At 47.4% G+C, this 62,363-nt stretch overlaps 2 protein-coding genes and 2 long non-coding RNA genes across 4 annotated transcripts in view; 3 read left to right on the top strand and 1 right to left on the bottom strand.

Annotated features, from left to right (window-relative positions):
* The first annotated feature begins 5,226 nt into the window (after positions 1 to 5,226).
* LOC119400806 (uncharacterized) lies at positions 5,227 to 6,202 on the top strand. The gene is made up of 3 exons (XR_005185242.2): positions 5,227 to 5,369; positions 5,439 to 5,520; positions 6,165 to 6,202. It is a non-coding gene; the product is annotated as an uncharacterized LOC119400806 (long non-coding RNA).
* A 1,831-nt stretch (positions 6,203 to 8,033) lies between these two features.
* On the top strand, positions 8,034 to 18,451 carry LOC119399664 (uncharacterized). The gene is made up of 5 exons (XR_007416897.1): positions 8,034 to 8,291; positions 9,377 to 9,516; positions 10,883 to 11,063; positions 11,802 to 11,989; positions 17,851 to 18,451. It is a non-coding gene; the product is annotated as an uncharacterized LOC119399664 (long non-coding RNA).
* Positions 18,452 to 32,734: 14,283 nt separating this feature from the next.
* On the top strand, positions 32,735 to 34,381 carry LOC125759133 (uncharacterized). The gene has a single exon (XM_049417454.1). The coding sequence runs from the start codon at positions 32,735 to 32,737 to the stop codon at positions 34,379 to 34,381; it is 1,647 nt and encodes a 548-aa protein (XP_049273411.1).
* An 18,069-nt stretch (positions 34,382 to 52,450) lies between these two features.
* Positions 52,451 to 62,363, bottom strand: part of LOC119399663 (latent-transforming growth factor beta-binding protein 3-like) — a 71,056-nt gene continuing 61,143 nt past the window's right edge. The window contains exons 3-6 of the mRNA XM_049417807.1: positions 58,787 to 58,825; positions 56,656 to 56,694; positions 54,713 to 54,862; positions 52,451 to 52,594 (exon numbers count right to left, since the gene is read on the bottom strand). Coding sequence (XP_049273764.1) covers positions 52,549 to 52,594; positions 54,713 to 54,862; positions 56,656 to 56,694; positions 58,787 to 58,825 — 274 coding nt within the window. The 3' untranslated portion in view covers positions 52,451 to 52,548. The remainder of the gene's footprint in view (positions 52,595 to 54,712; positions 54,863 to 56,655; positions 56,695 to 58,786; positions 58,826 to 62,363) is intronic.

Genomic DNA, 62,363 nt, shown 5'->3' with positions numbered 1-62,363 from the left:
AAATTTAACCGCTTAGTCGTGCACGAGTTTCGCCTTAGATAGTGCTTTCACGGCCAGTAGCTAGTTACCACCCGAGAAATACTGCAGTTTTCCTAACCAGAAAAGCTTCCTTAGTGGTTTTAGAGTAAAACTCTTAAGTTGCCGCGTCGAATGTCGGCGTTCCTAGTCTGTCGGTCGTGAGAGGCTAGGAACGCAGCGAAATACAAAATTGTACGCGGGAGGATGGTAAAGGCAGATGGAGGGCAGAGGATAGCCAGTGCCCACGAGCCAAGGTGCAATGGTATTTTCGCTGTCCGTCGAGGCCACGGCTCATTGTCACTACTGTCGAGGGGGACACGTGCATTAGGGATATTTAATCGTTGGTATTTTTAACTCCAATAACTGCCAACCACTTCTATGTTGCGAGATGCCACGTGCGGCTCTGCTTCGTGACAGGAGCTTGTACTGGTCTAAATTTTTCGGGCATGATTGACAGCAGTGGTGGGTTTAGCATTTCTGAAAGTATCGTGACAAGCCTAATTGCTATACGGCTTCATCGTTAGCTTATGTCCACTGCAGGGCAGAGCCCTCTGAACTGAAGCCAATGCCAAGTTGCAGTTTGAGCTAGCAGAGCACTTTGTCGCTCTTTTCGCTCAACCTAACCCATTGCTGCCCTCGGACACACTTCGTCTCTTGCTGTTCATCCAGACACTTTAATTGACCACATGTCATCTGGCCTCCTCGTGGATTGACTTGCCCCGATCCGTCTCTTTCTCTTATGTTTCCTCCAATATCTACTACCCCTGTTCGTTTCGACTCGCACTGCTGTCTTCCTTACTTTCGACTATCGTTTTGTTTCATTATTCCGTGCGGTCCTTTTAGCGAATTTTCTCTCGCTTTCGGCCCCATATGTTAGAACTGACCAAGTGCAATGCTTTTTAACCCTTTCCGCTTTCGTGGCAGTGGTAATATGCCGGTGATGAGTCGAGAATGCCTACGATATGCGCAACAGCCCATTTTTAATCTTCTGTGAACTTGTTTTGCGTGAGTAGGCTCCCCTGTTAGCGTTTAGCTTCTACATACTCTTCTACTGCTTCTAGGGTACAATCATAGGCGTGCGCAGGCTTCCCCATCAAGGGGGGGGGGGCAAGGTTCATCGCTGCGCCCCCCCCTCCTAAGTCAATGTACGAGGCAGATTTTGCGCCCCCCCCCCCCCCTCTTAGGTGACTAGGGGGCTCAATGAATGGGGCACATTTGGCGCCCCCCCCCCCTCTTATCTGACTAGGGAGGGCGCGCCCCCCTGACTAGGGAGGGGGAGGGCACGCCTATTAGTACAGTTAACACGCACTTTTCTCTCACCATGCCACCTAGCATTATCTTTGCTTTCTGCATGTTGAGCTTCAACCCTGCTTTGACGCTTTTTCGCTTCGTCTTCAGTCATTTCCCCTTGGCTGCCGTCATTCATGAAGTGTACGGTGTCGTCTGCGAACTGTAAATTGCTCAAATAGTCTGTTAATCTTTCTTCCTATTTCTTTCCACTCTAGTCCACTAATACGTCCAGACATGCAGTGAACAGCAGTAGTAATTGTATCTTGTTGTCGAACCTTTCTCGATCGTGACCTTGTTGCTTTTCTGGAGTAGCAGGGTAGCTGTGGAATAGCTTGTCTCATGTGGCTTGAGCCAAGACTTTAAAAACTGAAAGGCTCGTCGGAAGCGTGGAAGCCTTGGGATTTTGTTGGCGTGTGTATGTTCTGGCTCATCGTTCGGTCGTGCCTCTATGTAGTCGCGCTCAACGAGTTGCACATGGTGGCCTTCCTTCAAATGACCCTAAGCTTGAGTGACAATGGCAGATGTTACATTGGTTTATAAAATACCAGTAATCTAAAGTGTTTCCTTAACTAATTTTTGTGTGAGCTGCCGTGTTTTATTGGTGCCACTTTTACCACGGGCTACAAGTTGCAACTAGTATTCGGCTCGACTGTGCCTTGTTACCCGAACACATTGAGCTGCGAGTTTAACATGGTAATTAACTGAAATAATTAACTTATTGATTTGCATAAAAACTCAATGTCATATCAATTCACTTTACTGTATCTCGTGCTTTTGGTACAGAACAGACTTGTATGTGCCTTTGGCATTACCATACCAGGGTTTCCTGATCTAGAAAAGCCGTACCATCGGCTCATTAGCGGTAGTTGTGTGCTAAGAGCCAATATTTTTCATCACTTAGTATGGTTTTGCTTTTTCATTTTCATTCTTGCTTGAATCGCTAACGTGTCAGTTGTAGCCCGGCCCAAATAACCTCGGAATAGAGGATTCATTTTCTGCAGAAATTTTCACTGTTTTGTTTTTGACTGAGAAACACAAAAGCATGCGACATATTCAAGTCACGCGCTCGCATGCCTCTACTCAAGCGCTTCAGAACTAACTTTGATGGCTACACGGTTGCATTAGTTCATCGCCACAGTTTTACCATGCCGGATGGTTTGATGGTCTTCACGGCCTAGCTGGCGCAGAGGTTAAGTCGGCATCTACTGACCCAGTCTCATCTGGCACTTAGCATGGCTTCAACGTTTCACAAGTTTTTGTCGACAGAATGAGGTTTGCACGAATTGAGTTGGGAGCCTCGCAATGGAATTCCTGCATACAAGTCGCAACTTCTCTCCCCACTCGCAACTGACTACACCACGCTTATCAATGCGTGAACAGCAGTTTCTATTCTGCAACCATTGTAGAACGTGATGCCATACACAGTGCGGCGATCAACAAATTCAGCAGTGTATGTGTCGGTTTTCGCATGGAAGTGCTCGAGTAGCGGTGCGCAAGCACGCGCTCTATTTATGATTTCGCATACTTCATGGAATTCTACTTCAGCGTTGAAATGAGTGCTTGATTCTGAAGTTATCCCGAGGTGGCCTACCAACTTTGTAATTGACACGTTAGGCGATTCAACAATTTTAAAATCTACCGTTGCATGATAGGTAGCATTGAAAGCATCGTGGCTACCGCTATACACACTACCGCTTCATGTGCAGTTGGTAAGTTTTTCTCGGCTTGTTTTGTTCTTTTTCTACATCGTGGCCAACTTATCACTACAACCCGCTGAATAAGGCCAAGTCAGTGCAAACATGTCTTTGGTTAATTGCTGTTCGTCATTAGCAGCCATTTCTAACGAGGTAGGAAATATTGCAGCGAACATTTGGATTATCAATTAGTCTGATTTTTAGTTAACATTTAATTAATGTGACTTTTATCAATTACTGTATCACCTAAATTTGATGCTTTGCTCTTGTAATAGAACATCCTTGATATGGCAATGGGAACTGGTGCATACTGCCACGAACTATGCCTCATCGTTTGTTCTCTAGCTGTTTTGTGGCCAGCGTCTGGCCGCGCCCCGACTCGTCTTATCTATGTTTGAAGCAAAGCGCACGTTTCCTTCTTGTCTGTCGTATGTCTCACTAGCTGTCTCGTTTTGATAGGGAGAGTGTTTTGCCCTGTTGCCACCCGTCTAGTTCTCGAGGTAATCGGATGGCTGCGGAAAGAATAACGCCGCGGGGTTCCTTTTCCACCGACAATCGCCTACGCGCGTCGTTATGTGGGCCTCTTCTTCGCCTCCCGCATTATGCTTTGAATCTGTTGCGGAGCCAAAGTTCGCTTTAATAAACCTTGTTTTCTGAAAGAACCCGGGCGCCGTACATGGCTGCGTGACAATACTAACCAAATGTGCATTCACCTACTTTTGGGGCAATTGGTTCACTAATGGCAATAACCGCACCAACGAAGTAGTAGGTTTATTAAGAATTCTTCCTGAAAAATGAGCCTGCTAAATGTATACGCGAGAACAAGGCAACACAAGCTGCACGTGTTTCTCTTCTTCGGTCTCGTGTTTGCACGTCCACTCGTTTATGATTAGACGGTTAGTATTTACCCTACAGAACTTTTTTTTAGAGGGCAGCGAGTTAGGCTCCCATTGCATCATCAGTAACCACTGTCTCTAATGTCGTTGCAGCTCTACATACTCTTCGTGCCGCCGGGCCTAGCAACTGCAGACGAGGCCATCGTCGAGGAGTTTCAGCGCCGGCAAGGACCGCCACGAGGATCGTCGTTACTGCTAGCTTCAACATCGGCATCAAACAAAATGGCAGGTGAGCCTGCTAACGAGGCTGGCGAGGGTCACTGTCTTCCCCCACGACGGAAGTGCGTGTAATAGCTTCAGGTTTAGCGAACACTAGGCAGGTAGGTAGCTGTTAGGGGTTTCCGTCGTGGGGGCAAGACCCATCTGGAATGTCGTTGCACTCCCGGCCACCACTTTGTGCCAGTATCTGGTGTGGAATGTGGTGTTCGCGGTTGCAATACGGCACCCGGAGTTATCGCGTCAGCCTTTAACATTTCAGAACCAGCGTTGACTTCAATCCGGACATCATCGACCCAGGTTGGTTTTTTTCTTTCTTTATCTTGTCAACCCCTGCACTCGTCCTCGTCTGTCACGTTTCTTCTTGTCAGCATTAATTTATTTGTGCTAAATGTAGTCATCACTAGATCCTAAATTTTGTAATCTAGTTAAATCTTCAGGTGAACGTTAAAGAACCCCAGGTGCTCGGAATTTCCGGTGCGTACACTAGTTTGTCATAGTCGTATCACTTTGGGACTTAAAACCCTAAGAATTAGATAATTAAGTCTATTTATGCCTTCCTTTTTTCTTCTTGCACTACGATCGCAATGTCATATTCCCTGCTGCTGCCAACCTGTGCAAGGAGCGAGGACCTTCATCAAGCGGTCCTCGCCTTTTAGTTTCGCTCCTTCCATTAACCCTTGTAATAATAATATAATATAATAATAATAAATAAATAATAATGGCTACTGTCAGTCGATTACTGTCGGTTTTATTACAGTCCGCGTCTTTCCAGTTGTGTGTCATTGCGATGTTAACTTTGCCCTAATTTATTTTCTCGCCAGGCGCATATGGTTGCGGCCTTGGCCAGTCTCTCACCTGATCCAAGATTCTGGAGCAGTGCTGATGGTGAGTGCCTGTCATTAAGGAGTACAGATTTTTGGGATAGTTGGTGGTTTGCTATAACTGACTCCTTAGTGCTGGAAAGAAAGGGCGTGAAAGACTACAGGACATGCGCATGTCCTATCGTCTTTCACGCCTTGTCTTTCTAACGCCATGGCATAATTTCTATCATGCCTTCTGTGTGCGCTTCGGTCTTCTAACGAGCATCCCATCTGTTTCAGGTCGCATGATTCGGTGTTCTTCATCTCATCCGCTTGAGCGGATGGGGCGAATGAAGAACACCGCGTCCTGCGCAACGGTCATGCGTAATAGTGCAGGTGTCCTGCACAGTTGCGCATGACGTCTTGCCCGACGCCGCCCTACACCGGTTCGCGTAAGTTAAAGCTGTCCTCTTGCCTCGCGAACTAGTCGGGAGTAACGAGCTATTCCCGTGTCGTTTCAGCTCGTCAACTTTCGCTTCTGGCAAAAGTTGATTCGGCGTTCTTCCCCGGCTGGAGCGTGCCATCCGCTGTGTGGTACCTCTCGTAAGTACAAGTCGTATACTTCGGCAATGCATGTACGTAATGTATTTCACGACTGGTGCCAACCATGGTGGCTTAGCAGCTGAGGCGTCGTGCTTCTAAGCTTCAGGACACGAGCTCAATTCCCAGCTACGGATGCTGCATTTTGATGTAGGTAAAACGCAGCAACACCAGTGCACACTAATCGCAGATTGAAGCATGACATTTTTTCTTCAGTGTAACGACTCCCTCTCTGTTCAGACATGGGGCTAACCAATAGCTGGGTAGGAATCTACCAAGTAGCCCCCCCCCCCTGCCTAGCTTCTCAGGACATCAATAAAGTTGTTTACTACTACTACTACTCTCACTACTTCTATCAGCAATCTCAGTGCTAAAGCTGAGCAAATGGGGCCACTAGAGCAAATCTGGCTCTAAAGCGAAGGTTGGCTTCCATGAAAGTGTACTATCATTGCTTAACCATAACATTTTCTTTTTCAGTCCGTGAATACTGTACCTAGATTTTCGTGAATGTTAGCAGGGCTCTGGGTGGTTGAAAGTAATTAACAGTTCTCTGCCATATACGATGTGCCTTGTAATCGTATCGTTGTTGTGGCATGTAAGACTGCAGAATTTGATTAATGTAACCAATGATGCGTCTGTCGTTGCAGCTCTGCAAACTGTTGGTGTCGCCAGGGCCACGTGCTGCTAACAAAGGCCATGGACAAGGATTGAGCTGCTTCCCTGGCAATTAACAGAACACAGTCATTGTTACCTGCTTCATCAGCGGCATCGAATTGGTAAGGGTGTGGTGTGAGAGTAACAGGGCTGGCGAAGGTGGCATGCTTTCAACGACCATTGCCACTTGCCAGTTTTCTTGCGCCATTGAATCTAGAGGTTAATCGTGCAGGGAACCATGTAGCTAAACTTCGGCACAGTTGTTGCCGCGTTAGCTCTTCTCCACGATGAAACCGAAAGGGGACCACCTGGTGGGGCGGCGCATATTGCTTCGGGCTTTGTAAACCTGAAGTCGTATGCGTCTTTAATGGCAGGTCGTGGCCGCAGCGAAGGACAAGCAACACAACACTCACAAACACTATAGTTTTACCCTAGGCAGATCGTGTACAGGGCGTCCTGGGAAGGCTGGCGCTGGACTGTAAAGACCAACATAGGTGGGTATTACCTTGCCGGTGCTTGTCATTCGGTGGGTAGTACTCTGCCAGTGCCTGTCTACGCATACGTCCACCCACTAAGTCCTGCTGCGGCCACTGTCACCACACTAGTCGTGTGGCAAGGGGGGACGTTTAGCGGACACTAGGCAGGTTTTAGCTAACACTAGGCAGGTTGCAGCTTTTGGAAGTCCCCTTGCGTTTTCATCGGGAGGAGGGCACACTTCGGATTCCGTTGCACTCTTGGCCGCCGTTTCGTCCCGGTTAATTCTAGTACGAAACGTGGGTCTCCGCGGGTGCAAGACAGCTTAGTTTTCTCAGCTGCTTAATTGTTGTCGCGTTAACTCATGCCATAGACTTGTATCAGCAGCCAAGCGAGTAGTAGCCACGATGGATGTACAGGCAAGTTTTTCGTATTCTATAACTCTCAGGTCTACGCTTAACAGTTCCTGTGAGTATATTGCAGTCGCTGTCCTTCTACGGTCACACTTGCCGTCCGGTTTGTCTTCGAGCCTGGTCTTCAATGATCCTGACCTTGGAGGAGAACGTGCATGGATCACTCGTGGGCCTCGCAGTTGAGATTGGTACGTGCTGTGCATCGACCATGTTTCTTCTACTTTCCTTATTTCAAGAGTTCTCCCCCAATTGTCGTTTCAGTCCCCGGTGGCCATATTAGTATGCTGAACGCAAGGTGGCTGCCATGTTCCTGCGTGGGTCCATACAAGCCCCAGAGCCAGTGTTCGAGTGCTGTCGAATAAGTTCGAGCGCCATCAGTAGACAGGAGTTCAAATCTTGTTCAGTCAGGCAAGACGTCTGGCCTTCAGTGGCTGCTTTGCAACCTCTCGAATATAAGCTATAAACCTGTAAGAGTGCAAGTACAATCGTGAGCAGTACAAGCAGGAACTCGAGAGCGCATGGCAGGGAGATGTGCGGTTGCCACTGTTACTGGAAAGGGTGCTGCAGTTTTACTAAATGTCTGCACACCTGCCTCTTTATTGCTGATAAAAAAAAATACTGCAGCTGACTGCGTATCTCGGGCCACTCGAGAGTATAAGGCGGGTATGACAAGCAGAAGCACGGCAGTGTGCCGCCTATACATATCATCGTTTTGGGACGTTAAACCACAGCAATTATTATAGTGTGCCGTCTATAGCTCCATGCAGAATACTGCTTTTCCATTAGCTTGTGTGCGTGTAACACAAGAAATTGGGATACAGCAAATAGACTTTAAAAACCGGTACTTTGCTGCGCATGACTGCTACACTAGGTGCTGCAATATCAAGCTCTTGTCACATTTCACGCATCGTAAAAGTGGACGTGTGGTGGGAGTGAGTTCGCAAAAGAGCGTCACCCTTTTTACATTATTTTCAGCGCTACCGAAGTGTCGGTCAAATTGGGGTTTGATGCTATTCGCCGCACGCTCGTGTGTTCTGTCGTAATGCTCGTGATAGTACATTGCGCATATTCAGGACTACAAACTGCCCTGTATGACATTACAGGTCCTCAACCTGCGCAACCTACAACTGTCTTCGTTTGCACCAGGAGAGGAGAGCCCATCCCCATAGCATTTCCCTGCTGGCGCTGAGCGGGTCTTCCTGGTTGACATCCTCTCAACCAGCATAGCCTCGCGTGAGAACCTCTTATACTTCTAGCAATACGGTGAATGACAATGAGAGTATGGTTTAGCAGAGTGTACTGTTAGGCTAACTGGTGCGTAGCTTAAGATTTGTGGCGCATACTGAGAAGGAAAGAGAAGACGGGACGCCAGCATCCCATCTAGCCTTCTCTCTCATTCCTAGCTCTCAGTTTACACCACAAACCTTTCGTTAATGGGGCCATGACTCCGAAATTTCCATCATAATCAGTGCCATGTGGGTTAATCCTCGTACGTCCACAAACAAGCTTGCGAAATTTGAAGTGCATTTGGTCGAGCACCTTCTTGGTAACGAACATTTTAACAAACACGAGAGCGGTACTGAGGGTCGGGCAACAGTGGCACACTTGTGAACTGTGACGTAACAAACTGCTTGCCTTGCGAGCATCGGCATTCCGGCAAATGGGTTTGTTCCGTAGCCAGCTGCCATGCTGTCAAGCTATTTCGGCTTTCTTCAGCTTCGCATTGAAACTAAACAAGTTCGCAGCTGCTGAAACTTTGCTAGAAGATGACTTCACTCCATGCAGCACACGTCGCACATGCCATGGCAAAATGGGAGTTGCCGATGGTCGTGCAGGTTTATAGCCGCCGACTTCAGGGCTTATTTTGCACTGAAACATTGTTTTGCAATCCAATTTTCATATATGTACAGGCACAATAGACCCTCTACTTCTATCTTTTGCTGAAAACCACAAACCGTTTGACCATGTCATGTTCCCTTTTAGACAATGGAACACTGGTTTCAAAAATTCATACAATCGTAGACTTGGTTCACACACAGCTGTGCTGAAACATGCTGGCTTTTCATGGCACTCGCACCCAGTGGCTTGGCAGCTACGACGTTGCGCCGATCAGCACTAGGACGAAGACCACAGTAGATGCATTTAGCTGGGAGCAAAATGCAGACAACTGCGTAGTTGTAAAATTAGGTGCCCATTAGGAACTCCATGAAATAAAGAGCCCCAAGTCCAACCTGCACGTCATCTTGCCGTAGTTTTGGAAAATAGAATCTTAAATTTGAATTATTTCTACTTAATAACTACGAGACGTGTCGATGCAGCTTTGCAAAGGGGCGGCGACACCTGTACTATGGACTGCAAAACCAGGAAACACTGACAAGGAGGTGCACCGCCAGCAATTCAGGGACCACTGAAATAGCCATCATTGCTGCGAGCTTCGCTAGCGGCACCAACTTGGCAGGTGAGCCCATGATAGGCTGGCAAGGGTGGAGCATGTTCACAGTATATTGCCACTCGCCATAGTTTCCTGGTACCGCCAAACTTCGAAGGTTGCATGGTAATTTAACGTGTTATCTAGTGCTTATAGCTTCCCCTCGCTCAGCGAGCTTCCACTCATGCTCGGGCTGCTCAGGTTAGTTATGTGAGACGTACACCATTACATTATCCCTTTGCGAGACGCATTATTGACTGTCTATAAATGTGTGGAACTTACACTGATGCCAATGTTCTGGAGACCAAACTTAAAGCAAGTGGATGTGGTAGGATACTGTATATTACAGTGATTAATTGCAATTACAATGTAAATAACGTAATTATTGTACATTCAGTAATGCTATAGTTATTCATAGACTGAATTCAACGACGCGCTCAAATTACGTGCTATAGTTATCTGCTGGCCCACGTCCAACGTCCCGTTAAACGCTGTACTGCCTTCATCAAAGCATTCGTGTAGCAAAATATTCCAACCATAAGTGATATAAAGGAACCTTAGCCAACAAGAATTAATTTACCATCAGCTCAGGGTTTGTGGTCATTTCCTTGCCCACAGTGCACAGAAAAGTCGAATCTCCAAATGACGACGCTACATGTGTCCCAAAGGGTTATAGGGATGTGCGAATATTCGAGCACTTAGAATAATATTCGTTACATTGAGTAACGAATATTACAGTATTCGAATTCGCTTCGACACGAATTTAATTATTCGAAATTTAGAAGTGTTCGAAATGAACGAATAGGCGCATATTAAACTGCATGTAACCTTCTTGTAAAGGTTGTTTCACTGCAGTCTATGCCGTTTCAGTCTATGCAGTCTATGATGTTTCTATGCCGTTAAAACGCCTGTCCAGGAAAAATCCGCACTACTGCAAAGCCTCATTATAAGGTTAAATGAACGTATTGTCGTCACATCGATTAATCATTTTTATAGTGTAAGAGCTTGTTATACGGGCTTATATGATCTAAGTATAGTAAATTTTAAGTTAACGTATTTTACCAGTTATCACTTGCATCCTCCTGAAATTCAAATCCTGCTACTATTCAGAGTTGCTTCCGCTTTGAACCAAAAAGAATTGACATTCGCAAGTCTCGTTCCAATGAAAAAAAAAATATTGTGCAGGTTGGTTCGGTCATGACAAATATGCCCATTTTTCTTTATAGTATATGATATGTACTGTTAGATTCGAAATTATTCGCTTGGAACCTACAATTTACTACTCGCACATCCCTAGTTATATGCACTCTAGCCACCTCGAGTACGTTGCGTATATCGGTAAAACAGGTGCATCACGTCGTGCCACGATTAACAGGTGGCTGGCTTTTCCTTGCAGCACTGCATCTGGTGCACGCAATGGACGATCCCGCAGGTCCTTCGTGTATTTCATCCAGCCCTTGCTCCACCAAAGACGACTTCCGCGGTTTGACCGTCCCTCAGCCGACAGTTTCTCCTCCCTGCTGGTGCCCACTGCTTTCTCGTAATGGACCTTTGCTCGGCGATCTGCAGTCACTTGCGTAAGTACATCTACATTGAGTAACAAGAATCGAGATGTGAGGGAAGAAGACAAGCAAGCACAGACTCCCAACTCGGTTTATTGTTTAAATGTACACGCACATTATCTGACCACACATAACCAAGCTAACTGAAGAACGCATGTGCAAGATATTACGAAAATTCCCAAGCAGTACGACAAAAAAAAGTGCGTAGAAAAGTAAGATCTGCAACATGAAGCCGAAAGTACAGATTACGTAGCACTCAAAGAATTCTTTGCGAGTACTCACTTGAGCAGTTATCCGCACATTTCTACATGCAAAAGGCTTGGGTCATTTCTCGTGTCGGTTTATTTCCATCAGAAACCTGTTTGTCAAAGAGCACACCCCAACAAAGTGAGTCGAGTCAGCGCTTGTCTTCCCGTAAGTGTGTCCGCTGAGAGACTTTCCATAATGCATTCCTACCAAATCTCCGTTTTCTATGCTTTTAATTTTACAAGAATAGTGCTCAAGTATTCAAATGAACAATTTAGCGCTAGGCAACGCACAAACTTTTGCTTCCAGTTGTTTGTGCCATAATGGTCTGGTTTCGACGTCAGCGCTTGCATCAGTCGGCACCTGTAGTGGCCATATTGGTAGCGACAGAATGCGGTTATCTCGAGCAATTACACATATCAAAAATTATACTAGACAATTCAGTGTCATTTCAATCCAGGAGCACCTTGACCTGTCAACATGAAGGTGGCTCACTTTTTCTTCTAGCTTGCCAACTTTCGCACCTGGCACACGCAAGGGACAATCCTGCCAGTCCTTGTACGTCATCCACTCCTTGCTTCAGAGAAGATGACGACCCCACTAGACCGTCCCTCAGCAGACGGTGTTTCTTCTTCATGCTATCACCCACCGCGCTCTACTGGTGGGCCTTTGCTGCGTGATCTGCAATAACTCGCGTAAGTATATCTACATTGAGTAGCAAGGGTAAAGTGCTCACGGAATCAAGTGCAACAATTCAGGGCTAAGCAATGCAGAAACTTGCGTTTTCAGTCTTCAGTTCGTGCCATGTCGGCGTCATTTCGACGCGAGCACTTGCGTCAGCCAACAGTGCCTTTAGCAGCCGGAATTTAGCAGCCGTAATGACAAGACACGGTAATCTGGAGCAGTTGTTTTGCTTTCGTTAAAATGAGAAAAAAATCGCAGCATATCCACGGAGTGAATGAGTGGGCGAAGCTGCGGAGGTTCATCGGTAAACTGTGAATCTTCCGTGAATCCTGCCCAGTACATCATCACCGACGTGAGATAGGGCGCGTTTATACTAAAGGTTCGATGAGAGTTATAACGACTTGCAGCTCCCTTTAACTGTACATGTACGCTGTGAATTTCCATTGTTTAGAAAACCATTGCTTTAGAAAACATCTGACGTCTTTCGTTAAGCAGCTGGCGCCTTTTCGTTTTGCTTTTAGAAAACATCTGGCGCCTTTCGTTGGTTTATTCAATCAATCAACGGCGTTTTGAACAATTTTTATTGTTTAACCACGCACAGGAGAAATCTCACCAGGCACTACCTTGGAGGTAAACAATGGCTGCTAATGGGAATGAGAGACAGAAGTCGGCTTTTAGCTAACACTTACACTTCTACTTCTACTAAAGTTTCCTACTGGAACATGCCAATGGCTGCTAATGGGGAATGAGAGACAGAAGAATTCGGCTTTTAGTTAACGCGCACGCTGCGAATTTTTTATTGTTCAACAACTCACAGGAGAAATCTCCCACCGGCACCACCTTGGAGGTCAAGATCTGGTACTAGCATTAAGACTGGTTACGCACTACGACGGGGGACGAACGGATGCCGCTTTAAGGAGCTTCGCCCCTAAAAAAGCACAGCAATACTCTAGATAACAAGACATTACATTTTTTCATGAGTTGAGTGCAGCACTGAAAACATAATACATGTGACCCTGCTCTGTTTTTAACCAAGCGAAGCAGGAATTTCGAGCCAAGATGAAGTTGGCAAAACACTTCCACTATATAGTGAGATTGCCTCAGCCTCTTCGCAACATTTTTGGCGAGCTGTAGTGCAACTTGACACCTTTTCATTAATAATGTATCTAATAGTAATGCTGCAATTGCATCTGCCTTTAATTTTCAGGCTGTTATCTACTCAAAATAATTGCAAATCAGGGTGTTGGAACGGAACGAGAACCGAAAACGAAAAAAAACGATATTTTTGACAGGGACGAAAACGTAACCGAAACTTTTATCTATTTCGTTCCGGAGTGAAACCGAAATTTTTTCAATCGTTTTTCGGTTCACGAGAAAACTTCGCAGACCGGAACAACTGAGCTCATGCAATGTGAGCATATCTCAGGCAAGAATCCCAAAGCAAAGATATGTTGAAATTGTGCGAAAAACGAAAACAGTGGCAACCAGAGATGTTTATGTTAATGCAAGTGGACTTTTGGGGGCATGTCACGCAGGCCAAAGTGGAGAGGGCATTGTCGGCGCTGAAGTTTGTTACAGCGAAGGCTCTTATGAGATCACAACAGCTGATTTTGGCACCATAGTTGTCCGCCGTCGCCCGTGTCCCTGACCACTATCGCGTGAAGTAAGAAAAAATGAGAAACAAATTTATAGGATCGGATGGGATTTTAACCCGCGCCCCCTGCGTGACAGTCCAGTATTCCACCACAGTGCCACGCTGGCGCTTATAACTCCTTCGCAAAAATACTCTATACAGGCGTCTAGTCGGGCAAGGAATCATGTTAACACATGTAATACAGCGTGGCAGAAGAGTAAAACAACCAGCCATCACACAATGCTAATTCCGCAAAGAGTGTGTGGTTTAATGCTTCCCACCCACTGCAAAGTGCTCAGCCATAATTCATCGTCATCAGCCACAGCACAAAGCGCACATAATGCCTTACAGATGTGTAGCGGCTACCACGAGTCTCCGAAGAATCACGAAAAATGACATAGTGGGAACTTCGGTACTTCAGAAAAATTACGATTTATGGCGTAGTGAGTACCCTGCATGTGTACTTGTATCAGCTGCCCCAAGAGACTCTACAACGGGCTCTACAAAGTCCGCTCTTCTAACTTTCGCTGTGACTGTGCTGCGTATTCCGCGCAGGCCTGGCAATCTTTTTATCAAAACAGCGGTCTCGCACATCAGAGTGCACTCAGTGACGTGCTGCTTCTGGGATCGTGCTCACTCCCTTGACACAAAGCACTGAGCCCACTAAAAATCGTGATTGAATTTGGAAAAAAATAAATACTATGACTTTGAAGGGTATGGTTTGTGCTAGTTGGTAGGAATTCATCGTACAGTTACTTCCGCTCCTCTGAAGAACGTGTTTTACCCTTGTCCCGCTTTCTTAGGAGGAAGGCAAATAACTAGTGAATCAAAACAGCAAGTTGGGCGAGTTGGTAGTTAGACAGTTTGCTGAGGGCTGCGCGACCCGGACTGAGGACTGAGAGAGACGTACCCAGCGCTTGTTTGTGTACGTGTCTCTCAGTCCTCAGTCCGGGTCGCGCTGCCCTCAGCAAACTAAGCAAATAACTACATCACAAATCAAATGTTTTTTTAATGATTACTTTAGCTTCAAATTTTTCCATAAAAAAAACGTTACGAACCGTTACGGAACATTTTCTTTTCGTTCCGGAACAGAAACGGAACGGAACTTTTTGCGGTGGAACGACGAAACGAAAAACATTTCGTTCCGACACCCTGCTGCAAATTTCCTCCCTTGCAATGTGTGATAGCATTTGATCTCGCTGTGTCACATGGTCGTGTTCCAAACTTGGTGTTAAAACTAGATATCTGTGTCTATCGGCAAACTAGTGTATAACTCTAAAACAACTGCGTCGTGTCTCACAATAATTGACAAGTGGTTCTCTTTTCTTCTAGCTTGCCAACCTCTGCTTCTGGTGCATGCAATGGGCGATCTTGCCGGTCCTTCGCGTACGTCCTCTAGCCTTTGCTTCATCAACTTCCGCAGTCGAACATCCTTCAGACGAGCGTTTGATCTCCGATAGGAAGTCTGCAGTGAATCGGGCAAGTACATTCTTTTTCTGGTGGCGCTTCAGTGACCAATGTGTTTGCATATCGCTAAGCGCTGGCGAGCCTTCATGTTATAAAATATTCTGCAGCATTGGGGACAATCATCTATTTGAACCCTGTCTTACCATATCGTGTTAAAGGAGAGTAGTGGGCATTTGTAATGTGCGCGACCGCAGACGCCTGGAGGGAATTGTGGTATGAGTGGGTTGGTCCAGTTTCATGGTGTGATAGCAGCGTGGGTAATGGGTTTTGAAAGCATGTGCGTGTCAGCAGAAAGATGTCCATGTGTTAGTATGCCTGTACCGGCTGCCCCGGGTATCTACATAGTTTGTTAGTATGCGAGCAAGTCTGGTAAAAAGAATTTGTTTATCGGAGCGGTACTTATTGAAACTATTCGAAATGGTCTCCTTGGGCACGGATACATTGCTGCCAATGCGATTGCCACGCTGCAAAGGCTCCCTTAAAGTCCGGTGCCGCGACTTATCGCAGACCGACAGCCCGTTAAATGGTAGGAACACCGTCGAAACTGGCCTCTCGGGCTTTTCCTGAACTTTGGCAACAGGAAGAAGCCTGCCGGGATCGCATCACGGCTGATGGAGCCCTGACGTGTGCCAGGATGTCTGTGAACCAGGCAGATCCGTCAATTCCATAGTCTTTCTACTTTACTAACAAACCCTTTCTATTCCTGCACTTCCTATTTTATTACCTCGCGCTGCTTTTGCTACCACCAAATACACTGCAGTGTACAATGATCAATTTATGTGGAAATAACCTCCCTGTCTTTCCGTTATTCTCCTCCTCATGTGGAAATAAGATGCTTGCGACGGGTTAACGAATCCTGTAGGTTGCGAAAGCTTCCAAAGGCTGAAACTAGTTACTGTTCCTAGGCTAAGCAGGCATTTGGCTTTGTCATAAGTAGTGTCCCCCGTAAACATGTCTGATGTGTACCTTACCAAATGAATGAACAGATTGATTTCTACGACTGCATGTGCTCGCCACTATTGTTGTGCTTAGTGTTTCATGGGTAGAAGGTAATGCAACTTCTAATACGAAATGCATTTAACTGGCAATTTAACCACTTGACTATCTCGTCTAGATTGAGCACACGGGTGCACCTGGACACATATGCTTATGAGACACGGACTCCACTGTGGAACTGCATCTCTGTTGTTAACGAATCCTGTAGGTTGCGAAAGCTTCGAAAGGCTGAAAATAGTTACTGTTCCTAGGCTAAGCAGGCATTTGGCTTTGTCATAAGTAGTGTCCCCCGTAAACATGTCTGATGTGTACGTTACCAAATGAATGAACAGACAATTAAGCTAAGGAAACCATAGGGGACATTACTTGTTCTGAAATCTAGTGCAATATAAATTGAACGGAATTAAAGTGGACGAAAAAGCAGCCATTACGTCGGTGGGATCTGACCACACAACCTTCAGAGTGCACGTCCAATGCTCTACCAATCGAACTTTGATGATAGGAGTGTCCCCGTCCTCTGTGTTCGGAATCTCTGTACATGTAATCCCTAGAAGTGTTCGCCAGCGGCACTTGTAGGTAAAATGGGGAGTGAAACTTTTTTCACCAGAGGGTGTCACGTGGCACGTGACCTGTGCACGAGACGGCTGATGGCCAATAAACCCTCTCAGCGTGAGTTTTTGGGCGAGTTGGCTATTCAAGAAAATTTCAACAGCGCGGAAAAACACGAACGGACGAAACGGGAGCTGACACGGATAAGCGCTGACCTCCAACTGATTTTTAATTTGGAAAAGACTCGTATGTAGTGAAAAATTGCGCTGCGCAGAAGAGTATGTGCCAAGCACCGCGCAAGAAATACGTCGGCCAAACTTCAAGATGCCTCAACGTACGCTTGCGTGAACACCGCTGGGGTGTGCACAGCTGCAACTCCGGACGTTTGAGCGCGCATTGCAGGCGGTGTGGCTGTCTGCCTGTTCACAATCAAACAGAAGTGCTCCTCAAAAGTAAAAATGTGCTTACTAGAGAAATTGTATAGGCGGCGCACATTGCTCGTTTGGGGGAAGCACGCATCAGCATGCCTTCCATTGATTTGCACAAAAATCAATAGCTTATCTTTTATATGCCAATGCACTCGGAAGATAGTGTTTACAATTTTTTAAATTGTCACCGGTTATCGCTTACGCGCGGTGCTTGGCACAAGTTCTTTTGCGCAGCGCAATTTTTCACTACGTATATGCGTCTTCTCCGAATTAAAAATCAGTTGGAAGTCGGCGCTTGTCCAGGTCAGCTCCCTTTTCATCCGTCCTTGTTTTACCGCGCCGTTAAAATTTTCTTGACAATAAACCCTCGTATGCGAACCAGAGGTATTAACTGTACCAGCTCGAGGTTCCCGCTACAAATCAATTAAAGGCAATTTTTTTTCCTAGAGGCTCATTTCTTTGTTACACACAACGAAATAAACCCAGCAGACAATCAGCCCAGGGAATATATAGGGGATATTGTTGTCTTTACTGTAGCGTAGCAATTATTTTAATTGAAACGAATTAAAGCGGACGCAAAATCGCACTTTCTGTCCGTGGGATTCGAACCCACAACTTCCGTATATCCCGTCCGATGCTATACCAATTGTAGAAAAAGAAAATCCCGTTCTTTCGTCCGTTCCTAGGCCAAGCAGAAATTGGGTATTGTCTCAAATATTGTCCCCCGTGAACTTGCGTTGCTGTGCGTACCTTGTGTATGTACACCACATCTAAACATGAAATCTTGCTGTCTTTACAGCTTTTCGACCTTCGATCTCATCCGGTCGGTGCTATGTCCAAACCCGCATTGCCTTCCGCGTCCGGCCTGTGCCTCTTGGGTGGCCAAGACAGTCCTCCAGATACCCCTGTCCTGCGGCCATGGCGTACCTTCGTTCACAACAATCCACCTTCCGGTTCCTGCTTCTTCCTTGCCTTCTGGGGAATGCATCGTGCAAGAAAGCCCATCGCTGTGGCCCGCCCTTCTGTCTTCACTCCGCGGGAGGACTCTCTTCGGCGTTGCTGCTCGTCGTCACTCCGCTGTGACCACTAGCGGATGACCAGTGGGCGACGGACTGCATCTCCCTTTGCCCCCGCGAGACATGCCAGCGACCTCTGGAATCACCCTGGGCTACCAGCTATCCGTGAGAAGCTGTGCAACACCTTCACGTCGATGATCTAAAACCTACTATCGTACAGAGCTGTTCGAAGGATACTCGCAAGGCTTACAGAATCTATCGCACCTCAGAATGGTGCTCTGTTCAGCGGACATACAGTGAATCTAGTGTTTTTATCGACTATTTTAAATATATTGGGCCCAAGTGGTTGATTAAATTACGCAAGTGTAACGTTTGGTGCAACGTTTTACCGTCATGCTCGTATTTCACCACCATACGACTGCAGTGCGATTGATCGACCCATCTGCATGTTTTTGTTAGCCATGAGAGGCATCCATTCACATTATGCAATGTAGTGGCATATTGATGCTCTTTTGCATTAAGCTGCAGTGGAAAGCAGGACAACTTGGTACAGATTGCATCTATCAGTCTGTGCGGCAGGGAGGCTCCCTTCTGTGTGTGCATGTGTGTGCACGCGTTTGTTGCGTATCTCGGGAGACGCTCTCTCATTTCGCCCATTCACAACTCATCTCGGTGGCTCCTTCGGTTCGGTCTTCAGGTTATCGCGAGGACGAACTCGGCATGTTCTTGCTTGTCCAATTAAGCGGTTCAGCTGAAGCGTCTCCAATGTTTACGTGGGAGTGATCAAGTCGCATTCTTTCAAATCTGTTCGCTTCAGGCGTCCCAGTCGGAGGGCGTCCGGAGTATTAGTATATCCTCCATCGCTAGCAGTTGAACAGCCCCATCTCTCTGATCAAGGTCCCAGACTTCATTTGTGAGTGTCTATTACGGTCTCCGCTCCGTCTCAGCTGGTACGTGCTTTCCAACTTGGCAATCAGCTTTGCATGATTTCGTCTTGCTTCGCCCTGTCGGTGAACATGTAAGAGCATCAATATGCCAAAAAGCGCACAATGTGACTGGAGGGGTATGTGGGGGCGGGCCATAATCATGGCAAACAAAACTTTGTCTGTTGGGAGTCTGTTTCGACATGTATGACGCGTAATGCTTACCTTTTTATTTAGTCTGTTACTGTTGTGTTCTGATATATGCTTTCGTAGGAAACGTATACGGGGGACAATAAGCACCGTGTGGCAGCAAAACGGTGTGCCTGTACTTTTTGAGTGAAGATTGTTTCTCGGTGAAGTTATGGAATGATGATAAATTGTTAATCATGGAATCGTAATCACGTGCTGTTTAGCGCATTTTGAAGGTTTCGAAGCTTTTTTTTTACCAGATTGGTTTCCTCTAAGGTAGTGTGTGCACCATGTGTTTATGCAATAAAGATAAATGCAGTGAATACATTTTCTTAAATCACTTTAGTCCGGATACAACTTTACACCGGAGAGGCACCGCCCAGATAACCTTGAAGCACGGCAGCCGGTCGCCTCAGTGACCAAATAGTCCCGCTCATGCACTCGGCAATGTTCTCCAAAGGCGGGGGTCGCCGTCCGTCTGGCTCTTGACGTCAGCCTAGAGTGCGTGCTCATGTGATGCAGGTTTGTGTGCACAAGCCTTTGAGTAGGAAGTGTTGCTGACTTCTAAAGTCCTATCAGTCAGTCCAGTAAGGTGCAAAGTTTCATTTCAAGCCTTTATTAGTGCGACATCATTCAATGAAAAATGCTTAGAAGTATTGAGGCTTGTGTTAAATTGCCTGTTATTTGCTGATCTGCATATCTGCAGCTGCACAATGTTTCTTTCTAGTATTGTTCCAGATTGACCAAGTACTTCTAAGCGTCTGCCATTGTATTTTTTTCCTTCCTTTGGCTGAGACATGGTTGCTAGATGGCTTGTCCGATTGAGAGTATGTATCGGTATTCCACTCTACTCCACAGTACTACCACTTGTCGTCTTCGCCCAGTAAAGTGTTAATTCCCATGTTGATGCCATATTTGTTCCCTGACTATACGTGCAGATTTGCAAACTGTGTTCTTCGTCAAAGGACTTGTTCTGTTGTGTTCGTTTGCATTCTTTGTTGTTCCAAACATAAATTTTGCGATTGCTGCACTTTGTTCAAATAAAACACACGTTGTGTGTTATGTAATTTCTTATTGAGCGCTCGCTAGTGCTCGCCTAGCTTAGCGCTTCACTGCACAATCGGGCTCGCCGTGCCAGTCAAGGTGGTGAAAGCATGGAAAGTGTGGTAAGCATGGTAAGTGATACGTTAATGGTGTAGATAGTAGCTGAGAAGCAGTTGAGCTGCTGGAAGAAATATTTCGTATGCTGAAATGTCTCAGAATCGCTCAGACATTGTCGAACTTCACTGAGATGCTTTACAAAGGTAAGTTTGCCCTTCCATAGTTACTGGCAGTTACCAATCAGGGCCACCGCCAGCGGAGGGGCAACTGACCCCCTAGCAATACTGCCTGCTCCATTTTGCCCCCTCCCGCTCTAACATGTTCAAAACACAGCGCATAAGTTCCCAGCCTAAATGCCCCCCCCCCCCCCTGAAGGAACTCTCTTTTAGTGGATCTCTCCCGATAAAAATCCTCCCGCCGCCCCAGTTACCAATTAACCGTAATTGTTCTTTCATATAAACGAAAACAATTTTTTTGAAATAACGCTGAAATATCGCATTTCCCTGATTTTTGAAAATTTTGGACGCATTTCTTGAGACATCCGGTATATATACCGGGTGTTTTCGGTACATACCGTATTTACTCGAATATAGGCCGGCTCTGATTTTAAGCCAACTCCCGAAATTCGCAAGGCCAGAAAAAAAAACCTAATCATTGTACTCGAATCTAAGCCTCCCCCCCCCCCCACTTTTGCACATCGTTTTTTCGAAAAAAAAAGACATCGGCTTATATTCAAATAAATACGTATAGCTGGAAATATGTCCAAAATCCTCAAAAAAACGGGGGAATGCGATATTTGTTCGATGCCTTCACAATTACTTTTCTGTAGCCGCCGGCATCTTCAGTTGCCTGAAGACAGCGTTTGCGACAGTAATTAAAGTTAAATTAACTTTTTAATTACAGGAGCTATGCGGTTGTCAAATATAATTTAGGTCCTTCGTGCGGAGAACCCATTTCAGCTTTGGGATTTCGAAAAAGCGGACTCTAGTAATAATTGCGAAGTATTGAAATTTAACCACGTTGTAGGGAGGAGAGGTGACACATCGGCTCGGAGGCGCGGCGGTGAAGCCACGTCGAAAAGTTGTTCATGTTCGCCTTCCAGTCACCAGAAGGTGCTCAGCGCATGGGCGCTGGCAGAACGTGTGTAAAACTTCTGGGCGCCACTTTACTTCGTTCTGTCCGCAACACCACGTTTCATGTCGAAACGCCTTAATCCATGACAATTGTTATAGCGCAAAAGCACGACAAAGACAAAAGGTACACGAAGACGAGCGCTAACTTCCAACTGGGTTTACTGTGCAGAACACGAAAATATATAGGTGGCACAATCACGTGACAAAAGATGAGCTATGCAAAGATGAGCAAGGGAAAAAAATTCAAACACCAAGGACATACAAAAAGAAACCAAAGAAAACATCAAGGAAAAGCAAAAAAAACCCCAAGAAACTATCACTAGGTGCCACCTATGTATATTCGCGTTCTGCACAATAAACCCAGTTGGAAGTTAGCGCTCGTCTTCGTGTACCCTTTGTCTTTGTCCTGCTTTTGCGCTATAACAATTGTCATGACCTACCAACTAGCCCAAGCCGCTACCCTTCTAAGTTGCCCTAATCCAGTTTTGTCAAATTCTTCGTATTCCGCGGTACTTTCTTTTCATCCTGGCAACGTATGTGAGGTGCATGGGCCCAGGGAGCGGTGGGCAAGAAATGTTTCACTCCACATTGCACGGCAGTTTACAAGCCGTGTACTGAAAAACTGTGGTTGTTTTGCGCGCCGAAAGAAGAGCACGTTTGGTTATGGAGGAATGTCATACCTCGCAAAGATCGGATGATGCAGTCTACCGACCACCTCTGCGAAAGGCGCTTCAAGCCACATCTGGGAACAAAAACCAGGGAGGCTCTCTACAGCTGTAATGTCCTGGTTCGCACACCCCGGAAAGCATTCCTCTCGAACGATGCAGTGCCCAATTTATTTCCAGACTGCCCTAGCTATCTCCCGAAACAAAAAAACAAAAATAACTAAAGAGGCTAGCTGATGACCACGGAAACACCGTGCTTTTAAGGAGCAGCGCAAGAAAAGCGTGCAGTGACGCGCTTTTTTTGTTTTGGATTGTGCGGATGCGCTTACTGGTTGGCCACCCCCATTCACGTAGCGCCATCTGCGAGCGCACGCGTGAACCCGAAAAAATTTCTCCACGCTCGCTCGCCGCGTTGAGTCACTTACCCTTTCTACACCGTCGGGAACTTAACTAAATTCAGCAGCGGAACAGACACTGAAACGCGGATGAGCGCAGCTGTCATATTCTTCTGAGGCGGACTCGCAGTTTACTCGTTGAGACGGCGCAGAAACTGTTATCCTTTTACTATTTTTTTTTGTATCGCCGGTACAACGCAGTTACATGGCTACACTCGAGTTCTGCAGGTATTGGTGTATAGATTAACGCCTAGGTAAGCCTATAGACCTTGAAAATTCCATATTTTTCGATGTTTGAAGATACGCCGAAAGTAGTTAGGGCGCATTTTTCGCATAAAAGGTAAGCCTAGAGCCTTTGGAAATTCCATATTTTCGATTTTTGAAGATTCGCCGAAACTAGTTGAGGGAGCATTTTTCCAAGAAGAGCTAAGCCTATAGCCTTTGGAAAAAGGCATCGGCTTTTCTTAGCTCAATGGTTAAGGCGTTCGCCTTCCCAGCGTGAGGGACTAGGTTCAAATCCCATTGCTGCAATGTAATTTTTTTTACTTTGTTGCTAGGACGCATCCATGTATTTCACATGCTCACGGGTCAAGGACGCATCAGTGCTTAGCTCGATGGTTAAGGCACTCGCCTTCGGAGCCTGAGGGGCTAGGTTCAAATCCCAGTGCTGCCATGAAATTTTTTCTTCAGTGTAACGAAAGTATGCGATAATGAGTTCAGTTCTTTTAATCAAGCAGACATCCCACCCTAACCCATTGCGTGGATTTTCTGGTCAATTGTGTATTTCAAACAGACAAATCCGAGCTCAAGCTTCACCTTGTGCGCTGGATCCCCCGCAATAGATGGCCAAAAGCAGCAGAAAAAGTTAAGGCCCTTATCACCCACGATAAGGCTCAACTTTTGTCTGACGTCACACCTTGCAGCGGTGTGCCTTCTATGCGCTCCTCCCGAGTTAAAGTTCCCCTCATACGTTGGCTTCCCCGCAATAGAGGGCTAAAACCAGTCGAAAAAGTTGAGGCCCTTATCACCCACGATAAGGCTCAACTTTTGTCTGACGTCACAGCTTCCAGAGGTGGGCCTGCTATGCGCTCCTCCCGAGTTAAAGTTCCCCTCATACGTTGGCTTCCCCGCAATAGAGGGCCAAAGCAGTCGAAAAAGTTGAGGCCCTTATCACCCACGATAAGGCTCAACTTTTGTCTGACGTCACAGCTTCCAGAGGTGAGCCTTCTGTGCGCTCCTTCCGAGTTAAAGTTCCCCTCATACGTTAGCTTCCCCGCAATAGAGGGCCAAAACCAGTCGAAAAAGTTGAGGCCCTTATCACCCACGATAAGGCTCAACTTTTGTCTGACGTCACAGCTTCCAGAGGTGGGCCTGCTATGCGCTCCTCCCGAGTTAAAGTTCCCCTCATACGTTAGCTTCCCCGCAATAGAGGGCCAAAACCAGTCGAAAAAGTTGAGGCCCTTATCACCCACGATAAGGCTCAACTTTTGTCTGACGTCACACCTTGCAGCGGTGAGCCTTCTATGCGCTCCTCCCGAGTTAAAGTTCCCCTCATACGTTGGCTTCCCCGCAATAGAGGGCCAAAACCAGTCGAAAAAGTTGAGGCCCTTATCACCCACGATAAGGCTCAACTTTTGTCTGACGTCACAGCTTCCAGAGGTGGGCCTGCTATGCGCTCCTCCCGAGTTAAAGTTCCCCTCATACGTTGGCTTCCCCGCAATAGAGGGCCAAAACCAGTCGAAAAAGTTGAGGCCCTTATCACCCACGATAAGGCTCAACTTTTGTCTGACGTCACAGCTTCCAGAGGTGAGCCTTCTGTGCGCTCCTTCCGAGTTAAAGTTCCCCTCATACGTTAGCTTCCCCGCAATAGAGGGCCAAAACCAGTCGAAAAAGTTGAGGCCCTTATCACCCACGATAAGGCTCAACTTTTGTCTGACGTCACACCTTGCAGCGGTGAGCCTTCTATGCGCTCCTCCCGAGTTAAAGTTCCCCTCATACGTTGGCTTCCCCGCAATAGAGGGCAAAAACCAGTCGAAAAAGTTGAGGCCCTTATCACCCACGATAAGGCTCAACTTTTGTCTGACGTCACAGCTTCCAGAGGTGGGCCTGCTATGCGCTCCTCCCGAGTTAAAGTTCCCCTCATACGTTGGCTTCCCCGCAATAGAGGGCCAAAACCAGTCGAAAAAGTTGAGGCCCTTATCACCCACGATAAGGCTCAACTTTTGTCTGACGTCACAGCTTCCAGAGGTGAGCCTTCTGTGCGCTCCTTCCGAGTTAAAGTTCCCCTCATACGTTAGCTTCCCCGCAATAGAGGGCCAAAACCAGTCAAAAAGTTGAGGCCCTTATCACCCACGATAAGGCTCAACTTTTGTCTGACGTCACAGCTTCCAGAGGTGGGCCTGCTATGCGCTCCTCCCGAGTTAAAGTTCCCCTCATACGTTAGCTTCCCCGCAATAGAGGGCCAAAACCAGTCGAAAAAGTTGAGGCCCTTATCACCCACGATAAGGCTCAACTTTTGTCTGACGTCACAGCTTCCAGAGGTGGGCCTTCTATGCGCTCCTCCCGAGTTAAAGTTCCCCTCATACGTTAGCTTCCCGCAATAGAGGGCCAAAACCAGTCGAAAAAGTTGAGGCCCTTATCACCCACGATAAGGCTCAACTTTTGTCTGACGTCACACCTTGCAGCGGTGAGCCTTCTATGCGCTCCTCCCGAGTTAAAGTTCCCCTCATACGTTGGCTTCCCCGCAATAGAGGGCTAAAACCAGTCGAAAAAGTTGAGGCCCTTATCACCCACGATAAGGCTCAACTTTTGTCTGACGTCACAGCTTCCAGAGGTGGGCCTGCTATGCGCTCCTCCCGAGTTAAAGTTCCCCTCATACGTTAGCTTCCCCGCAATAGAGAGCCAAAACCAGTCGAAAAAGTTGAGGCCCTTATCACCCACGATAAGGCTCAACTTTTGTCTGACGTCACAGCTTCCAGAGGTGGGCCTTCTATGCGCTCCTCCCGAGTTAAAGTTCCCCTCATACGTTGGCTTCCCCGCAATAGAGGGCCAAAACCAGTCGAAAATGTTGAGGCCCTTATCACCCACGATAAGGCTCAACTTTTGTCTGACGTCACAGCTTCCAGAGGTGAGCCTTCTGTGCGCTCCTTCCGAGTTAAAGTTTCCCCTCATACGTTAGCTTCCCCGCAATAGAGGGCCAAAACCAGTCGAAAAAGTTGAGGCCCTTATCACCCACGATAAGGCTCAACTTTTGTCTGACGTCACAGCTTCCAGAGGTGGGCCTGCTATGCGCTCCTCGCCGAGTTAAAGTTCCCTCATACGTTAGCTTCCCCGCAATAGAGGCCAAACCAGTCGAAAAAAGTTGGGAGGCCCTTATCACCCACGATAAGGCTCACTTTTGCTCTGACGTCACACCTTGCAGCGGTGAGGCCTTCTATGCGCTCCTCCCGAGTTAAGTTCCATCATACGTTGCTTCCCCGCAATAGAGGGATAAAAACCAGTCCGAAAAAGTTGAGGCCTTATCACCCACCAGATAAGGCTCAACTTTTGTCGACGTCACAGCTTCCAGAGGTGGGCCTGCCTATGCGCTCCTCCCGAGTTAAAGTTCCCCTCATACGTTAGCTTCCCCCGCAATAGGAGGGCCACAACCAGTCGAAAAAGTTGAGGCCCTTACACCCACGATAGAGGCTCAACTTTTGTCTGACGGTCACAGCCCCTCATACGTTGGCTTCCCCGCAATAGAGGGCCAAAACCAGTCGAAAAGCTGAGGCCCTTATCACCGACGATAAGGCTCAACTTTTGTCTGACGTCAAACCTTGCAGGGGGGCCTACTATGCGCTCCTCCCGAGTTAAAGTTCCCCTGATGCGTTAGCTTCCGCGCAATAGATGGCCAAAAGGAGTCGAAAAAGTTTAGGCCCACCAAGGGCCGGAACTAGAGGGGATGGGGGGATGAGGGTTTGAGCCCCCCCCCTCCCCGCGACAAGAAAATCCCTTGGTATTGCCCTGGGCCAATATCACCCACGGTAAGGCTCAACAAAGGAAAAAAATAAGCTTTCATTGCAGCAATGGGATTTGAACTTATTTCCTACCGCTTAGAAAGCGAGCGTCTTATACCCCTGTCACACGGGCACCCGTTAACTCCGTGCAACTCCCTCGTCGTTACGTCAACGGAGATGCGGTCCGTGTCACACGGTCTCCCTTACGTCAGGGAAGTTAAACGGAACGTTTCCCAAAGGGACATCGGCGATCTCCATTAACGGTGGAATGGAGTACTCTCGTCCCCAGTAATCTGTAGTTACGGAAAAAACCGCAAGCACAAAACAGCCGCAGTCAACACAGTAATGAATTTCATTAATATTGAAAGTTATTTCACTGCTAATCCAGTCATAACATGAGTTTAATGAAAAAAACGCGTATAAGTGCACATACTCTCCGCACCATACCTCGCGAAAAGTCGTCGTGCCGCCATTTTGAATAAGTGTCCCCGAGTCCGTGTGCACCGTTGTGTTTACGTCTGTGCATCTCGTTTCCTTCTTATTGCGGTGCTCTTCATTCTACTTCAGCACTACCAATAGTCATAGCAGTCGAGTGACGCGGGTTTTCTTCCTTCTCCGTCGACGCCGGCACTCGTACTGGCAGTACACGCGGACTGTGGTGGGAGCCATCCGTAGCAAAGGCTTCGTGGACTGGACGTGACGGTGAGACCTGTACCCAGCTGATATTGGAAAGGACAACGTGATTTGGGTGGTAGCGCAACTTCAAAGAGCTCGGCGACAACTTGCATCGTGTTTGACAATCGGTACGCGTAGAAAAGACGCGTACCAAAACAAACGTACAGTGTTGCCAACACTCTTGTCAAAATTACTGCCAACATGCTTGCAGGTAAACGTTCATGTGATAAAGACAAAAAAAGTTTTATGTCGATGATATTAAATTATACTTTTTATAATCACACATACCATTGAGAATGTTTTCAGCGTGATTAGACGCGAAATATTGCATGCAGACGTAGGTGCAGCGGCGCCTATTGGACCCCTTGCGGCTTCTGTCCGAAGCTCGTAATATGGCCGTGTGACATGGGCACAACTCCATCACCGTCTAACTCCCTCACGGAGTTTTACATTGATGGAGTTTAACGAAGTTCGGTGGTGGCCGTGTGACAGGGGTATTAACCATTGAGCTAAGCACCCATGCTTCCTTCCCCCTTATGCATCTGAACCACATGGATGCGTCCTATCAACAAAGAAAAAAAAAACGTTCATCGTAGCAATGGGATTTTAACCTAGTCCCACGCGGTCCGAAGGCGAGCGCCTTAACCACTGAGCTAAGCACCCATGCTTCCTTTGCTCTTATGCATCTAAACCACATGGATGCGTCCTATGAACAAAGAAAAAAAACCGTTTACCTCAGCGATGGGATTTGAACCTAGTCCCACATGCTCCGACGGCGAGCGCCTTAACCATTGAGCTATGCACCCATGCTTCCTTGGCCCTTATGCATCTGAACCACATAGATGCGTCCTATCAACAAAGAAAAAAAAACGTTTATCGCAGCGATGGGATTTCAAACTATTCCCTACCGCTTAGAAAGCGAGCGCCTTAACCATTGAGCTAAGCACCCATGCTTCCTTTGCCCTTATGCATCTGAACCACATAGATGCGTCCTATCAACAAAGAAAAAAAAAAACGTTTATCGCAGCGATGGGATTTGAACCTATTCCCTACCGCTTAGAAAGCGAGCGCCTTAACCATTGAGCTAAGCACCCATGCTTCCTTGGCCCTTATGCATCTGAACCACATGGATGCGTCCTATCAACAAAGAAAAAAAAAACGTTTATCGCAGCGATGGGATTTGAACCTATTCCCTACCGCTTAGAAAGCGAGCGCCTTAACCATTGAGCTAAGCACCCATGCTTCCTTGGCCCTTATGCATCTGAACCACATGGATGCGTCCTATCGACAAAGAAAAAAAAAAACGTTTATCGCAGCGATGGGATTTGAATCTATTCCCTACCGCTTAGAAAGCGAGCGCCTTAACCATTGAGCTAAGCACCCATGCTTCCTTTGCCCTTATGCATCTGAACCACATGGATGCGTCCTATGAACAAAGAAAAAAAAAGACGTTTATCTCAGCGATGGGATTTGAACCACATGCTCCGAAGGCGAGCGCCTTAACCATTGAGCTATGCGCCCATTTTTTTTTCTTTATTACCTGGCTTTGTTACAAAACACGCGAAACAAACAACACTAAAATTAAAACCACCCGATGTACAAAGTACACGTGGTGACTGTGTAGTCAACCAGCATGGAGCTCGTATCGTCTAGTTAAAATTCGGGCAATGTCACCAGCGGCTGTAGTCTTGAGAGCCACTCGGGTGGTTCCGGTTCCACTTTATATAATTCTAATAACCAATGAATGCTCTCTCTAAAGTACGCTCGTGCAGGCCGCGCATCTTTGTCAAAGTGGTACCCAGCCATTCGCGATCTCCACAAAGAGTGGAGGCCCAGGAGCATAACTGCGTCAAACGGAACGCCGTCTTCATTCTTTACGCACAAGAACCGAATTCCATACGGGTGCAGTGGGAATTCTTTTTTGACTGTTCTCTGTAGTACGTCCCAAAAATAAACCCCCTCCCAACAATGTAAAAACGCCAGGCCTGCGCTGAAACCGCAGCACAGTCACAGCGAAAGCTGAAAGAGTGGCGTTTCTAGAGGCTGTTGTAAGCTCTCTTGGGGCTACAAGTACACTAGAAACGTACCCACTACGCCATAAATCACAATTTTTGTGAAGTTGGGAAGCACCTACTAAGCCATTATTCGTCATTCTGCGGAGAAGCGAGGCACCAGCTCTACGTCTGTAAGGCATTATGTGCACTTTGTTGACGCGACGACTGATGACGATGAAGAATTATGGCTCAGCCCTTTGTAATGGGTTGGAAGCTTTAAACGGCCGACCAGTTATGTAATTTGCATTGGGCGACGCCCGGTCGCTATTTCCCTCTCCCGTCATGCTGTATAACATACGCTGACGTGGGAGAGAGACGGGGGGGGGGGGCGAAGAACTTTACTGACACCCCGAAGAAATGGATCATGCGCTTATGGGCTTCCTTGGCAACCAATACAAGTGCACTTGCGAGGAACCCACTACGCTATAAATAATTGTAATTTTACTGAGACCCCGACGTAGGAGTCGCCCGCTGCGCGCTGACGCGCGCCTTGCAGGACCCAAATAAAGTTTTTCACCAACCAACCAACCAACCCGAGGAAATGGATCATGCGCTTATGGGCTTCCTTGGCAACTAATAAAAGTGCACTTGCGAGGAACCCACTACGCTATACATCATTGTAACTGAGGGATGTAATGATGTAATGATGTAATGTTACATCATTGTAACATCATTGTAATTTTTGAGAAGTAGGGCAGCAGGCACTGTGCCATGTTCGTCATTTTACGGAGAGCCGTGGTGCCTGCTAAACGCATGTAAAGCATTATGCGCACTTTGTTGATGCTGTGCCTGATGACGACGAAGAATTATGGCAGAGCCCTTTGTAATGGGTTGGAAGCATTCAACAACGTACTCGTTGCGCAATTCGCATTGTGTGACGCCTGGTTACAGAATTCGCGTTGTGCGACGCTTAGTGCTTATTTTACTGTTCTACCACGCTATATTGCATATGCTAATGCGGTTCCTTCCCGACATGAAGCCTGTATAGGACATTTTTGCAAAGCAGTTTCAAGCACCGGCATGGCTCAGAGGTTGAATACAGGGCTCCCACGCAGAGGACCCAGGTTCGAACCTCGTTCCATCCTGGAATTTTTTCTTATTTCGTTTTTTTTTTCTTATTTCGAGCGATACTGGTTACGGACGCCGGCGCGGGCGGCGGCGGCGGCGGCGGCGGACAACTACGGCGCCAAAAACGGCCGGTGAAATGATCTCATAACAGCTTTCGCTGTAAAAAAACATGGTGTATCGTTTCTGGCAATTTGCAAATCAAACAATGACTTCCCCATGGCAAAAAGCAACCCCTTGTCTCCAAAAAGGCTTTAACAGGCAACGTTCCGGTATGAAGTTTAAAGAAAAAAGTCTTTGTTCCCGGCGGCACCTGCATTTTTTTTACTCTCTTTAAAACATTGCTACCTGGGCCTCCACTGTACAAGGACCTGTACAACGGCACTGGGAAGACAATGTCGCAGAAGGAAAAATAAAGTTCTTTTCTTTTTACATACGAAAGGTACTCTCTTGAAAATCTTACAGAAAGAAACCTGACACTAGACACTATTTCTTTATAGAAACCGCCAATCCCTCCCACACAATCTTCGGTAGTAACAACATACTCAGGGAGACATCTACCAAGTCGCATTTGACTCAGTGTGCGCAGGAAGGGATCAGTAACGTCTCTAAAAAACAAAAAAACGGCTAACAAGCTGCCGCAAAAAGAGGTGACCAAGTCCCAGCCCCCCATCTTTGACCCGTCGAAACAAGTTGGTACGGCTGCATCGCTCCCACTCAGAAGCCCAGACAAATATGGCAAATATTCTGTGAAACTTCTGCACATTAGTCCGGGAGCAATGCAGCACCTGCATTACGTACCACAACTTGCTGATAAAAAACAAGTTACAAACAGTGGCTCTGGCAAAGATCGATAAGACGGCTCCTTTCCACTTGTCGGCTTTCTCCCGTATATCTTTCGCCTGACCTTTCCAATAATGATCGCTGTCGCGTTAACCATCGAGCGGGACGCCCAAATACCTGCCCGGGGTCGTCACCCAAGGCACGTAGCGAAGTGGTCAGGTTTGGTTGGCCACGATCCGTGCCAGAGCCCTAGGGACTTCGACCAGTTAACTCCGCTCCCTGTAGCTTGGCTGAAATCGCGCACGGTTTCGACAGCCTGTTCGATACTACGTTTGTCCCTTGAAAAAATAGCCACATCGTCCGCATATGCAAGCAGCTTAACTTGTGCTGCCTGTAACTCAAAACCATTGATTCTACGTTCATTGACAATTTTGAGGCACAAAGTTTCAATATACATGCAAAATAACAAAGGGCTGAGGGGGCAACCCTGACGAACCGAACGCTGCACACTAATGGGGGCCCCCAGACTCTTATTCACGATCAACTTCGTAGTGCAGTTTCGGTACGCCAGGGTCACTCCCTCGCAAATAACAGAACCAAGGTTAACATAATTTAACAGAGCAAACAAAATTCCATGGTCAACACAATCGAACGCCTTTTGAAAATCAATCTGTAAGATGGCAACTCGCTCATCTGAATAATCACAGCATTCAAGTATGCTGCGCGCTGTGTGAATATTGGTCACAATCGAACGCCCTTTGATACCGCACGTTTGATGAGGCCCAACGATGTCTTTAATCACAGTCTGTAGTCTTCTAGCCAAAACCTTCATATAGATTTTTGTATTCTACATTAGTAAGGGCTATTGGTCTATACCCGGAAACAAATTTTAGCTTATCTGGATCTTCGGTTTTGGGCATAAGTACTGTGTGGGAAGTCCTGTATGACGGTGGTAATGTATTAAATTTGTAAGCTTCATTAAATATGGCTGTGAGGATAGGGCTTACTTCGTGCTTAAACTGTTTATAAAAAGCGGCGGTGAATCCGTCGAGGACGAGTGATTTGCCACGATTTAACTGGTCAATTGCTATTTCAACTTCGGCCGGAGTTATTGGCCTTTGCAAACTCACCTTTCTTTCATCGTCAACGCGGGGCAAAACAGGCAGATACTCGTTCTTAAATTTTTCGAAGTCAATGTCCTGCGCGGCGAATAATGCCCGATAATGTTCAGTGAAGGCCATTCTAATGTCTTCTGTATCGGTTGATACCGCCCCGCCCCATTCTATCTCGTGTATGTGGCTTCTCTCGGCACGTGCTTTTTCTAAGCACATACTCCCCGAAGTGGGAGGGCGCTGCGATCGCCGAAGTAAGCGGACGTGCTTCATCGGCTCCGGCTTCAACAAATGATTTCGCAGCGATTTCAACCGTGCTTCACCGGAAATCTTTCACTAACGGACCTGTGAAGTCGAGAGGAATCGACAGATACCTGATTTTTAGGTGGGCCATCATTTTTCGCGGTGTTATTGAACTCTCTGTGCTTCGACCCAGCCGCAGCCACTCTGGGTCTAGGCGTGAACGCCTACCGCTAGGCCTAGCCGGCGCAACAGCTGCGTGCCGCCGATGGACGCGGTGCCACGTATGCGGACTCTTTCCAACGAAGCGGCACAAGCCGATGAACGTGACTCAAGAATGAATGTGCAAGTGATGGGGGAAGATATTTCTGCCGAAGAACTTACCGAAGACGCCGGATGGAAGACCGCTGGAACGCGGCGTTCGAGAACCCGGCACCGCGCGCAGGACTCGCCGCACGACATCGACGCAAGAACGGACATGCTCGGTTCAGGCCAGCAAGGTACGAAACCTAAGAATGTCAAAGGAAAGGTTATCAAGGCGGGACGCATGCCCAGACTACCGAAAGAGGATATCAAGATTGTGGTGCGACCACAGGGCGGCCTCGACATCGTCAAGGTCGGCGCCCCGGCAGTCACCGCCGCCATCTTCGCGGCTGCCAGTATGACGGGTGAAGAAAGCGCGGAAGACACGGTCTGTCCGAACTTGCACCAGAACATCGTCGTCGTCAGCACTCCGAAACGAGCGAACGCGGACCGCTACGCCAGAATGCGGCAGATTTACATCCAAGGGAAACTGCACGAAGTGAATGTGTACGAAACTGCACCCGATAATACAACAAAGGGAGTGATTCGAGGCATTCCCATTGAGGACGGACCCCGAGCGCTGGACGAGAACATCGTAAACCCGAGAAACCCACTGGCACTGGCCGCCAAACGCATAGGCAATACGTCCACGGTAGTCATCGCGTTCGACGGACTCAAGGTGCCCAAGCTCGTCAGGTACGGTGCAACACTCATCCCTTGCACTTTATATCGCAAGCAAATCGACATCTGTTACCAATGCGGCCGCCTCGGCCACCGTATGGACGTTTGCCCAAATCCTGCCAACCGCATCTGCCGTGGCTGCGGTCTCCGCAACCCCAACCAAGAACACCAATGCTCGCCCAAGTGTGACCTCTGCGGCGGCGCCCACATGACCGCCGACAAGGACTGCAAAGCAAGGTACAAGACTCCGTACGTGATTCGCAGACGACGATGGGAGCATCAATCTGCAAATAACCAACTGACGCAGCAAGACCTCCCGCCCACCGAGATGACCAAACCAAGATCCAAGTCGCGATCCCGTAGCCGGTCCCGGTCTCGTAGCAGGACAAGGCGCAGCCGCGCTCCGACAAGATCCAGATCTACGACGCCGGCTCCCGTAGACAAGGTGAGCTGGGCTGACAAGGTCCGGGGCACTGCGCGGGAGGGGGTCGGTAAAGCACCTACAGTTCCAGAGCAAAATCAAGCGACCAATACCGGTATTGTGGAGGAGCTCAGAAAAGAGAACGCGGTAATGCGCGATTTACTCCAAAAGCTAATGCAAGAGGTGCGAGAACTCAGACGCGAGCGCGCTGCGCCGGAACAGAGCAAACCTAACGAAAAACACCCGGTGCCGGCGAGCATTCCAGACGCGGGCGCACCGGCTCCGAAAAAACGGGCGATGCAACCAGAAGCCTACGCGGGAGGCTCCGAGAGCCAGGTACAAGCGGAAATTATAGACATCAAGAAAATGCTACGCACCATGCAAAGCACCATTGAGACACTACACGCAACAGTCCTCGGGCTCGCAAACAGGACCACTAACCTCGAGGGAAACATGCAGATGACAATGAATCACCCCGTATTTACGCAACACGGAAACGTAACGGCGAGCAGCGATGCGGGACCGAGCACCCATCAAGGGCAGCCGGGTACCTTAAACCCGCATCATGGCCAACGCTAATCAAGGGATAGTAATATGGCAGTGGAATTGCCGCGGCTTCGCCGGCAAAAAGGCAGTTCTACAGCAACACATCAGGCATTCAACACGAAAACCAGACGTAATATTACTACAAGAAACGCTTACAAACGCGGTTACTTTAACAGGCTACAAAGCGCACAGCAGCAAAATCGAGGGAAGGGGTCTATGCACGCTCGTAAGGAAGCGTCTCACATTCGTTGACCATGAACTAAGCGGCGTCCAGATGGAACACGCTCTCATCGAATTAGTGTCGACTAAGCGGAGGAAAGAAAGCATATTCCTACTGAACGTCTATAGCAGCCCGTCGAAACTGCGCCAACGATTTCGGGCGTTGCTTCAGAAGACGCTCAAGATTGCCGGGTCCCGGACGCTTATTGCAGGAGGTGATTTCAATGCGGCAGACACGGCGTGGGGTTACGGATACAGCACGGCCAAGGGAAGACAACTCGGGCAAGACGCGAAGGAACTAGACTTCACGTTAATTACAGATCCAGCGCACCCGACGAGAATAGGCAACTCCACCACCAGGGACACGACTCCGGACCTGACGTTCGTCAGAAATGCCGGGGTGGCAGCCATCACGTGGAAAAACACGTCCGCCGACCTGGGGAGTGACCACATGATAATAGAAATCCATGTCCCGACGCCGGACAAAGCGCAGGGCAGTAAACGCAAATTTGATTGAACCGACTGGGAAGATTTTAGAAAGAAACGAGGGCAACAAGTGCCTACAGAAGATAAGATCACGGACATCGAAGCATGGACCCGCTCACTGGTCGCGGACACAAAAGCGTCAACCAAGACAATCGAAACTGAGGTCGAAACAGACAGGATGGACAGCCGCCTGGCGCATCTCATCGAGGCGAAGAACTCAATCCTGGCCAGATGGAAGGGACAGAGATTCAATCGGAGACTCAGAAAGAAAATAGCGGAGATCAACCGCAACAAGGAACACTGTCGCACGCTCACCCGCCAGCAATGGGACGAGTTATGCAATGCAGTGGACGGGAAGCTACACAACGGGAAAGCGTGGAACCTGCTCAAGTGCCTGCTGGACGAAACGAAGACTAAGTCCCACCAGAGGGACTGTCTTGCACGTCTCTTACATAAGGAGCTCGACAAGCATGGTAAAAATGCGGTCGCAGCCCGTTTACGGGCGAAGTACGTGCCGCACACTTCGTCCGTGCAACACCGCCCGTATGAGGGTGACGCGAACGAGGAATTGGATAAGGACTTTAGCGTAGAAGAGATCAGGACGGCACTGCACAATCTCAACAGCAGATCGGCGCCGGGCCCCGACCGGGTGTCCAATCGCGCTCTGAAGAATCTCGACGACCGATCCGTGGAACAGTTGACGGAATACATCAACGACTGCTGGCAGCGCGGTAGCCTCCCGCAACAGTGGAAAACTGCGAGAATGATCCTTATCCCAAAACCGGGTAAAGCGCCGAGCCTCGACAACCTTCGCCCCATATCACTAACGTCGTGTGTCGGCAAGACCATGGAGCACGCTCTGCTTAACCGCTGGCAAGCACATCTGGAGCAGAAAGAGGCATATCCACCGTCGATCATAGGATTCCGCCCACAGCTATCCACACAAGACGCAATGATACAGCTGAAACACCACGTGCTCGATGGCAAGACGAGGGGGACCAGAGCAATTCTTGGCCTCGACCTCGAGAGCGCGTTCGATAAGATCGCGCACTGGGCGATATTACACCAGGTATCACGGCTAAACCTCGGTTTACGCGCGTAAACTACGTTAGAAATTTCTTGACGGACAGACGAGCCATTCTAGTGGCGGGAGACCTCGAGCTAGCAGAGCAGACGTTGGGAAGCACCGGCACCCCGCAAGGATCGGTCATCTCGCCCACGCTCTTTAACCTGGTCATGATCGGGCTCGCGGAAAAACTGCAAAAACTGGAAGACGTCCGGCACACAATATACGCTGACGATATTACCATCTGGGTGCACCAAGGCAGCGACGGCCACATCGAAACGGCGCTACAACTAGCAATCGACACTATAGAGGACCATCTCGTGGGAACAGGGCTACGATGCTCCCCGAAAAAGTCTGAACTCCTACTCTACCGCCCCACGCAAAGGGGTAGACCACTCGGGGGCGGTGGGAGGGCGGCGACAATTAGGCAAGAATATGAAGAGATCAGGCTGCACACGAGCACCGGAGCAACCATCCCGATAGTAAAGAGCATAAGGGTCCTTGGCATGATAATTGAGGCCAACGGCGTCAACGGCGAAACGATTGCTAAGCTAAAGCACAAAACGACTAACGCCATGAGACTCCTCAAGAGGGTTACTAGCAGAAGAAGCGGAATGAGAGAAGAAGGTCTCATACGACTTATACACTCTTTCGTCATGTGCCACATTGCGTACGTCGCGGCATTCCACAACTGGTACAAGGCAGAAGAAGCCAAGATCGACGTCCTTATCCGCAGGGTGTACAAGATAGCTCTGGGGCTACCCGAGTCTACCAGCACGCACCTGTTGCTTCAACTTGGGCTTCACAACACGCTCAGCGAAATCGCCGAGGCGCAGCGCACTTCACAACTAGAAAGACTATCGAGCACGAGAGCGGGACGCCAGATCATGGAAAGTCTCGGCATTCGTTACCACACACAACAAGGCCAGAAAGCCGCCGTTCCAGACACGATCAGGCAAACGCTAAGGGTTGACCCAATTCCACGGAACGTTCACCCGGAGCACAACCAAGGCAGAAGAGTGGCCAGGGCCAGAGTTCTCCTCCACACTTACGGAGACGAAATGGGGGCGCGGTTCGTTGACGCCGCTGAATACGCAGAACGCTCACGATTCGCGGTCGCGGTCGTCGATTGGAAAGGCCAAACGAGAATATCGGCAAGTATACCGTGCGAGCACGCACAAGAAGCGGAGGAAGTGGCGGTGGCGCTCGCACTCACGGATCCGACGTGCACGACGGTCATCTGCGACTCGAGACAAGCAATCAGAAACTTCGCCAAAGGATGGATCTCGAGACGAGCGGCCCGAATCCTACTCAATAGCCAAGTCCATCGAGCGGTAGAATGTCAGACCAGGCTCATCTGGTTTCCGGCTCACATGGGAGAGGTATCAGAGACTCAACGCAACCTAAACGAGACGGCACACGCCAAGGCGCGCGAGTTCACAAACCGCACCGGCGACCGTCGTCTATGGGGCAACACCAAAGACCGCTTGACCAGCTATAATGAAATTACCAAGGCCTTCTACCTGGCCCGCCGAACCTTTCCTCCGCCCAGCGACAAGCTGAACAGGACGCAAGCGGCGGCCCTCAGACAACTGCAGACGCACACGTACCCCAACCCCGCACAGTGTAACAGACTGTACCCATATACATACCCGACAAATATATGCAAGGTCTGCCACACTCAGGTCGCCACATTAAATCACATGCTCTGGGACTGTGACAAAAACCCGCTAGGTGCTAACTCCGGAACCCTTCCGCCGCGGTGGGCCGCTGCCTTGCGCAGCCCCAGCCTCGGCGACCAACTTTGGGCTGTCCAGCAGGCCCGCGAGGCGGCGGTGAGGCAAGGCCTCGACGTCCCCACGTGGGAGACCTAAAGCCCAGTCGGCGAAAGCTCTGCCGGACCATCAATAAAGTTGTTACCAACCAACTCCCCGAAGTTCTTGCATGCACGCGGGGGCAAATTGAGGACATGCGTGCATGCAAGAACTTCGGGGGTGCGCAAAGTATGTACTTTCTGTCCGGACAGGAAGAGGAATAGATATGTTCATTGTAAGTCTTGTGTTGTTTATAGGTTGCCATTATCATGCGGGAGGGTGTATATAGGACAATGCGGGCGGTGCGTTAATGTTAGACTAAAGGAACACCTATCATCGTTAACGGCTGCCGGAGGCTTACATTTGCCGGCTCACTGTAGAGAGTGTGGCTGCCAGCCCATGGCGCATGAAACCACGTGTTTGTTTGGCCATCGAGACAAGTGCACTAGGGAGGTGACGGAAGCATTTTACATTGAAAGGGAAGGGGAAGGGTGCGTGAGCAAACCGTCGGTTGCCCTTAATGAAAAGGAGGTTAGATACCTGGATTCAATGCGGTGCTTTGCCGAAGAGACCTAGTGTAGACATGACTTTACTTAATTAGGAATTATTTTGTGTCAGAAAGAGGTGTAGCCAATCATATACATGCCACCCCGAGCGGTGACAAAAGCAAATGACTCGGTTGCCTTTGCCATGGTAACGCGCGGCGAAGTGCGGCCATTCATCTTAAACGTGGTACTGCGCGCCAGCTCCCTCCATAGGAACGCGACGCAACGCCGAGCCTACACGCTACGTGCTGACGCGTTATAACGCGCACGCGTGGTTATGGAGCTTAACGGCGCAATTAATCCGGCGCCGTCTAGCTGTAAACACACTATACTCGGTTACAACCTAGAAAAAATATCCGCTCCGCCGACAGATATCACAGTCCCTCTCTCAAAGAGAAATTTCATAAGTCACATGCTCCATCCAATAGCGCTTAGTCATTTTTGTGACGTCGAGCACTTCTCGAGCGCTTCAGGTAGCTGACTTTCCAATAAAGACACCCGCCTGTGTATACCTGGTTCTAGGTCGGAAACTTCAACGTCCTGATAGGATTTCTTTAGTGATCGTGACATCACCGCTCAGCCAAAATGTTTTAGGTAGTAACGAACCTTCAATGGTTAATATGCGTAGTATAAGCATTAGCCGACAAAAAGTACTCACGGTGCGAGTGGAAAGCGGGTATAGCACGACTGTCTTCCACAGCTGAACGGCAGGCGCGCCGCGGTCCCGTATAGGCGCAGCTGACATCTTTTCTTAGGTTGCAGCCGAGTATAGGCGGGCACAACTTTACAAGCTAGGTAACGAAATATCCACTTCAAAGGTAGATGCTCACAAGCCTTCAACAGTGGGCGCGCGCGCATTCTAGACTGGCGTCATGAGCCGGATGACGGGTGACCCCGCGTCGCCGAAGAACTCGTGAGGGATCACTTCTTTAGTCGCGGAAGAAATCGGCTGTCGCGCTTTGGTCACCTGGGTGGGTCACGTCTCCCACCTTCTTACGTTGCAACTGACTACCAGTACTCGCAATGCATATCCAAAGACCACATTTCACATTGTTTTTCCGCGAAAAACATGGCACTTCGTCTGAATTTTGGCCATGCCCTTTGGAACTCCCTTAAATACGGACTGTGCGAATAAATAACAAAGCAGACAGCCATCACGTGTGGTACATAAGGAAAAAGATATCGTAATTTGATCGCGACGTTTCAGCTAAGAGCAACGCGCACGCGCCTGAGGAGGAAATAAGCTGCCCCCTTCTCCCATCCTCTGTCTCTCTAGCGTATCGCGAAGCCACTGCCCTCCCCCACAGTAGGCTTTAGGCCCACAAAGAACACAGGCAAACGCAGTTCAGTTCACTGCTGTACACATCCACGGAAAGTCAACGATATGAACTGCAGTGTACGTTACGCAATCTTCGACGTGGTGCCGTGAATAGAAATTGGAGGACGCTTGAGCTTCGCCTACAAGATTGGAATGCGATCGCGTAATCGGGACCCGTGCGAACGCACCGTGCGATCGGGACATTCAAATTGATTTCTTCAAAATGCGATGAAACTTTCAAAAATCCAGAAACTCAAGACGGCCAAAGGTCTTACGCTTTCGGTCAAAAATTCACACAAAATGTATTCCATCAGAATGCGACGAAACATTCAAAAATGCAGAAATTCTAGATTTCCAGAGAATATAGCCTTACCTTACTGATTACAAATGACGCCAGATTTTGTTTGTGACGCTGTGAATTTACGTAGGAATTAACACGCAAGCACAGCGTTTAGGTTTCACGTATGCGCTACAATGATGTGCAGAGCAACTTATAAACACTATTTCCTGTGCCGCAGTTGTAACCGAGATGGTAAAGAGGTCGGCTCACAACCGGGAGGGCACTGGTTTGAATCCCGTTGCCGGCCTCGCTGAGAAAAACGAAAGGCATACAGGGATGCGGTTACCATGGATAAAACACAGCTCGTGTCCAATAGTTGTAATCGCACTGCCGGTAATGCTGAGTATACGATGATGCCATCGTTGGTGTATCGAGGCTCGCACTGACACGCCCACCATACAAATGGTTGCAACGTACAGACCGACAAAAAATAAATGCGATAAAAAGGCCGGCGAGACCTATAAATCAGAGTAAAGATTTTATTCTTCCTTTTTTTTCTAAGTTAGATGTTAGGAGGACCTCCGGTTCACTGCATGGGACGTGGCCACTGGTCCCACGCAGCAAGTAGGGAGTCCTTCATGCGTCTTCAGCTTCGCACCACTGCGGCACTGTAGCACCACCCTGAAGCCCGCTTGTACCCATTGGAGACCGGTGGGTGGCCGGCTGGCTCTGGGGATCGAACCCGGTACCTCCCATAGTGGAAGCGGACGCCCAAGCGTTTCGCCACCGCTGCGGTGAGGGTACTATGTAAACAATGTGCAAGATATCGGTTCCATGAATATGCGTTCAAATTAAAAAAAAAATGGAATGAATAAACAAAGGCCACGGTAACTCTAGGTGGGAGGGTCCCTCACTCCAGGAACCCTCTTGCCGCAATCGCATCCGTTAAGAATTCCAAGAGTATTAGCATCACCTTTCTCTTTTCTAGCGATACCCTCCCCAGGATTCGATCTACCGCCCTTTCGGTGTTGAGCTTAACGCCTTAGCCACTCGGCTACTGCAATGGCACAGCCAACAGTGCTTATAAGCTAGTGTCTGCATTATTGCCGCCCATAATCCTAAAATGGATGCTAGGGTTGTATGTCCAGGTCTCGCTGCAGGTGCCACTTCAAAAATATTTTCATGTAATTAATGACGAAGATTTGATGCTATATCCGTTAGAGGCCTTTTATTTTTCGACTTTTCGAAATATCTGTTTTACGATAAAGCAAATCTTAGAAGTATTTTTTGCCAGAAAGGCAAGCCAAAAGCTCTTAGGTGGAAGATATCCCTCAAATGAATTTTAGCAAAATTGAACAAAACATTTTAAAGTAGAGAAACTAAATAAGCCCAAGGCCCATTCCGTCAAAATCTGATGAACGCTTAAAAAATGGATAAGTACAAGATTTTCAAAGGCTGCACGCTTAATATTTAGGCCAGAAACGGACCCAAAATCGATTTCATCCAAATTCGATGAAACTTTGAAAAATCGAAAAAAGACTTCCAAAGGCTATACCGGAAATGGTCCTAGATCGATTTCATTTGATTAGGACGAAACTTCCAGAAATCGAAAAATACAAGACTTCCTAAGGCTTATAGGCTTACTATTTAGGCCAGAAATGGTCCCAGATCGATTTCATTTGATTTCGACGAAACTTTGAAAATGGCCCAAGATCAATTTCATTTCATTGCGACGAAACTTTGAAAAATCAAAAAATACAAGATTTCTATAGGCTATACTTACTATTTAGGCTGGAAATCGTCCCTGATAGATTTAATTTCATTGAGACGAAACTTTGAAAAATCGAAAAATACAAGACTTCCAAAGGCTATACTTACTATTTAGGCCAGAAATGGTCCCAGATAGATTTCATTTGATTTCGACGAAACTTTGAAAATGGCCCAAGATCAATTTTATTTCATTGCGACGAAACTTTGAAAAATAAAAAAATACAAGATTTCCATAGGCTATACTTACTATTTAGGCTGGAAATCGTCCCTGATGGATTTAATTTCATTGCGACGAAACTTTGAAAAATCGAAAAATACAAGACTTCCAAAGGGTATACTTACTATTTAGGCCGGAAATGGTCCCAGATGGATTTCATTTGATTACGACGAAACTTTAAAAATCGAAAAATACAAGACTTCCAAAGGCTTAGGCTTATTATTTAGGCCGGAAAGGGTCCCAGATCGATTCCATTTCATTTCGAGAAAATTTGAAAAATAGCGAAAATCTATACTTCCAAAGGCTATAGGCTTACTATATAAGCCGAAAATGGTCGCAGATCGATTTCATTTGATTACGACGAAACTTTGAAAAATCGAGAAATAGAAGACATCCAAAGGCTATAGGCTTACTATTTAGGCCGGAAATGGTCCCAGATAGATTTCATTTGATTGCGACGAAACTTCGAAAAATCGAAAAATACAAGACTTACAAAGGCTATACTTACTTTATTCAGGCCGGAAATGGTCCGAGATTGATTTCATTTGATTACGACGAAACTTTCAAAAATCGAAAAATACAAGACTTCCAAAGGCTTACGCTTACTATTTCAGCCGGAAATGGTCCCAGATCGATTTCATTTGATTACGACGAAACTTTCAAAAATCGAAAAATACAAGACTTCCAAAGGCTATAGGCTTACTATTTAGGCTGGAAATGGTCCCTGATAGATTTAATTTGATTGCGACGAAACTTTGAAAAATAAAAAAATACAAGACTTCCAAAGGCTTAGGTTGATTATTTAGGCCGGAAATGGTCCCAAATCGATTTTATTTGATTTCGACAAAATTTGAAAAATCGCGAAAATCTATACTTCCAAGGCTATAGGCTTACTATATAAGCCGAAAATGGTCCCAGATTGATTTCATTTGATTACGACGAAACGTTGAAAAATCGAAAAAGAGAAGACTTCCAAAGGCTATAATAATATTATCTGGGGTTTAACGTCCCAAAACCACGATGTGGTTATGAGGGACGCTTTAGGGGACGGCTCCGTAAATTTCGACCACCTGGAATTCTTTAACGTGCACCTAAATTCAGGTATGCGGGCCTCAAACATTTTCGCCTCTATCGAAAATGTTTGAGGCCCGTTTGTTACTTCGTCGTCGTCTCGTGAGCGCTGTTTCAACAAAGATGAACGCATACCAACTCGCTCAAGCTTCCATTTTTATATCGAAAATGCAGCCGCCGCGGCCGGGATTCGATCCCGCGACCTTCGGGTCAGCGGTCGAGCGCCATAACCACTAGACCACCATGGCGGGGCAACTAGGGCCCAAAGGCGGGCCATTGTAAGAAGCAGGTCACCGCTCCATGTTTTCTTTTTGTTTATCCGCTGTGAAGCATGTTGTCATTGGGCTCTTCCAATGCGGGGCGGAGAGGGTAGGGGACGCTAATGTGAAACTTTGCCACCCCCTCCCCCCTAAGGGCGAACCCTGCGCACGAATATGGTTGATGCCACCGAGCGCGGGACACCGACGGTCAATTTTCGCGTTTGATGAGGCATTTAAAGCTTTTGGCTTAAAAAATATTATAAATATCCGTCAGAGAGGGCTTTATTTCTTTATACAGAAACGCTAGTTTACTTCACAATCCCTTGGGCGACTTGAAGGTAACAAAAACTAGTGAGTGACTATGTTCTGGCTCGCTGAAAAGCACTTCAATCCATCGGTATTATTTGATGAAATAATACTGGACAGAGACAAGCATGAGAAATTAGAAAGTGCAAGATAAAACAAGGTTCGAGGCAAAGCATAAGAATTAGATGTGAAGGCTGACCGCCAAAATATTACACCATTTCCCGCTAAAGGGGACCATGAGGCGATGCGAAGCCGGAGCACTTGCACGATCGTGTACCGTTGGCGTTCGTTGGGCATGCTACCGACCTCGCGTCGTGGAACGCGAAGAGGAACGCTACGCGTGTCTTGTCTTCCCTCTAGCCTTGCCGTTAATTCTCACAAGGTGAGCGGGGAGCGCGCTCGAGAGGCGCGCGAGAGGGCGGCAGCGTAGGAGAGGAGAGAGAGGGGGAGGGGACGCGCATGCGCTGGTGCTTATTGCTGCGTTGCGCAGGAGAGAATTGGGGCATGTCTAGCCTGCGTTTCAGAGGAAGATTGGAGAGGGGGAGAGGAGAGGGGAGAGGGGAAGTTGAGACAGGGAAATGGGAGAAGGGAAGTGGAGAGGGTATGCGCATGCGCAGTAAGGGTGGTCACGCCGCACGCCACGACCGGTTTGAACTCCGCTATAAGATGCTTCGCATTAATAAAATAGAAAACTCAATATAATGCATAATGGGACATGGCACTCTGACGTAGTCACACACGAGAAGAGACGCCCTGTGTAGCAAAGGAAAAATGTGAGCATAGCAAAGGGATGAGCATAAGACGTAAAAGTGCTTAAATTAGATCGAAACACGTTGTGTGGATCACGATTGTCACACACAAAAAAAATCACGCCATATCCACGGAATGAATGACGATAAGTGGGCGAAGCTCGAGAGAGGGACATCATCGGTAAAACCGTAACCCTCCCGTGAAAGTTCGCCCATTACATCATTAAGAAAGACGTGAGACTGTGTGCGTATATACAAATCAACTTTTATTTTGTTCGTCTACTGTCACCTTCTCCATCCGGTGACTCGCTGCGAACGCGAGTGTCACTCGTCAACGTCGTCTTCTTCTGCTACTGCATACCAGAACTGCATACTAGCTCATGAGAAGCGCGCGAATCCCGGCCGCGGTGAGCGCACGAGAGTCACTCGTCAACGTCGTCTTCTTCTGCTACTGCATACCAGAACTGCATACTAGCTCATGAGAAGCGCGCGTTCTGGTATGCAGTAGAAGAAGATGACGTTGACGAGTGGTTACAAACCAGTCACAGAGGAAGGACAGACCCACGGCTTAAGGAGCTTCGCCCCTAAAATGACATCCATTGTCAGATCACTAAACCTTAACTCTAGCAGGTGTGCATGGAGAGCAATCAGCGTAAGATTGAAGAGCACAGGGCTGAGCACACCGCCCTGGGGAACACCACGATAACAGTAGTGTAGGGAAGTGTCGCCGTCCTCCGTAATCACAAAAAAAGGATCGCATGCAGAGGTAGCTGCGTATCCATTTAAGCATTTAAACATTTAAACTGTTTGTTTGTCAACTTACGCAGATGATATCTGCGTCTGGACATCTGCGGTAACTCGCCTGCAGCTGCGAGCGAGAATCCAGAGAGCAGCCACTCAAGTTGCTCTGTACCTCCGTGATCGAGGCCTGGAAATTTCTACCGGAAAGTGTGCTCTTCTGGCATTTACGCGCAAACCAATGTCTAACTACAGTGTATCAATCGATGGTCAAAGTATACCGTATTGTCGATCACACAAGTTCCTGGGCGTCATAATAGACAGAGAACTATCATGGAGTCCTCACGCCTCGTACCTGAAAAAGCGGTTGGCAGGCATTTCTCACCTCTTCAAGTTTTTCGCTGGAAAGACTTGGGGAATGTCGCCCAGTGCTATGTTACAACTGTACAAGGTGCTGTTTCTCGGTTTCCTGTGATACATTTTGCCTGCATTAACTAACGCAAACAAGACAAGTCGACGCATGCTACAGAGTGTTCAGGCCCAGACCCTCGGAATTGTTTAGGCCTGCCTCAAAGTGCTTCAACAGCGGCCACCATAGCCATCGCCAAGGACCACCTCATAAAGACTCATATTGAGGTTGAAGCACTGAGGACCCACATAAGACACCACACCACCCCCTAGCCTCTCTACCAGCGGACAGACCACGCACCTCCTTTTGCCGAACAGTAACCACGCACGGCGAATCACTACCAACTGGCTTCACACTGGCGGCGAGACCTTCGGTTCCTCCATGGTGCCCGAAACAACCAGTCATCAACCTGACAATACCAGCGTCCAGAAAAAACAAGATCTGTCAGCATCAGCTCTTAAACAGCTCGCTTTATTTCTATTGTACGAGAAGTATCGCGACTCGACTCACGTCTACACTGACGGCTCCGTCCTACCGAGCAGTTCAACAGCGGCGGTCGTGATTCCAACGATCGCCACAACTATCAAGTTCAGGACGGCTCACCCAACAACATCGACGGCAGTAGAGCTCACAGTGCTTCGCGCCTCGCTGCTTTTCATTAACGACCAAATGAGAAAAAGGTGGACGATTTTCTGCGACTCCAAGGCGGCACTGTAGTCTCTACTGTCGACTTTACGCCGCGGTCCGCACGAACAGTTGGTATTTGAGACTGCCGACATGTTCCACCACCTCACCGAGAAAGGACACTGCATTACATTTCAATGGCTACCAAGTCACTGTGGGATTATCGGCAATGAACGGGCCGATCAAGCTGCCCGTTCAGCCCATACAGAGGACCGCGACCTGTCGATACCTCTTTCTAGGACAGACGCTGCTCGGAAGCTCCGCATGCTCGCTCGCCAATGCGCCATGTCAAATTGGAATGAGCCACATTTCATGTATGCACGACTACACTCCTTTGATCCTACGTTAAGCCTTTGACTGCCATCAAGACTTCGCCGAGGTGACGCTACCGTTCTCTGTAGATTATGGCTGGGCGTCGCGTTTACCCATGCGTATGCATTTCGCATAGGGATGGCCGACACCACCGCCTGTGAACACTGCGGCAACGAAGAAACAATTCGGCATGTTCTGTGTGATTCTACGAAGTATAGCACACAGACAATCTCTTTGCCATGCTCTCAACAAGTTAGACGACCAGCCTTGTCAGAAGAAAGACTTTTACGCCATCGTCCGGACATAACGTCGCAGAAGAAGGCCTTTGCAAGCACTACTAGCCTTCCTGCGATCCACTGGCCTGTCAGAGCGCCTCTGAGCAGAACGCTCTTGTGTGTGTGTGGATTGTGATTGCTTTTTAGATGCGAAGTATCTTAAGGCGGAGCTCAATCCGGTGGTGGTGGTGTCGGCGTGACCACCCTTACTGCGCATGCGCATACCCTATCCACACACCTCCTCTCCACACCCCCTCACCATTCCCCATGTCCTCTACCCCTCTCCACTTCCCCTCTCCCATTCCCCTCTCCCACTCCCATACCCCTCTCCACTTCCCCTCTCCCCTCCCCCTTTCAACTAGAGTGTACTAGAATATTTTGAGTGGCGCAACCAAAGCCGGCGCACCATGCAAACCGGTGTCCCCTCTTTTGAAGAAAGTAGCGGCGGCGCTGGCGTCGCATAATCTTGAAGACGTCCGGGGACGCGACACGCGTAAATGAAGGAACGCACGCGTCTACCCTCTTGCCCGGCCGCGCCGAGGAAAGTTGGCATGTGCCGACTCGCTTGCGTTCGCGTCTGCGAGTTGCGCCGCGCATCAGTGACCAAAATAAAAAAAAGGAACAGCGTTTAAATCACTGCTACGCGCTCGGGTGCAAGACTGTGTACGCCCGCATGAACCAAGGCCGCAAGATATCGCTTTTTAAAGCTCCAAATTAGTGTGTCTCGATGCGCGGAGAAAGCGTCCGTCAAGGCACCATACTGCCGATGATAAAGAGCGACAAATTGTGTGTGGGAAAGAAATTTCTGCCGACTTGACAAGACCCTCGGTGCCGATTGCACTGTGTGTGAATTTGAGCCTCACTTCATCAAGAGACATTATACGTGCATGTAACTAACGGAGCGGAAGTTCGAGTGCCCAGAGGAAAGCCGTCTATTCGACCTGATGCGGTGCCGACAATTTTACCGAATGCACAGTCATATCTCTCCAAGGAAACACCGGCACCGTGGCCTCGGACGAAACGGCGCCAGCTTGCGTCTGACAATCACAGTGAAAGGAAACGACGTCACCCGACGAATGTTCAACCGTCGCTACTGCGAACGAAGGCGGTGAAAGGGGGGTGTGGTCGTGGGCTTTGCTTCTGAGCAAGCCGCCTCCTAGTTATTTTAAAACAGCGCACAAACGGGACATGAAAGTTACCACTCTACCGCACAAATGGGACACGCATGTCCCGTTTGTGCGCTGAGAATAACTATGTGTACGTACCAACAAGCCCGCCTAGCCACTGTATTGAAGTTCAAGCCGCCTCCGTTGACGACGTGCACACATTCGCCGTTCCAGTGACGTCTTGGGCAGTGCGTGAATTCCCTGAGCTTAACGGTGTATACGTTGCGTGCAAGCTCAAGCTATGCTTAGAGCAAATTTCAAGAAACGGCAGGCTAATAACAGCGTTTTCTAGAACTGCATTATTGTCGCGCTTCACCACAGCACGACAATGTATACAATCATCTTGCGCGTCGTAAAAAAAAAAAATGAAAAATGAAAAAAAAATCTGCAGTTCTGTGTACGTAAACAACCGATGAGCGAAGCTCCGTAGACATGGAACGCGACCGACCATGTACGTTTTGAAACTGTTTATTAGCGCTGCGCGCCTTGTTTGTTGCGCGACGCGCGCCGTGTTTTTCTTTTTCCTTGTGCCGCGCGCGGCGTTTCACTTGTCTTTTTGCGCCGGCGCCGCATCTAGAGCTTCGACGGCGGGGTGCGGGCCTAAGAAGCGTCGCTCAAAAAAAAAAGAATTCCAGTCTGCCACGGGCTCGCACTCCCACCCCTTCCCCTCTCCCACCTTCCCCTCTCCCCATATCCCTCTCCCCTCCCCCTTTCCACTCTTCCTCTGAAACGCGGGCTAGACATGCCGAAATTCTCTCCTGTGCAACGCCGCGATGCGCTCAAGCGCATGCGCGTCCCCTCCCCTTCTCTCTCCTCTCCTACGCTGCCCCCCTCTCGCCCGCCTGTCGACCGCGTTCCCCGCTCGCCCTGTGAGAATTAACGGCCAGGCTAGATGGAAGATACGACGCGCGTAGCGTCCCTCTTCTCGTTCCACGACGCGAGGTCGGTAGCATGCCCAACGAACGCCATCGGAACGCGATCGTGCAAGTGCTGCGGCTTCGCATCGCCTCATGGTCCCCTTTAGCGGGAGATGGTGTAATTTTTTTTCTTATTATTTATTTTCTCTCTCTCGCTTTCAACCCCCTATTCCCCAACCCCAGTGCAGGGTAGCATACCGGATACAAACTTCTGGTTAACCTCCCTGCCTTCCTCTGCTCTTTCTCTCTCTCTCTTAACTCTAGCATTGCTCTACAAGGCTCTGATATCTGACGTGCGCTTTAATGCACATGTCGATGAGCCTATGTCAATTCGAATATGGGCGCACAGCTACTTTCGGTTGAATGCACAAATTGACTGAATTCTCTAGGAGAAATCTGGTAGCATTGAGAAATCAAGCGTGTGGGAATGGAACGTCCTTCGAAAACAAGCGGACAACTTTACTATGAAAAAAATTGCGAAGCTTGCATTAAGTCGTCCAAGGCTTGGAACAGCGAAGCTGGACGATTATGAAGCCTGATCTCTTTGTTTTTGGTCGTTGCTAGCCTTCAGCTAGGTGATGCTAGGTTGTTCCTAGGTTGTTTCTCAGCGCAGAGAGGTTCGAGTTAAACCACAGACAGGCACAGACACGACACGGATATGTCCAAATTCCAGAGAGCGAAACGCGTTGAAACCGAGCATCCGCACCTCCCATAGATCTACGGGCACGTCGTCGTTCGCGCAGGGCCTCCATCGCTTCGGGATCTTCTCGCAGCCGCCGTTGCCTTTCCCGCTCCCTGGTATTATATCGTTGTACGTACCGCTGAAGCACTCCGTACAGATGCTTCAGCGAAGCTGAAATGTGAGGCCACGGTGTTTATCACTGTGTTAATCCCGACGGTTTATTAAAGCTTTTCTCAATTATTGGTTACGTCTGTCTAGAAACCTTAACTGCTGTTTGCCGCCCGTCTATTGCCTTCTTCATTTTTAATGGACGATCGGCTTAAACAGCTTTCCTGTTGAAAATTTGTCATGTTAATGATGGTCAATGGAGTATTTTAAACATCGCTCAATTTACTTCTTTCAGCAACGTTACAGACGTCGCAATGCGAAACCATGACGCAGAGTGGTACAACAAATCTAACTTTGGGTATACGCAGTGTAGTTTTGAAATGCACGATCGAACGTGTCATCACCAAGTTCACCTTAAAGGGGCCCTGCAACACTTTTTGAGCAAGGTCAAAAAGCGCTGCCAATCGGTAGTCGAGGCTCCCGAGAACACGCGAGCCAAATATTATAGCGAAGCGAGCGGCCTGGAATTTACAATAAATTCTCAAAGTCAGCTGAAAATCGCTCCCTCTTCTCTCGACAAATGATGTATTCGTCCGCAATATATGACGCGATTGTCGGCAGTTCCACCATTGGCTGATGTTATAATCACGATAACACCCTCATTATTACCTTAGTTGTTAATTTTGAGTTCAATAAGTAGATAATATGTATGTTTATATTGTGTTATGCCGTTAAAACACCGAACAAACATTAATATTAGCACTTCAGGTCTCACCGACAGCTCGTCTGCTCGTAGTTGCGTGGTTGCGTTCATGTGCAGTGCCGAAATCGTGAATATTTCTGTGCTTTTGACCATCGCCGGTTGCCGTTGAGAGCGGCAGCCGTTCGAATGTTGCCTCGTCAGCTGGAAACTGCATCGTCGGCACCGAGGCAGCGGTGCAGCATTTCTCCGATAACAATGATGGCGCCGGCTAGCTTAGGATACCTGTGTTCGCTGTATGGCGAGAGTCCCGTTCGCTGTCTGTTCAGTATGTCATCGAGCCGTACCTCGGCGTATCCTCCCCGTAGTCTCAGGTTCCCGAGAAACCGCGACACAGCAACCAAGCAGACTCGCATTTTCACGGTAGCTGCAGACAGCCGGGGGATGGGTCCGCGCCAGCCCGATGCCCCACAATCCTTTCTTCTAGTCTTTAGTTCTTTGTTGTCAGCCCGCACTCGCTGTGCGCCCGCATTCGAAGAGCAAACAGCATCGAAGTACCGCCAATGGGAGAAGGGTGCACGCAGTCACGCCGTGACGCAGCTTTGCCGTGTTGAATACAATTCAAGCGCGAGCAGTGCGACGAGGCGGTGTATCGGAGTGTGGGTCGAAACCCATCTCAGCTGTCATTCGTTCCAAACGCGCACGCAAGTTTACGTCCATGGTTGGCAGAGCGATGAAAACACTACGGCAGTTCGAGGTGCACACCCAACATTACCAAATCGACTCGTAGTTTTCAAGCACGCGCGATACACGGTGCCATGGGCTCCGCCGCTCGACGACGACCGCGCGAGCCGACCGGAAGTGGCGCCACAGACCACGTGGTTGCGCCGAGACGCCAGAGAGAAAAAAATGAAGAAAAAAAAATGCCGCCGGCGCTGACGTCGCCTCCTCGCCCCTCCGCCCTCCCCCCTTCACGCCGCGCGCAGCTTTCCGCGCGCTCGCTGCGTTGAGTTGAGGGAGAAAGCTGCGGAACGTGATCTCTATAATTTGGTAACACCACTTAGACTTGACGGATTCGAAAACTTTTTGCGGCATATGACTCGTGAAGAGTCATACGTCAATAATGAGACTGTTCCTATATAACTAAGAAAGGTGTTGCAGGGCCCCTTTAATGTCAGATACGCAACCCAATGGAACGTAAAATTAATTTGCTAAGCCGTCATCTTGTCCCTCCTGGGACGTTTGGACAAAGGCGGATAAATAATTTGTCTGAGTAGTTGTTTGACAAGCTCGAGACTGTTTTGGAGGGAGCTTTACACTTTGGACAGGTTGCCCGACTACGGCTGCGAAATATTCTAGGAATCTAACCCGAAGGAAGTGGGATTTACCCAGTTTCTGTGGCACATACCCGTTTATGATGATGATAGTTTCGTGATATGAGCTATAAGGAACGATTTGCTAAACAGATTCGCTGTTAAAAGAAAGAAAGAAGACGACCTAATACCGAGCCCTGTGAAACTCCCGTAACGATCTTTTGTTTTGAAGAAGTTGTTGATAGTGACTACCTAACATCGACCTGTTATATAACTTGTTAAGATCTCGAATACTTTGCTATCGAATACTGCTATAGTTGAGCAAACGCTGCCGGCGGGGAGTGCCGTAGAGCAAGCCTTGTCGAAGAAGAAGAAGTCACCCCAGAAGCGAACTTACCTTGTCAATCATTTGTACATATGTGAATAGTTCTTCTACGTACTCTATTTTATACTCTCTCTGACCTGCGCTTGCCGTCCTAGATTGTGATTGTTGTTCAGACATCAGCTTTTCTCGATAGACGGTTACAGCGCGAAAAGCATTAAGCGTACATTTATGCAAAAAGAAAGGCAATCGAAACTTGGGGCTCAGTATCATTTTGTCACAACCATACCGTACAGCAAGCATGATGGCGTGCTGCGCGGCAGTAAGTGCACTTATTATTGCAATAACAGGTCGCAGTGACTTTCATCAAGCGTTTATTTGCTAAAAATGGCGTTTTCTTGGTGCTGCATTCGCGACGTTTTTGACGCTTACATGTTCCAATTGTGCCATGGTGATTTTTTTTACAAGTCACTTTACACCAAAACAACGTCCGGATTCCTGAATTTCGCTTGGGCTCTTCTGCAAGGACAACACGAAATGTCATTAAAATTTAAAACATTTAGTAAGAGCAATGCCTTAGATTGAGGGTCCCAGAATATATTCTAGTCGTGATGCGACTTTGAAACAACTTAAATTGATTATTGTACAACGGTGAAAAACATACAGCAATGAGAAGAAATGAACCGAGCATCAGATGAATATACTTTGAATATATTTGATATCAAAGAACGCAAATGAAAAAAAGTAAGACATATACATACTAAACAAGAAATGACACTATGCAGCATCTAAATTGCAATGTCCGCTACTCTGTTAAAAGAATACGAAAAAAAGTATTGCACTTCGCTTAAGAGACAACCAAAAACTAGCTTAATTCTATTTATGAAGGTCGTAACACCTAACAATACAGCGAGGTCAATGAGGATATGTAAGAAAAACTTCATGGATGCTGTAATTTACGCCAGCAGCACTTAGATGCGTAAACTACCCGTTTATGTCATCGCACTGATATCAGGTAATTTTTACGCGAGCAGAGCACACATAATGTTGACTAATAATATGAACGATACGGACCCGTAAAATTTGTCCACTTTTAAATCGAATCGGAGCAATGAAGGCATTATATACACGTTAAATCATATATTACATGGTTTAGCGTGTGATAGTGAGTTTGAGATAATTATGTAAAGCGAGGACTATAGGAGGTTTCTTTTTTTAGCATAAGAAGTCGGACCTTAATAACTATCTGCGACACACTCATGCGAAATAGTATAATAATGAAAACAGTAATTGAAACTCGAAAATATAAATTATTCATCCATAATATAATTTGAAGCAAAGGAACACACGGGAGGTGTTACACTTTTTTAACTTAATTGCAGCAATTGCGAACTGAATGTAAACTGAATTTAAGTGAACGAAAAAAAAAGGCCACGCCTGCACGGAACACGCCCCTTGGAAACTCTCTTAGGGCAACAACTGCAAGCGCAATTGTATATCTCCTATGGGTAGGTGTTGTGAATTGATGTTATATTGATGCGTAAATATTTTTCAGCTGCCATCCATGCCTCCGTCCGTCAGTATACGTAACGTAAAGCGTTACAAATTGCAATAACTAGGTCCATACTGGAGTTAGTGCAGAGCGTTAAACAGGGATGAAAAAGGGTGTGTGAATATTCTAAAAATTCGAATAAAGGATTGAATGACGTTCTGTTCGATTCGGTGCTCGAATTGAATAGTGCATGTTCGAAATACCGAATATTTTTCGAAGAATTCACGAATAAGCAGCATGCTGTAGTCTGCTGTATTTCAACCTACAGTTAGAAATATCTCGAAGGCTTTGGTGGTTGCTGCATACGAGTTTGCCTCAGTTTTGCCAATTAAAAATAGTTATAATGTTTTGTTGATAGTTAATATATCTTTTTTTTTTCAAATGAAATGTGGAATTCTAGAGCGGTTTTGAAAATGGTTGGCTCACTGTCCACACACTGTTCGAACAGTACTTGATTGGTATATGTACTCAATTGAATGTAATCATTATACGATTGGTATTCGATTCGGCTGTCAAGTTCACTATCCGGACACTCCAAGCGAGAAGAGTGCTGACCTACCGAATTTACTTGCGTACTACGGGTACGTGACCTGCCGTGTTCGTTTGTATTGTGCGAACACCTGGCCAATCCTCTTTACTCGCACATCTTTTAGGGGTTGTCGGCACTGGCCATTTTCATCAAGTGTTGTCCGAATGAAGTCTAGTGGCGGCCGCGCTGGCTAACTGTAGTCACTGATGGCTAATATTCACCAATGTTGTGAAGTATTGTGTATAACTCATAGCTAATGTCGACTAGTTCTGGTTAAAGCTTCATAAATAACGGCTCATTACGGGCAGTGCTGGACACATGATGATGGATGCGGTCGGATAGCGAATGTGGCTAAGTACGGCTAGTGTTACTCTGCTTTGCGTAGTGAATTAAAACCAGATATAGGTGACACACTGTACTACACAGTAGAGAGTTTGTGCTGCAATTTTACTGTGACATGCGTAAAACTGTACACGTCAGCGCCACTCCGACAGTGGAGTGTACAACGCACGTGACACCATATAGGGAAAAGAGTTTGTTAGGAGAGTATTTTTACCGCGATCTCCCGTAAAATTTGCAGTGTTCCATGTCCTCAGTACACTCGTCGCTGTCAGGTTCGTACACTTTACCGTTGACGCATCGACAGCTGCTGCCAGGGATCGAGCACCTGCGTCTACCATTTCCACAGTCGCACGTCTTGCAGCGGCTGAAATGAATAACAAGCAGCTGCATGAGATCTTGAGAAACAAAACAAAACAGATTTTTATAGGTGAAGAGAAGAGGCCATTGTGCGCGCAAAAGATGAAAATTTGGAAGACGGTCAATGGAGTACATACAAATCACTTTAATACCTACCGAATGAGCGGCTCATTACGTTTGCACGGTTGTCGGCAACACATGGGCATCATCTGATAAGGAATATAAGTGATCCTATATAGGTTCTCGGACACAAACTGATCATTTACGTATATCATTCTAGACGTGCTAAAAGGCGTGAAATTATGCTCCTGAAAGTTCATTGTCTCAGCCCAGAAGCTGCCTAGTTTTTTGGGATAGACTACCAGGGAGGGCGCCATGACGTTATGCGATTTGACTGTGATTTTAAACTCATCGCCTGACGTTACATATGTAACTGCCTACCACAGGTCGGCAAAAAAATTGGAGCTCACTCTTGACTCACTCACGAAATAGATTGTGCTCTGAGGGCTCACTCGAACTTAGACTCACCAAAACTTTCCTCAACCGGACTCACTGGGACTCAGACTCAACTTTTTTTCAGCCGGACTCACCCAGACTCAAACTCACCAACCTATTACTCAGACGGACTCACTCGGACTCAAACTCACTCCTTCACCTGAGTCTGAGTGAGCCTGAGTGAGTCGACTCATGAGTCCGTCGGCATAAAATTAGCTTTTTCGATCATGGTGTCAATCCTCCTAAACGCCAGTATCTTACATAATCAGTGCTCTACGATATGCCTTTTAATCTAGCACCTTCCAATACGAGTTGCCATCATAAATTACACATCATCGTTATGATATATCGATCAAGTAAGCATATTTATGAAATACGCGACTCACACGAGATATTTTTATCAAGAATTTGCCATGAAAGGGCTTGCAGGGGGTGGTCATGGCACCGCTTCCCCTAACTCCCACCTCTAATCAATAAATATTGAGGTGGCGCATAAATGTTGATGTGCTGAGATATGTGTGAAGACACTTGAGTATAAACGTAAGCAGATTTAAGGGTGATAGTATAATGCTGAAGATGAGTAGGTAGGACCATAAGTCGGCAACAAAAGGTGGAGGTCACTAGGACTCACTCAAACAATGTATCTTGCACTTAGGGCTCAGTCGGACTCAGACTCAGCAATATTTTCCTCAACTATACTCATTCGGACTCAGACTCACTAAAATTTTCTTCAGCCGGACCCACTCGGACTCAAACTCACCAAAATATTACTCACCCGGACACATTCGAACTCAGACTCACGGCCAGATCTGAGTCTGAGTGAATCTGAGTGAGTAGACTCGTGAGTGAGCTTGCCGACCTATGCTGCCTGCGCAGGCGTGGACCCTAGGCAGAAACGTTTTCCGTACAGCTCCGTCGAACGCTCTTGCACCTTTGGCTTCAAAGCTAAAGGTATCGCATAAAGCGAAAACCCATATTTCTATCTGTCTGTCTGTCTGTCTGTCTGTCTGTCTGTCTGTCTGTCTGTCTGTCTGTCTGTCTGTCTGTCTGTCTGTCTGTCTGTCTGTCTGTCTGTCTGTCTGTCTGTGCATAACGCGAACACCGTTACTCTGAGCGCTTTGCACGTATTGCTTACAGCTCGTCGACAATCGTGTTGGCACACAGAGCGTTCTTAAAGAATGGCTCAGATTCTATGGGAAGAAGACTCCGCACAGTAATGTCGTATAGGTTCCGAGAGTGACTGACAACGCCATACTGTCCCGCAGAATATTTATGACGGGAAAATCTCGTTATTTATGCATTTACCTGAAAAATGCGGCAGGACGGAAGAACGAGCGGCGGTGGCTGCATAAAAAAACAAAGAGTGAAGTGTACACACCACAAGGACAATTGACAATAGAGCTGGACAAATTCGCGCAATACTGACATTGTCAACAACGGAAACATTCCCTAATACAATGAAGTAATAACAATGCATGTGTGGAAAGTGAACACACACACACACACACACACACACACACACACACACACACACACACACACACACACACACACACACACACACACACACACACACACACACACACACACACACACACACACACACACACACACTCTCTCTCTCTCTCTCTCTATTTCTCTCTTTGACGTTGGAGCGCGTTTATTAACAGGATCGGTGTGTTCAGAGTTAGCTTAGCGAAAACAGTCCACGCAGACACTCGCGAGGCAGCCCGGCATCATTCTCTTCTTTCTCAATTTTCCGCTAGCACCTTTCACTTCCCCGTTCGAAGACGATGCCCACTGGGAGATTTAGTCAGAAGGTATTCTACCACACAGCCACGCCTGGTCTTGAAACTGATTTAGAAAAAATTCACCGACAATTTTCCGCTAGCACGTTTCAGTTTTGGCTTTCCGCAAGATATCGACTCCCCGTGACAACACCCACTCGAATTCGTCTTTTTTGCGGACATATGGGATTGATGAAGCGCCCAGTAAAACTGGATACGATTGCGGGGTTACCAAAAATATTCGTTTCCGAAATTCGTGTCAGAAGGTGGGACAGAAGAAATTCGTTTTGATTTAGTGTTTCCAGTGCCGCACAGCCACTGAATGGTTGCCAGTAAATTTTTGGTCAACTATCACACCCTTGAAACGGTGCGTGCGCGCTTCCTCTGATCCAGCAAGATTAGAAAAAAAGCCCTTTCACCGATAGATGACGATTATCGCTGTCCTTTGTCGCTGATACGGTGTTGTTGCCTAATGCGCACAATCAATTCTGAGTCTCCTGTGCTCAGCTTCGTGTTGCGAGGCCTAGGGCAACCGCCCGCTTCGTCTCTTCGGGGCCAACTGGACCCGCAGCCCAAGTGTCTTGTTTTATTGAAGTTTGCGAGGACATGGCTTTCCGCAAGATACAAAGACGCTGCTGCCTCGACTACCAGGCACACCACGCGTTAAAAAAAAACAAAAAAAGAAACGCGAAATCATAATAAAGGCGAAGGCGCATAACGGCCTCGAAGATCCGGCGCACAATCTGGCAGGCAAGAAGTAGGACAGTCCCGCGCCTGTGCGGGCGGCACCTGTTCACCCACTACGCCATCGGGAGGAAAATTCGCAACAACCGTCTACATTGCAATAGCATATGGGATTGCATGAAGCGAAACACCATATATATCTATCTATCTATCTATCTATCTATCTATCTATCTATTATCTATCTATCTATCTATCTATCTATCTATCTATCTATCTATCTATCTATCTATCTATCTATCATCTATCTATCTATCTATCTATCTATCTATCTATCTATCTATCTATCTATCTATCTATCTATCTATCTATCTATCTATCTATCTATCTATCTATCTATCTATCTATCTATCTATCTATCTATCTATCTATCTATCTATCTATCTATCTATCTATCGATCTATATCTATCTATCTATCTATCTATCTATCTATCTATCTATCTATCTATGCGTGCGTAATCAATCATACAGGGATCACCGAAAGACGTCACATGCTTGTAGTGAGCACACAGAAGAATCCCGTCACTCTCGAGTAAGTTAGTCGATGTGTCGTATTTCTTTTCCCTATTTTTTAAACTTTTTTTAGTGAAAATTATGCACCAAGAAAGCCAGCTACAAGTTTTGCTCAGACGGTTTTAGTAGGGCTGAGCTCTAGAGGAGCGATATATCGTTCAGGAGTGGAGGTTAGCGCCGGTGCCTCCGAATGGTTTCGCTTAACGGTTTGCACGTAATGTGTTACTCGTCGACAATCGTGCCGACACACAGAGGGTTCTTAAAAAATGAAGGCGTAGATTTTCTGGGAAAGGGATTTCACACAGCAATGTCGTATAGGATCCGAAAGGGATTAACAACGCTGCATTCTTTCACGAAATATTTATGAGACAAAAAAAAATTTAGGGCATTTACCTGACAAGTCCTTGAGTTGGGAATATCGTGCGCCGGCCGCTGCATGAATTAAAAAAAAAGAAATACAGAAGAATACTGTACACATCGCAGGAAAGTTTCTTGACTTGGGAATGGGGCAAAAGTATACAAATTAGGCATTATGAGCAAGTGAACCAGTCTTTAGGGCAGGGTTGCCACTGACTTTCGAGCAAATGTCGCCAAACGACGAGCAAAAAGTCGCCAAAAGTCGCCATTTTTTTACAAATTTCGCCAAAAAAGTCGCCATTCTAGATATTTGCGGCATACATAGTAATAAAAGTTTCCACTCACGTATAGCCCCGTAGAATACAGTACCATCAAAGACCCTTAAATTATATTGACGTTTCTCAATACTAGTCGTATCGCCCGCTTCACCATGGGAGTGCATGGTGCTGTTTTTCCTACTAACCGCAAGATGTGCGTGGTGGCGCAAGGGTGAATGAATGAAACGCCCATGATATCCTTCCATCCCTGTCCGCTCGTTTCAAAGGTAAAAGTGTGGTAAACCTTGGGCGAAAACCGTGAAAGCGTTGTTTGTACACAGCTTTACGTACCCTTATATGAATTAAAAGGTTTATTAAACGTAATACGACAGAATTCTCACAGGAACCGATCATTAGTGAGTCTTACACCTTTTCAGTGTGAACTAATATGACACCAGACACCACCAACCCTTTCTTATAGTCACCTATATTTACACGGCACGTTAAAAAAACCCAGGTGGTCGAAATTTCCGGAGCCCTTCACTACGGCGTCTCCAATGATCATATCATGGTTTTGGGACGTTAAAGTCCAGATATTATTCTTACTTATATCTACACGCGTCAATCCGATGCGTTATTAATGAATAGGTAGACAATCTGAAATGTTATTGCAAAATAATTGATGTTTGTGCCGCCCGTTTCAAAGATGCAAAATGTTATATAGCAATTCTTTTCATTGCACACGCTCACCGACAACAGTAAAAAATGATTCAATAAATAATTTTTTTATTGTACAAATAGCCGCGCATCCGCCTCTCTTCGCTATTCCAAACAGTCTTTACGAGCTGAATTGGGGGTACTGAAACAGTGAATAAGTCGCCAAGCTATTCAGAACAGTTGGAGCTTTGGTGGAAGACATGGTCTGAACACGCGGCCAACCCGTCGCCTAGCCCCTTCAGAAGCGAAACTTTATAGAAGCTTAAAACACCTAAAACCATGTATATGCTACCTTTAGGTAGCAGAGTTGCGCATCTGTCTTCCAACGCCGCTAGCAACCATGCATTGCGGAGAAGCTGCCGCTTGGGCCAATTTTTTAGGGGCGAAGCTCCTTAAGGCGGCACCCGTTCGTCCCTCGTAGTCGTAGTAGTAGTCGTAGTGCGTAACCTTTATTACGCTTTGAATTCCAAGGCGGTGCCGGTGGGAGATTTTTCCTGTGCGTTGTTGAACAATAAAAAATTCGCAGCGTGCGCGTTAACTAAAAGCCGAATTCTTCTGTCTCTCATTCCCCATTAGCAGCCATTGGCATGTTCCAGTAGGAAACGTTAGTAGAAGTAGAAGTGTAAGTGTTAGCTAAAAGCCGACTTCTTCTGTCTCTCATTCCCATTAGCAGCCATTGTTTACCTCCAAGGTAGTGCCTGGTGAGATTTCTCCTGTGCGTGATTAAACAATAAAAATTTTGTTCGAAACGCCGTTGATTGATGAAATAAACCAACGAAAGACGCCAGATGTTTTGTAAAAGCAAAGCGAAAGAACGCCAGATGTTTCTAAAGCAAAACGAAAAGACGCCAGATGTTTTCTAAACAATGAAAATTCACAGCGTACATGTAAAATTAAAGTGAGCTGCAAGTCGTCATAACTCATCGAACCTTTAGTATAAACGCGCCCGATCTCACGTCGGTGATGATGTACTGGGCAGAATTCGCGGAAGATTCACGGTTTACCGATGAACCTCCGCAGCTTCGCCCACTCATCATCATTCACTCCGTGGATATGCTGTGATTTTTTTTTTATTTCTCGACTCCGCCGCTGCAGCGAACTGAATTAACACTAGCCATCGACAGCCAATGTTTATCGCCGGTCTTCGACACGCCAGACAGGTTAATCGGCGACACGGTAGGCATGTCGCCTGCAAAAACGAAGTGCGACTTCACCGCATAGCTGTGGTTGCTAGCCGGACCTATGCGCTACTCTGCTACCTAAAGGTAGCATATACAGTGACTCTAGAATTTATAGTCAAACACTGCCCCCTCGCGGTTTGCAAGACATTCAGCTGACTTACATTTTGCTAAAATGTAGCTGGGGGACGTTCCAGTACCTCCTGCATCTAGATGAATTCTGGAGATACACACGAATTACAGGACGGACATACCGAATGACGCGTAATGTGCACATTCTACTCGTGGGTCTAAAACCAAGAAAAATACAGAGAATGTTGCCGCTAATTCGTTGGGAAGACACTGAGCTTAGAATGCATAACTCAGTGGAGACCTAAGCCGAAAATCGCCAAAAATTCGCCATGTCGCCATTCATAATTTTAGGTCGCCACGGGCCTCTCAAATTCGCCAATTTGGCGAAAAGTAGCCACCATTGGCAACCCTGCTTTAGGGCAAGAATGATTACAAACACATAATTGGGAAGTTAACGCAAATAAACAAATATATGTGTGTATCTGTGCGTGCGTGGGGGAAACATGCAAGTCGAAAACAAGTTTTAATAAATGAACAATAGCGAGAGTAAATCAGCAAGACAGGCCGACTTTATATAGTTTGGAATGTAGACAGAAAGTTCCGTGGAATCCCGCAAGGTGGTAGAAGCTTTTTGAAAGGAAGAATTGACAAGCACCTATTGGTAAAACAGAAGCTACTGCACTCTAAGAACTGTGACTCTCTTTTTGTACATGTGAGAGTAACATGTGCAGCACTCCCTTTAGAGAGGCACGTTGACCCTCTTTAGGAGAGTCGTCGAACGCACGACTCTCATAAAGAGCGTCAACTTGCGTCTCTAATGTGAGTGATACACATGTGACTCTTACATGCATAAAAAGGGAGTCAAAGGACACCTTTTTTTCTTAGAGTGTAGGCAATCCATACTTTAATAAAAACCAGCAGATAATGAAGCCAGTAAAGGTACAGGGGGCGCTCATTGTACCATTTTAATCGTATTGTAGTAATTGCGATATGAATGTGAAGAAAGCGAAGTGGACGAAAAGACAACTGGCTGCCGACAGGGACCGAACCTGCAACCTTCGGATTACGCGCCCGATGCTCTACCGTTCGAGCTACTTTGTTGATTATTTATGCGCGTGCAAACATGGAAGCTTTAGTCAGCGCAGCTCGTAGTCATGACGGTCGGTGTGAATCCACACAGAATTCTCAAAAAATAGCCGCTGAGTTGACGAGAAATTTGCCCTGGCCCGCGGATCAAGCCCGGGGCCAACGCCTTCCTGGGCGGTCGCTCTGCTTGGTAGTGTGACTTACGTGGGAAGTCAATTGAGGATTTACGTATACCTGAAATGCAATGTTCTGTGTGTATGTGATTCAAGTTGTCAATAAATTATGCCTACTGCTGCCAAATAG

The sequence above is a fragment of the Rhipicephalus sanguineus genome, chromosome 7 (genome assembly GCF_013339695.2).
Source record: "Rhipicephalus sanguineus isolate Rsan-2018 chromosome 7, BIME_Rsan_1.4, whole genome shotgun sequence".
NCBI classification, from domain to species: domain Eukaryota; kingdom Metazoa; phylum Arthropoda; class Arachnida; order Ixodida; family Ixodidae; genus Rhipicephalus; species Rhipicephalus sanguineus.
The sequence above is the reverse complement of the archived record's forward strand: the minus strand, read 5'-3'. Positions and strand labels throughout refer to the sequence as shown.

What these genes read in the sequence shown, in the direction of transcription:
- LOC125759133 (XM_049417454.1), top strand. Translation starts at nt 32,735, where the DNA reads ATGAATGTGCAAGTGATGGGGGAAGATATTTCTGCCGAAGAACTTACC.